Source organism: Notechis scutatus, chromosome 1, assembly GCF_049901735.1.
Source record: "Notechis scutatus isolate UNSWTSFEM ecotype Mainland chromosome 1, rNotScu1.2, whole genome shotgun sequence".
Lineage (NCBI taxonomy): Eukaryota > Metazoa > Chordata > Lepidosauria > Squamata > Elapidae > Notechis > Notechis scutatus.
The window spans coordinates 43,524,614-43,582,595 of NC_142009.1; the positions used below are offsets into that span (position 1 = coordinate 43,524,614).

At 38.8% G+C, this 57,982-nt stretch overlaps 1 protein-coding gene across 2 annotated transcripts; it reads left to right on the forward strand.

Annotated features, from left to right (window-relative positions):
• Positions 1–3,964: 3,964 nt before the first annotated feature.
• LOC113422690 (cullin-9-like) lies at positions 3,965–55,152 on the forward strand. 2 transcript variants are annotated; one of them, XM_026683814.2, is made up of 41 exons: positions 3,965–4,056; positions 7,373–7,972; positions 9,407–9,561; positions 15,514–16,047; positions 18,112–18,250; positions 19,300–19,490; positions 20,310–20,682; positions 20,860–21,052; positions 21,622–21,829; positions 24,071–24,264; positions 24,615–24,823; positions 25,301–25,538; positions 26,307–26,412; positions 27,199–27,426; positions 27,813–27,903; positions 27,998–28,169; positions 28,777–28,882; positions 32,029–32,124; positions 32,795–32,970; positions 33,621–33,754; positions 33,853–34,038; positions 34,669–34,784; positions 36,229–36,411; positions 36,549–36,706; positions 37,406–37,655; positions 37,806–37,977; positions 39,714–39,859; positions 41,094–41,202; positions 41,504–41,700; positions 41,787–42,046; positions 42,142–42,505; positions 42,820–42,960; positions 44,648–44,812; positions 44,900–45,063; positions 46,233–46,326; positions 46,662–46,736; positions 47,160–47,270; positions 50,156–50,273; positions 51,928–52,061; positions 52,233–52,324; positions 53,648–55,152. In XM_026683814.2, exons 2-41 carry the CDS (start codon positions 7,387–7,389, stop codon positions 53,853–53,855), a joined length of 7,572 nt encoding a protein of 2,523 aa, XP_026539599.2. In that variant the 5' UTR covers positions 3,965–4,056; positions 7,373–7,386; the 3' UTR covers positions 53,856–55,152. The 2 variants fall into 2 exon arrangements, with proteins under 2 accessions (XP_026539599.2, XP_087818713.1); XM_087962587.1 differs by having other exon boundaries at positions 3,979–4,035.
• Positions 55,153–57,982: the final 2,830 nt, after the last annotated feature.

Genomic DNA, 57,982 nt, shown 5'->3' on the forward strand with positions numbered 1-57,982 from the left:
CAAATCCCTCCAGGCTCAAGGTTGACTCAGCCTTCCATCCTTCCAAGGTGGGTAAAATGAGGACCCAGATTGTTGGGGACAACTTGCTGATTCTAAACTGCTTAGAGAGGACTACAAAGCACTATAAAGCAGTATATAAGTCTAAGTACTATTGCTATTCTACAATCTTGGGGTCAGCTGTTCAAGACAAATCAAGTCACAAAATTGATACCATAAGAATTCTGTGATTCAACAGAATTTTGAAAGGCTTATAGCATCTCTTCTGCCCCCTCTTAAAGCAAAAAAGAATCAAGGCAGCATTATTCCTGAGTTTATTTTGCACTGCCTCTTCCTTTCCAGATCTTTTGATAGTTTTGCATTTCCTCAAGTTTAGCTATGTGTTCTTCCACTCCCTGATTAGATTTATTCTCTTCTTCTGCACATAAAAATGACATAGCAAAGTTGCTATGGGAACCAACTATAGACTTGCTCCCCCACCTACTCCTGTTTGCTTGACAGCCTCCTCCCACTCTGCCTTATTCCAGGTCACTAAAGAAAACTTGCCACACAGATAGAGCTGGAAAATCTCTTTCCCCCCTCTCCTCCCCCCCCACCACGTCATTTATAGTAGTGGCAGATTACAGGGAAGGACTGAATGGAAAAAATTCAGAGGAAACCAATGTACAAGATATGGAGTGTGGACATCTGTTGTACTTTCCCATGACCTTTTAGATTCAGGGTAGTGAATAAGATATTCAAAACATCTGTAGAATACATTCTACTTCATATTCTTTTCTCCTGTTCATCAGGATGTGGGGAGAATAGAAAGGGACAGTTCTGTAATGCAAGGGGCATGGGGGCTCCTCGTGAGCAAGCAGTGCCTGATGGAAGAAGACCAGGCGAATCCACAGAAGCTGGCAATGACAAATTAAAGGCCACTAACTTAATTTACAGGTATCAAAAGAAGTCAAAAACTGGAGTCCAGCTTTTATAGATGGATGGGTTGAAAGTAAAAAATTAGTGGAAAGCCACACCAAATATCCCCTGCCCTGCAATTTTGATACACTTGCTTATATGTGTCTGTTGCCTACTTGTATGCAGATTTTGGCAAATATAACTGTTCCTGTAAGATAAGTGCCTCTCTCTTTGTATGAAGTCCAAGTTACAAAGAACAAAAGCTGGGGTCCCAAAAAACAAAATACAGGGGTAATAGCCAAAAGCTGCCTAAAAGGAGACATGCCTGTGGAGGAATGTACAGTTGTTACACCCAAATTCTGCAACAAGGAATAGTTAGCTCAATTGTTCTGGTAAGAGATACAGCATGTCAAATACTGTTCTATATTTGGTTCACCTGCTCCATTTGTCCAAGTGTTACTGGAAATGAAATACCAGTAGGATAAGATACAGTATATAGCAGCATTTAGAAAATCTGGTAAAAATTTCTCGCTGTCCTATATATGCCAAAGAGAAAGAAAAGCAGGTTTATCTTGTTCATTTTTACTGTCTCTTCCTTCCCCCTTTTAATCTAATTATTCTTGCATTCCTTCTTCAAGGTTATCTCGTTACTCCTTTACACTTGGGACTTCCTTGGTGAGTTCTCATCTACGTATTAATCAGAGCCACTCTGCCCAACTTTTACTAAAACAATTAAGATTGGCTAGAAACCATCACCTGCTATAACTATATCACTACTACCTAGTATATAAAACTATTTACAACTATATTACAAATGAGAAGTGTTAAACAAAATCACATTCCTCCCAAGTTCTTTTTTTGGGGGGGAGGGGACAGGGATTTATTTGCTAGAGAATTTGTGGATTTGTGAAAATTTCCAGGAATTCTTTTCTGATTGATTGATTTCCAGTAAATGCTATAGATTGGCCAAATGTAAAAGAGGATAAAAGTAAGAGTTTGCCATGTAAGCTGAATTTCTCATTCTACATAAGTAGTAAAAGTACAAGAAAATCTAACAATTATCTAAAAATGTACTGGTTTGGAATACTTTGAGGTTTTATATTATAAACTGCCTCTTTTTGGGCGGATGACAGATTTGGTCATTTGGTCATTTCTAGTGAAAGTAGACACAATTCAATCTGGCTGGTTATAGTTAGATTCTATTTACGGTAGGATATGTGAAATTTTGTTAATTTACATTCACATATCTCTAAGGCATGGTTTGGTTATCTGTGTATACTTGGATAAGCCACAATTAGATTCACATGTTTATTAATTGTAAGGGCTGGATTTATTGTTTAATTTTTAATTATGTGCTATCAAGATGGTATTAATTCTTTGCAACCATGCATGTATAACTTCTCCATGATCTGTTCCTAACTTGGTCCTTCAAGTGTTCCATTGATGCATCCATTATCACTGTAACTGAGGCCAACCACAATAGGTTACATTTGTCCGCTTCTTTTCTTTCCTTCCACTTTCTCACATTGTGGATTTTTCAAGGGACCATGTAATGTATCCAAAATATGGTAACTTGAACATGATTATTCATGCCTCAAGTGAGAACTCAAAATTGATTTGTTCTGTTATCCATTTGTTTCTTTTCTTGGCTTTCTATGTGTTTTCGAGAGTCTTCTCCAATACCAAAATTCAAGTGTCATTATTTCTCTCCTTCTTCTTCAAAGTCAAACTTTTGCTTCCATAGAGTGTCATAGTGGCCTATCCAAGTAAACACAGAAAACCTTTACCTGGACAAGTCTTGATTTGTGTAGCCCTTTCCAAGCTTTCATTGTTATTCCATCAGTCCTAGCCTGTGGTACATTTCTTGAAAATTGGTTCCTTTACTGTTGATAGAAAATCCTAAAAGGCAGAAGCTACCCACTGCTTCAGTGAAGCTTGGAGATCAGTTGGTGTACTTGCCATTGCTGTAGTTTACTAGGAAAGAATCCAATATTCAGTCTTTACTGTCTGAACCTGCATAAGGTGGACACATTTTTTAACACAGTGCTCCACAAAGATACTATCTCAAACAGCCACCCATTTAAATTTCTCTAGCCATTGGATATTAGTCACTAATTAATTATAATAGATGAAAAGAGATGATACTTAGGCATTCTTGACAACGGCATTTATTAATAATTACTTTGGAACTTAGTAATTACTTTTGATAACATCAGCAAATATTGCGGGACCAATTGGCAAAAGAAAGCTCAGGACTATATTGGTTGGAAACATGAGGAAGAGGCCTTCATCCTGCAGTGGATAGACAATGGCTAAAATGACAATGATGACTTTAGTACATCCAAGACTGTTGAAGCATAAAGCAAGGATTAAAGGATATAGAAAACTAGAGTGATTTTCATTTCCCTTATATCACTTATTTATAACCATTGCGGTTCTCCTGTTGAGCCCTGACAATGACATTGTGATTGTCAATCATGCATTATAGTGAGAGAAAGAGCACACTGCTACTGTACCACTTGTCTTTTATACTTTATACTTTCTTCGTAATTTAGGAAAGTGCTGCAAAATAAACATTCCCATCTGTCAGTTTATGCCTATAACTGGTTATTATATAATTCAAAGTTTCCATATTTTTTGACTTTATTAACTACAATGTAATGTTCCAATAGTTATTCTGTAGTTCAAAGTTTCCATATTTTTTTGACTTTATTAACTACAATGTAATGTTCCAAAAATGTCGCTACCGCGTTTACTTGTAATAATCGGCGTAAGTAATAAAACAGCTCCTGAAAACTGTCAACCACCATAGCCTTTTTCAGCGGGGACGGCCGCGCCCGGCAGCGCGCACGCTTCTTTTCAGCAACAGCAGCCCGGACAGAGCGAAGTACTGAGGAAGAACTGACTCATCAAGACCATTTCCTTCCACGTTCTACCCTCGCCCCCTCCTTCTAAACCGCTCCCAAAATGTCCCTCGCGTGGATCCGTAGAACGGCCGACGGAAGAGAGCCTACAAGAGTCGGATCCGTGCGTGCACGGGGGGTGGGGGTGGGGAGTGTTGCGCATGCGTTCTAATCACCCGGAACTCGCGAAGCGGCAGAAGTGGCCGGCAGAAGGAGCAGGCGGAGCTGGGAGAGGCGCGTTGCTGCCCTCGAGAGTCGGGTAAGGAATGGGGAGGGTGGGGGGCGTACCAGAGGCGGCTCGCTTTCTTTCCCGGCTTTCGTTCCTCCCCCGTTGCTTGTTTCTAAGATGGTCTCCGCTGGGCGACCTTCAGGGTTAGGCACGCAAAACGGCTCCTGGCTGTGTGCAGCCGAGGGTGGTAGTGGTTCCTTTCCTTTCTTCCGCTTTTCCCGCCCTTTTCCTCCTTCCCTCCCTTCCTCCTTCCTTCCTTTTCCCATTAAAGAAGGAGTGTGTGAAAACGGAAACTTAAAACATTGCTCGTTTTCCTCTTGATAACGGGCGCGGGCTGGGAGGTTTCTCTGAATACGGGAACAAAAAGGGAGCGTGATGAAAATTCCTACTGAAAACGAAAGAGCAAAAGTTTGTTTTTTTTAAATACAGGCGTACATTTTTTTTTTGCTTCGTTTGATGAGTCAGAATCTATTTCGTATATTACGTCCTCGCATTGCATCTACTACTGTGTAAAGACAGCGTATCAATGGCTGCGAGGTTTCCCCCTCCCCCGCCCCCATCCAGCTCCGTTTGCCAGATGAAAGGATGAATAGAGGCAGAAAGGTTTTCCATTCATGTTGGTATCAGACATTCACTGACTGGATGTGCAAAAATCCTTCTTGAACCCATGCTGCTAAGAGTAGAGGAGATGGGTTTATTTCCTATAGGTTCATGAGTTTGTAAATTATATTTCTTACATCATTTGCTGTACTATTCATATGAATCTTTGCTTTTCCTTAATTGGGTCTCTTTGGCAAACCAAATGTCTGTCTCTCTACTGGCTTTTGAAATTTGAGCTAGTTTAGATAAATGCAGTTTAAAATATGGAGTACCTAATCTATATATGTAAAAGCGAAATACCCCTCATCATCACAAAATCTCCAGAACAGTGAAGCCTACAAACTTGAAATTTGGCACCTCTTGCCTTCTAGGTGCTCACTAAGAGAGGATTTTTCGAAATTATTAACACGCTCTGATACTAAGAAGTTCTTCTCCCCCTCCCCACCTGAAAAGAAATCTCTTCCAAATGCAAAACAAGCAGAGGAGAGGAGTTTAAGTTTCAGTTTTAGTTTCACAGCAACAAGCAGCTTTAGTACAGAACGGTTGAGATAAGCCACACCCAGGCTCATTGCTGTCTTTCTTGCTCACACAGCAAATACTGTTTCAGTTTCCAAAGAGCTCTCAACTCACACACTGACAGGATGCTAGCCATATAAATACCGATGGATCCTGGTAGGCAGCGGCACAATTTTACCCCCTTATTTTCCTCCCCCAAAATTAAGCCCCATCACATAGTTTCGTAGCGAAGCACAGGTATAGAGCTAATCATAGATATCCCTGAGGAACTAATGAGATGCCAAAGCAGTTGAGTAGCCATCCAATGCATCATCCTTGTTTGTAATATATTTTTATGCTATAACCATCTCTGTACATTTTGTTTCTTAATTTTTGATACTATTTTATTCTTTATTAAATTTGTTGGCCATGATTCTCATGATATTCCAAATTCCTGATTCCATCTGATGTATGGGATTAAGTGACCCCTTTCTATTGAAGTTCAAAGTTCAAAGCACTCAGCTGAGGAAATAGAAGTACGGGATATGAATGTGCAGTGCAGAATTTGCTTCTCAGTCTTATGACTACATACCCACCAGCTGTCTCCAAGCTTTAAGGAGTACAGATTTGAGCCATATGTTCCATTGTTAGTGGAAGTCCTTATTTCTTCTTATATGTTAATCTATCCTCCATATTAAGTGCCACTTCATTAAGTTTAGTGTTGAATATTCCTCTCTGTCAGCTGGAACCATTCAACAAATAGTATAGTAGTGTACTTTTTCCCCTTCAGCCACCGTAATTGTGACACAATTTTGTCTATTAAACATAATCTACAATTTAGCTGTCAAAAGCAATGATTTTTAAATTGACCGAATCATCCTTTCCCCCCATCTTAAATAATGGCATTATCTATACCAGTGATCCCCAACCTTTTTGACGCCGCGGCCCGGTACCGGCATCAGCTGGGCGCCGCCATCTTTTTTTGATGAAAAAGTGCTTCCGGTGACCTCACCGGAAGCACGTTTTCATCAAAAAGATGGAAGCGCCAGCGCTCGATGAGCTTTCCGGGTAGAAATGGCTCACGAGCGCTGGCGCCGCCATCTTTTTGATGAAACGTGCTTCCGGTGAGCTTTCTACCGGAAAAGCTCACCGGAAGCACTTTTTCATTAAAAAAAAGATGGCGGCGCCCAGCAAGCCGCGGACCGGTAGGAGTTGTTCCGCGGACCGGTGGTTGGGGACCCCTGATCTATACAAAAAACAAACCAGACTCTGTTTTACAGAAGTGTCTCAGCAGCAATAGTCTCAAAATGTATCCTAGACTCCCAAACAATTACAAATTGCTCCATTACCCCCAGGATATAGCCAAATTATCTCTTTGGAGTAATTAGCCCAGTTTAAAAACCACTGCTTTAAAATCAAGCCAAAGTAAAATGAACAAAAAATAGTCAAAACATCATGAGAAACTCCAAACTATTCATTGTTCCTCCTGTAGGTCCAGACAGGGGTCTTTAAAGGTTTTTCTTTGTTCTTTTCTTAAATGTCAAATCACTGTTGCTAAATTCCATTTGCCTTAGTAGACTAGGTAGTAAAATTAGTAATCTGGGTGGGTCTGTGACTTCAATGGGGATAGCAGAAGTGAAGTAAAATAAAAAAGGTAGTGGGAAGATTTCAGGTTAAACAAACTGAATCATCAAAATTGGAAAAGCAAAAGTGCCCCTCTTAGACAACTTCCTCAGTGCCATTTTACTGGAGTTCTTAAGTATATTTTCAGCTTTTGAAGTTGCTGTGTATTTTCTAATCCAAAATTAATTAATTAAATGAAATTTAAATGAGCCAGAAAGAGGAAGAATCGGCTTCATACAATTGTGTACTTTCTTAGAAGAAAGTTAACAATGAGATTTTTCAGGGTAACAGTTGCTATTACTCTAATTATGCCAAATATTTCTTTAAAAAATAATGCAAAATGGTTTGTTACTCTAGAGTTCCAGGATAGAAATTAAAAGAACTTATTAGCTTGTTCAAAGCAAAATGTTTATATAAGAGAAAAAAATGAGAAATCTTATAGATAATGTCTTTTTAATCCGAAGGGATACATACCTCTGATGTGTTTTGCAGCAAAGTTACTTATGCATTTGAAATAAATGAATGCTTCTCCATATAATAAGTGAATGTTAATTATTTGAAAATTCCTTACTTGGTTTTCTTGGTATTTTTTAAGTTGCACTTTTAACTTCTTACACTTTTTTCATAGACATATTTTCCATCATGGTGGGTGAAAAGAGGAATGGAAATCTTGGGCCAAAACTACAAGCTTATGCTGAGGAGCTAATCCGCCAACGTCGTGGACAGGATGGACGTACTGAATATTTGATTCGCTGGAGCATCCTGAGTTTAGATGACAATGTAGAAAATACCACCACCCATGCTGCTTCAACTGAGAACAAAATGGATAACATTCTTATGTGGATGTCAGCAGAAGAAGTTTATGCTAATTGCCCTACACTATTGGGCAAGAGGAAGCCTGAGGGGCAGCGAGTAAAGGAGGAGAAATCACCTAGCACATTCCCATCTGATGTTACAGTAGATGAAGCTTCCTTGCATGAAATGAAGGCTGACGTCAGGAACCTGGTACAGCGTGCTAATCGACAGATGGCCAGGACAAGTGGTCCAGAGTCCTCCATCCTTAATACTGTCCATGTGCTCAGTGCTTATGCCAGCATTGGCTCATTGACAGGTGTCTTTAAGGAAACAGGTGCTTTAGACCTACTGATGAAGATGTTATGTCATGAGGAGAAGCAAATTCGTCGTAGTGCTGGCAAGATGCTGAGAGCTTTGGCTTCTCATGATGCAGGTGAGTTAGCCTAATGAGGTGTATGATCTTTCTTGCAGTAATTCAAACTGTTTTTGAGTCTTGTCATATTTGAGAGATGTATCAAGGTATATTATCCTGGAAAAAAAATCAAAACTTTTCCTACTTGGCATATCTTTCCACTCTGCTAATGAACAGGTTCAATAATTTTTATAACAACAAAGAAATGGTGCAGAACTCCAGTGAGTTCTTTGCTGCTATCTGCTCTGTAAGCATTTGTTTTTTAGTTTCAGTGTCTTCAAATCAGCCTCGATTCCTGGCAACTGCTCGGGCATGTCCCTACAATTTTCTTGGCAAGATTTCATAAGAGATTTCCCATTGCCTTCTTCCTAGGGCTGAGAGAGAGCGATTGGGCCAAGTCACCCAGCAAATCCATATGCTTACTCAAGATGTGAATAAAATTGTTGGAATTAATGGAAAAAGTTAATCACGAATAGGGCCTTTTGAATCCAGTGTCTATTCTGGGGCCGCTCCCAAATTGGCTCTTTACCCATTCAATTACAGTACATGTTTTTGAACAATAGATTATTTAGCAGTGATACAAAAATATTAGTTACAAATATAGTTTTTCATCTAAACTGCTGGAACTTGAAGGCAACAGTTTCTCATTGGTGGGGGAAAAAAATCCTTTCTCATTTTCGTGAATGGCTGTTTTTCACATGTGATCATGGCACCATTTCAACAGTCTTTATAAGTGAATAGGGCATTTTTGCAGCCCCATTCATACAGCCCCAAAAATGACTCATTTTTTTTAAAAAAATGAACAAATAAATGCGGCATAAACTTAGAATAATTGGCTGGCTGCTGAAATCAAAATTTAATTTTTTTTCCTACCTCAAGCACAAAGTCCACTCCACCTACAAATCTCAGCATATTGTGTCTTTTGGACATGCTATTTTAACTATGAAGAGGACATTGGAGCTATTAAGTTTCTCAGTTCATTTAACAAGTTAGTTTCCTCTTAGGGTATTAGCTATCTCTAATGTCATCTATGAGGAAATAACTGAGCTCTTGAAATTAAGAAAACAAATTTGTAAACATGAGACCAGTATATTTGAAATATTGAAACATTAGACTAGCATATTTGAAATGCTATTATGGTATTTTGGTATTAAAGTGGTATTATGACATGATTTTAAGAGGATTGATTGCAATGCCATTTGTCTTAGTCATCATTGCTAGATGATTATCTAAAATATTGTGAAAAATAGGATGTTTACCATAAATATTAGTCTTACCAATTTCATGTAAATTATATGATCTGTATTTATGACATACCTTCAGTTCTCTGCTATGTCAAATATTTTAATATACTGCATGTCTAGAGCTGAATAGATTTTCAGTATGCAAATAGGTAATCTTGGAGAAATAAAATTTAGTGAAGGATCACATTAAGCATGGCTATTTTGGTTTCAGGAAGTCGAGCCTATGTTCTTTTGTCCCTGAGCCAGCAAGATGGCATTGAACAGCACATGGATTTTGACAGTCGTTATACTCTGTTGGAGCTTTTTGCTGAGACTACATCCTCTGAAGAGCACTGTATGTCCTTTGAAGGGATTCATCTTCCTCAGGTACTAGCCTTTGGGTTGGCATTGATATGGGTATCAAGATTTCTTTTTAAAGAGGTGTTTGCAAAAGATAAGGCTATATATGAATGTCTCATGAAAGAAGGGTAGTCTAAAATCAGTTAGGGGAAATCACATTCATGAGATGATGACCAATTGTACCTATTCTTGTACCAGAAATCCTACTTGCTATCCCTCACGTTTTTCATTTGTCGACTGGATTACTGCAAATGTTTTACACAGGGCTGTTCTTGAAAAACATTCAGCGGCCTAGACAGTTTTGCGTGCATAGGGTTTGCCTAGGTTATATCATCATTTTAGATGCAGCACTGGCTCTCAGGATGCTTCTATGTGCAATTCAAGGTGATGATTGCCTTTAAAGTACATGCATTTGTGGGGCTGCCTTTCTCTGAGAGTCTCTGCCCACCTGACAGGTCTTTCTTGAACAGTGCTACCTTGTGGGACTAAGGAATTGCACCTGCCCTATGGAACAGGGCCTTAGCTGAAATGGCTTGAATTTTCTCTGGGTGCCAAACTGTATGGATGTGGTTGGTGTGGGTGATTTGTTATGTGGTGTCTTAATTATAGTATTTTGATTTTTAACTCAGATTTTTTATTTGATTGATTTATATAGGTTTATTATATTGATATAATTGACTGTTGGTAGTCATGCAGCATTCATGGGGTTGGCCATATAATCCCCTCTCCAAGTAAATATATAAATACACTGCTCAAAAAAATAAAGGGAACACTTAAACAACACAATGTAACTCCAAGTCAATCACACTTCTGTGAAATCAAACTGTCCACTTAGGTAGCAACACTGATTGACAATCAATTTCACATGCTGTTGTGCAAATGGAATAGACAACAGGTGGAAAGCATAGGCAGTTAGCAAGACATCCCCAATAAAGGAGTGGTTCTGCAGGTGGTGACCACAGACACTTCTCAGTTCCTATGCTTTCTGGCTGATGGTTTGGTCACTTTTGAATGCTGGCGGTGCTTTCACTCTAGTGGTAGCATGAGACGGAGTCTTCAACCCACACAAGTGGCTCAGGTAGTGCAGCTCATCCAGGATGGCACATCAGTGCGAGCTGTGGCAAGAAGGTTTGCTGTGTCTGTCAGCGTAGTTTCCAGAGCATGGAGGCGCTACCAGGAGACAGGCCAGTACATCAGGAGATGTGGAGGAGGCCGTAGGAGGGCAACAACCCAGTATCAGGACCGTTACCCCCGCCTTTGTGCAAGGAGGGACAGGAGGAACACTGCCAGAGCCCTGCAAAATGACCTCCAGCGGGCCACAAATGTGCATGTGGCTGCTCAAATGGTCAGAAACAGACTCCATGAGGGTGGTATGAGGGCCCGACATCCACAGGTGGGGGTTGTGCTTACAGCCCAACACCATGCAGGATGTTTGGCATTTGCCAGAGAACACCAAGATTGGCAAATTCACTGGCGCCCTGTGCTCTTCACAGATGAAAGCAGGTTCACACTGAGCACATGTGACAGACGTGACAGGGAATGGAGATGCCGTGGAGAATGTTCTGCTGCCTGCAACATCCTCCAGCATGACCAGTTTGGCAGTGGATCAGTAATGGTGTGGGGTGGCATTTCTTTAGGGTGCCGCACAGCCCTCCATGTGCTCGCCAGAGGTAGCCTGACTGCCATTAGGTACCAAGATGAGATCCTCAGACCCCTTGTGAGACCATATGCTGGTGCGGTTGGCCCTGGGTTCCTCCTAATGCAAGACAATGCTAGACCTCATGTGGCTGGAGTGTGTTAGCAGTTCCTGCAAGACTAAGGCATTGATGCTATGGACTGGCCCGCCTGTTCCCCAGACCTGAATCTAATTGAGCACATCTGGGACATATGTCTCACGCCATCCATCAACGCCACATTGCACCACAGACTGTCCAGGAGTTGGGGGATACTTTGGTCCAGGTGTGGGAGGAGATCCCTCAAGAGATCATCCGCCACCTCATCAGGAGCATGCCCAGGAGTTGTAGGGAGGTCATACAGGCACATGGAGGCCACACACACTACTGAGCCTCGTTTTGTTTTGTTTTTTTAATTTTTTTAAAAAAATTTATTCTAGAAAAAAACATTTATTTGACATACATTTAAAACAGACAAATATACACACACACACACACACACACACATACATGTACATATATATACATATATACATTTTACAGCATATATAGAGCAATGGTTAATTTTTTTTTAATCTTTATCATTGACATGATCTGCCTTGTTACAATAACTCCTTCGTTCTTTTAATGTTTTAATTTATATAGTTTATAATTAAATGCAGTCTTCTGTCATTTCCATAACTTATCCAAATATCAAATATTACCTTTTACTTAACCAATCATACCAAATGTTCCATATTTCATAATAGTCGCTATCTTGTTTATTTTTTAACAATTTGGCTAGGCTATCCATCTCAGTGCATTCATGTATTTTTTTAATTACCATATCCTCTGAAGGAATGAAAGACAGTTTCCAGTTTTGTGCATAGGTTATTCTGGCCGCAGTTATGATGTGCAAAATTAAATATTGATATTTTTTCTCCATGTTTAAATCTATCATACTTAACAGAAAGGTTTCGAGTTCAAGTTTTAAATTTTGTTTTGTTACATTTAAAATCCAATTTCTAATATTTCTCCAAAACTTCTGAGCACATGGGCAATATGTTCCTTGTGCATAGTTGGGTGGTAGGTTGGGGAACATCTTAGCCAGTCTCGCAGGAGGTAAGTGCCAGCGATGAACCATTTTATATAAGTTTTCTTTATATGAGACTGACATGGTTAATTTGTAATTTGTTTGCCAGATATGTTCCCACTTATCTAATTCAATACTATGACCCATGTTTTTAGCCCAAATTATCATAGATTCTGTGACTATTTCTTCTTTTAATTTGTAATCCAAAAGATATTTATATGTTTTACTGATTGTTTTCTTTTCCTCTCCTAGCCATATTTTATCTAATTCTTCTGGGATCATATTAAAGCCAATTGTTCTCTATCTTTTTTATAGTGGCTTTGTATTTGTGCAAAGAGCCACCATGCTATCTCCTTTCCTTGAATTTGTATTTGGTTCCTATTTTTAAGATCTCCAGTATCATATAGTAAATCTTTATACCTGACAATATTTTCATAATCCAATAGATTTGGATATGTGACTGATTCCAATGTAGATAGCCACAATGGAACCTTTGGGTAGTGGTTTTTTTTAATCTTTCCCCAGATATTGAACAACACATTTCTTACATGGTGCCTTTGGAAATATGAATGTTGTTTAGATTTTCCATCCCACATGAAGGTGTGCCAGCCAAGTTGGAGATCAAAACCTTCTAATACTAATAACCTTCTATTTTGTAATTTAACCCAATCCTTAAGCCAGTTTACTATAGCAGCATCATAATATAATTCAAAATCTGGAAGGCTAAATCCTCCTTTTTTCTTGGCATCCTGTAATAATTTATATTTCACTCTGGGTTTTTTCCTCTGCCATATAAATTTAGATATACATTTGTTTAATTCTACAAAAAAATTCTTTTCCAACTTGACTGGCACTGTCTGAAACAGGAACAACAGTTTTGGCAAAATATTCATTTTTTCTGTCGAAATACGTCCCAATAGCGATAACTGCAATTTGGCCCAATTATCTAAATCTTTAATTATTTGCGTTATTAACTTATCATAGTTATCTTTTTTAATTGACGAACATCTAGCAGTCAACCAGATCCCTAAGTATTTTACTTTATTTACCACCTGCATACCTAATTTATTTGCCAGTTTTTCCTTCTGCTCCTTTGTACAGTTTTTTGTTAACACTTTTGTTTTTTCTTTGTTAATTTTTAACCCTGCCACCTTTCCATATTCTTCTATTTCTCTTAGTAGTATAGAGCTCGTTTCTAAGGGTTCTTCTAATATAGATGCCATATCATCGGCGAATGCCTGGAGTTTATATTCTTCTTTTTTAATTTTTAGTCCTCTAATCTCTTGATTTTGCCTAATTTGTGCTAAGAGAGTCTCTTCTGCCAATATATATAGTAGAGGAGCTAGGGCGCAGCCGTGTCTTACTCCCTTATTTATTTTTATGGTGTCTGTATTTTCCCCATTTATTAATATTTTTGTGGTTTGCATGTTATAAATTGTCTTAATAAATCCTATAAAATTTTCACCAAATTTCATGCCTATCAGTTGTTTAATAAGGAAGTTCCAATTCAGGTTGTCAAAAGCCTTCTGGGCGTCTAAAAATATCAATGCCATTGTCTTGGTTGAGTGTACTTCATAATATTCTAATATATCCATAATGGTTCTTGTATTTGTTCTGATCAGTGTGGATAATTCTACTTAATACTCTCTTTAATCCTTCCGCCAATATTGTAGCCATTATTTTGTAATCTACATTTAAAGGTGATATTGGTCTATAGTTTTGAATTTTTTGTGGGTCTGATTGTTCTTTATAAATAAGGATAATATATGCTTCCAACCATGATTTAGGCATGTTAGCATTCTCCAGGGCTTCATTGTACAAGTCCACCAATATCTCCTCTGTTGTTTCTTGGAATTCCTTATAGAATTCCGAAGGAATTCCATCTGGGCCAGGGGTCTTATTTGCTTTTTGTGTTCCAATTGCCTTCCTAATTTCTTTTATAGATATTTTATTATTCAAATTTTGTTTCTCTTCATCAGTAATTTCGGGCAAGTTCTTTTCATTCAAATATTGATCAATAGATTCTTCTGGTATTTCTTCCTGTTTATACAATTTCATAAAAAACTCCTTAGCAATTTCTTTCTTTTCTTGGGTCTGCGTGCATAATTTCCCTTCCTGATCTTGGAGAGCTACGATCGTTCTCTTTTCTTGTTCTTTTTTAATTTTATGGGCCTCATTTTGATTTGTTTAAGGACATTACATCAAAGTTGGATCAGCCTGTAATGTTTTTTTCCATTAATTTTGAGTGTAAGTCCAAATCCAGACCTCCATGGGTTGCTAAATTTGATTTCCGTTGATAATTTTTGTGTGAGTTTGTTGTCAGCACATTCAACTATGTAATGAACAAAGTATTTAATAAGAATATTTCATTCATTCAGATCTAGGATGTCTTATTTTTGTGTTCCCTTTATTTTTTTGAGCAGTGTATATAAAAAATGCAATGGTCACTATTCACTTACTGGAAACTAATATGTGATATGTAATGAACCTGGGATTTTTGCTATCCAGATGTTTTATAGTACAGATAATTCTTGTTTATTAATGTAATTGGGACTGTAAACTCTGTTGCTAAGCAATGCAGTTGTAAAATGTAATATGTGACTGTACCAATTTATGGCAGCAGTTTCAGTAGTCCCAGTTGCTGTTAGGTGAATAACAGGCAGTTGCAACATACTACAGTCATGTAATCACCACTTGTGACCACCTGTTGGCTTCCTCATTGACTTCGCTTGTTGGAAGGTAGCAGTGAATGTTCTAAACGGTGATCACTTGACTGCGGGATGCTACAACGATGTAATTGTGAGCTGGTTGCCAAGTGCCTGGATTATAATCGCAGCTATGAGGACCCGTTGTAAGTTCTCCTCATTCAATACCTTTGTAGCTTTGAATGGTGGCTGAACAAATGGATGTTAAACAAGGACTGCCTGTATAATTTCACATGGAATTTGACAATTTGTCTAGGGTTGATGGAAATGATCCACAATATTTGGAGATAATTCCATTACTTAAGCCAGGGGTGTCAAACTCGAGGGCTGGAGGCATCACATGCTGGTCACGCCCACCCCTGGTTTAGCGAAGGGGGAAAAGTTGAGATATGTCACGTGACGACAGTGTGTCATTGTGAATTTAACACCCCTGACCTACGCCTTTCTTGGAATCCAACTGTATTGCTTACTGGGATAGAATTGTAGAACATTTTTTTTTAGTTATCATGATAAGCTGTATTTATTTCAGATTCCAGGGAAGCTGCTGTTTTCTCTAGTGAAACGTTACCTGTGTGTCACTTCCCTCATGGACAAGTTAAACAGTACCACAGAGCTGGGAGGGGATCATCAGGACTCTTCAGCACCCAGTTCAACCTTCGCGGAAAAAAGCCGGGTACAGCGAGAATTTGATTTCAGCATGGCCATGGCTAACCTGATTTCAGAGCTAGTCCGGGTCATGGGCTGGGATCGCAGCCAAGAAAGGGAACTTCTGTCTCTGACGAATGCCCAGCCTCGAATTATTCGATCCATCTTCCAGCCCAAGGGTTCCACTTGTACTGCTGTTCAGGTACCTTTAGTAACTTCCAACCCTTCACCAAGAAAAAAGGAAAACCTACCATTTATGACTCTGTCAGACTTTTCCAGTCGCAGCAGCTATGTTGAGTATGTGCAGGAGAATCTCAAGCCAGGAATGACTGTGCGGATGCTGGAAGAATACGAGGAGATTGATGCTGGGGATGAGGGTGAATTTCGTCAGAGCAATAGTGGAATGCCTCCTGTGCAGGTAGGTTGAGGGGTAGAGCTTTCTTTGAATTCCTCCAGTGTCTGGGTAGTTTGGTTTTGTAATACTGTTTGGTATAAAAGTTAAAAAAAAAACCACCCATTTTTATTATTAAAGGAGCAGCCAGCTGCAATTCAACCAATGCTTGTTGTTTATAAAGCCCTTCATGGCATACGGGCCAGGCTATTTGCAGCAGTACTTGTCTCTCATTGTCTCTTCCTGTCCAATAAGATTGAGAAGAGTAGGCATGATCAAATCCCATCTTTTAAAGCCATGTCATCTGATAGGACCTAGGAGATGCCTTCTCTGTTGCACTGCTTACCCTCTGGAATAGTATCTCCCTGGAGATTCAAGTTGCCCTGGCTCTGCTGCTTTTTTTTAAACAGGACTTGAAGACCTGGCTTTTTCCCCCCACAGGCTCTGGTTTAGGAATGTATCCCTAAGTGAAAACATGTTAAAGTTGCCTGAAACTTTGGTTATTGCTATTTGTTTTAATGTATTGGGTACAATTTTTAACCCATATGCTGCCATGAACTAGGTGACTTTTATTACATACATGAGATTGAGAAAGCTGAATCATCAAAAACTGTTCAATGAAGAAAAATGGATGGCATTAGCACTTAGGTTTATATACTACTCCATAGTGCTTTACAGCACTCTCTGTTTACAAATGTCAGCATATTGCTCCTAGCATTCTGGGCTCTCGTCGCCATCAGAAGGATGCAAGACTGAGTCAGTCTAAAGCCACTGAGGATCGAACTCCTGACTCTGGTAAAATGAGCCCGCAATACTGCATTCTAACTACTGCGCCACCATGGTGCTTTTGAAATGTACCAAAGAAAATTTTGTAATGCCTTAGACTGCAAGAAAAGTAAATCATTCAATATTAGATGAAGTAAAGTAAAAATGTTTATTAGAACTACTAATAATGAGGCTAGAGCTATAGATAATGAGGCAATTGGAAAAGAGGCTGATATCTGGAAGGGTAAGTATCACCACTGAGGTTACAAGAATTGAAAGAAGCAATTACTGACAAAAAGTCTTGACAAATAATATCCACTGGGATTATGATGATTTGGAAAGAATTAAACAGGAATACTGAATGGGTACTGAATGAATTGTACAGGAATGCATTTAAAATGAAACTGTATAATGGTGCATTGTGACATTTATGAGCTTAACATGAGCAATGCGTCTTCTCAAGAAAGATGAATATAATGTACTTTATTTAATGATGCTCTTATCCTTAAGAATGTGCTGCAGGAAGAAATGCTCCAGATTTTAGAAGTAGTAAAGAGAAACTGCTGGTCAGCCTATAATGCGGTGGGCAATTCATCTGATGAGTTGGTCAGAAGAGAGAGTGATTGCTAATTGTAGGATACCAATTTGATAGGGAGAAACTGATTTTATGCTTTCTTAGTGCTGTTCTAAAAAATACAATGCTGTTATGTGACTACTATCATATCGAGTTAACTCAATTGCTTGATTACTGCTAGGAGACCATATGCCCTTAATTAAAAAAAAACAAAAAACCAAAACCTCCAAAAACCTGTTGTGGTGGAAATAAGATAATGTGCTGCCTAATCTACCTTTCCTAAAATTGGTTCCCTTTAAATATTGCAGTACTGGTTTTTATTTATTTATCTGTATGTATTATGCCTTTATGATTTTTACAAATACTGTAACTCAAGGCAACAAACTTGTCCAACACTTCTTCCTCCTCCTCCTATCCCCCCACCCACAACAAAAACCCTATGAGGTGGTTTGGGCTGGGAGAGAGTGACTGATCCAAAGACACCCACCTGGCTTTCATGGGTAAGGCAGGACTAACTCACAGTCTCCTGCTTTCTAGCCTGATGCCTTAATCACCGGACCAAACTATATCATTTACTGATATTAAAAAGTGATTCAGTTTATTTTGATCACTAACATAAATGAAATTGTAAGTACTTCTGTCCCATACAAGCTGGGTAGTGTTTGTTTTTCTTTATTTCAGAGCTTCTATTTCATGGCATGGAGAATTTGAGGGAACAGGTGGCTTTAACTATGCAGTTCATTGTTTCACAGGTTTTGTGGCAGTCTACTGGCCAGACTTACTGGGTACACTGGCACATGATAGAAATTATTGGCTCTGGGGAGCAAAATGAAGAGGATGCAGCACAAGAAAAAGTATCTAGTTTAACAGAGAATCTGAAACTACCCACAGGTGAGATTAGAGGTGCTTACAAACTAAATTATGTGTAGTTTTAGTTTGAATTATTGCATGCTATGAATTCATTGTTGTTGCTTCTTTTTAACTAGTGAGATAATAAATGTTAGATGTGTTTACAGAGAGAAAAAAGTTTACTTGGCTAATGTTACACTTTAGGTCAGATTGTAGATTATTATTGGGATTAAAATCAAAGATGATACTTATTATTAGATAATCTTAGGTCTGCAGCCTTATCCATTGTCATCTGAAGAAATGAAATACGGTGAAATACTGAAAGTTGAATAGTAGCAGCTATTTTGTGCCTTACATTTTTCACTATATTATTTTCTCTGAGTTGTATTAGAGATGGATTTATTTATTTTTTGTTTTATTATTTATTCTATTATTTCATTTTTATCCCATCTTTATTTATCCCATCTTTATTCTTTTAACAAATAACACAAGGTGGTGAACATATTTATTATTTATTTTATGTCGCCCATTTCTCCTGTAAGGTGATCCAACCACAACTTCCTCCTACTTTCCTCACAATAGCAACCCTGTGATTGAGAGGGCTGAAAGAGAGTAACTGACCCAAAGTCACCAAGCTGGCTTGTGCATTTTTAGTTGAAAAATTCACATTCTTCTGCAACTGAATAATTGTTTGCTTACAGGAGTCTGTAGCCCTATGGTAAGATAGGCACTAAATAAATTTAACAAATATCAGGATTGAGCATATTTTTTCTGTAGAATTCTAGAGTGTCTACAAATGAGAAGTTCTTGAGGAAGAATCCTGCTAGCAAATTAGTTGGAAATCTTCATTCCTTCTTCCCTGATGCTCCCTCCAAATTTGCTCTGATGAGTTGGAAGACCATCTTGAATGATGGAAATTGCTGGTATTGGGGACTGGAAAGGAGAAGGGAGAGTAGTACATATAACCTCTCCTCTTTGCAGAGCTGGGAACTATTCCAAATGTTATCCTGTTTTCTCAAGCTATAGGCAAATGACAGTCAAGTCTTTGAGTTCAAAGTTTGTTTTTGCTTTCTCTCTCCCTCCCTCTGCAGCTACTCAGACCTTTTACTGTAAACCTCTTGGAGGACTTTACTGCCTGCCGTATTTAGTGGATCAGCTATATGAGAATTCTGGAATGTTGAACCGGGCTGAATGGTGGGAGCTACTTTTTTTCATTAAAAAGCTAGAACAACATGAACAACAGGAAATTGTTCAATTCATCCAAGGGAATCATGAAGAACAGGTAAACGGAACAAATTTAACTTGGGAGGAAGAGAACAGAAGATGAAACAAGCATCTGACTAGGAAAATCTGAGCCATGGTGGCGCGGTGGTTAGAATGCAGTACTGCACTGCAATCTAACTCACTGCTCACTCCAGGAGTTTGATTCTGAACGGCTCAAGGGTGACTCAGCCTTTCATCCTTTTGAAGTCAGTAAAAGAAGGACCCAGATTGTTGGGGGCAATATGCTGACTCTGTAAACCACTAAAAAAGGGCTGTAAAGCACTGTGAAGCGGTATATAAGTCTAGGTGCTATTGCTATCTCATTAAGAAAAATGCAATGGCACCTCCAACCATTCCTATTTCTTAGGAATTAAGAACTGTGAACTGATAAGCAGGAAGAGCAGCTCCTGTGTTCTTTTCCTAATGAAGACATAAACATTGCTTGTTCCCCATATCATTTAGAATTGTACTGCTGAAAGTTAGAATCAGACTGACCACATTCCCATGGTACAGTTTTGCAGACTAAGAATCAGTATGCACTATTTTACAAGGGGTTGGGCTTAAGTGTAAGAACGGTAATGTTTTTACCTTCTTATCACGACCATGTCCTGCCACTACCATTTTAATTAATGAATGTTAAAAACAGTCTGAAAAGAATTTTCCATATTCTTTCCAGTGATTCTTATACATTGGATTCCATGATTCTACATAGGGTCAAGAAGCTTAAATACCTCCAACTGCTCAAAATATGCTCTTTCCTTCCCTAGTATATATATATAACCCTAACCCTAGTATGTATATAGACTTCTGATTACTAAATTGTCTTTTGTATTTTAAGCTGTCTGAACTAGATGAAGAGGGCCTGATTCAGCTGTCAATATCAGTAGAATTGGCTCAGAAACTCCTGCCACTCTTGAGCAAATACTGTCAAGGCTGCACCCAAAATGACCTCCACAATTCCCACATCTATCTCAAATACACCCTCAGCAAGGGAAGTTCAGAACAAGGTTGTCAAAGTGGAGGCATGACCTCTGCAAAAGATAGTGGCTTTTCTGAAGCCATGGCTTCCCCAAAACCAAAGGAATCCCTTTCTGCTGAAATGTCTTCTCCAGTGCTGTCCACAACAGAGAAGACTGACACACAGTTGATTAATAAACTTCTTCACGTGGAAGGACTTTACTTTCCAGACATACCAGATGAAAAAGCTAAAGGTAAATGCCAAAAAGATCAGTTCATTTAAGTCAAATAATTGTAGGAAAGTAGGGGGGATGGAGTTGAAAAAATCAGAAACTGTTGTGGGAAATTAAGAATAAAAGTTTAACAAAAATTTTGGAGTTGGATAGTTACTAAGAGACTATTTTACTGATCTGTCCTTTAATATTGATCAGCTTTCTTCAGTGGAAAGGTGTCAGGAAAGAGGAACTCCTTGGAGAAGCTTGCAGATATTGTAGATACAATACAGAAATCTAGTTCTGAGGTTGCACTACAGGTGGCTGGACTCAGATTCATAATCAAGATCTTAGAAGATGAACCTGGTCAAGAAAGACAAATTATTAAAGTAGAAAGTGGACCCTCAATCAGGTCAGTTTTCTTCTTTCAATATGCAATAGTTAGAGTAGTCCTGTATTTCATTAATTAACATGGATTACCAGTTAATACCATGGAAGTACAGATAATTTAACTAAAGACATAGTGTCTTTAGTTAAATTATCTGTGCTTCCATGGTATTAACTTTGCTTTCTTTTAACACAGTCATTCTACTTTTCTTTGTGGTCTTTGTAGCTTGTGGTTTTCTCCAGTTCTTTTTCTTCTCTTCTGTTGTCTCCAGGTCCATCCACTTCCACTATCCATATCTTTTTGTCTTTCTTATCAATAGTTGTTAAGTCTGGAATCATTCCTTGATAGTTGTATATATAATTATATATTTCTGTCTCTTTCACAGAAATATACCTTTGTACATAGTTTTTGAGTTTGTAGTGGCCTTCTCTTCATGGAGCTCCACTCCAACTTTCCTGGTTTGATTTTTATCTGGTTTTAATGGCCTTTTTATTTTCCTTAGGAAAAACTAGAGGTAGCACCTGGGACTTTTATTTGCTCAGCCACTTATAAAGACACAACTATAGATTTTAAAAGCTTTTTGTGCTCCTCAGAGAAAAGATGGTGAAGATGCTGGTGGAGCTGCTGAGCAACCAGCTGAAGGAGAAATTGTTGATGGTGACAGCATTAAGACTGCTTTATGTGTTAATGGCAAAGTACGACTGGCGAATCCTTTTTGCCACAGAAGGCGGTGTGCGTGCTGTGCTGGGCTGCATGCAGGAATATTCCACTTCAGCATTGATGCTGCAGGCTGGCTTGGCGGTAAGTCGAATATATAAATGACAGAAATAGATGATCGAAATTTGATGTGTGTGTGTCTCTATTTGTTTTAGAAGAATTTTCCATTAACTCTTAATGGAAAAAAAAGGCATATATTAAACAATAGTTAATACATTAAAGTACCAGAGCAAATAAACATGCACAGAAATTAGAACTATGTAAGAATGTTTCTCAGAAAAATTCTTAACATTTATCATTTTTATATAACGTTCTGTAAATAATATGATAATATTTCTTAATCCCACATAAATGTAACTCAACATGAAATTCAATTGTTTGAATCAGCTTTCAGTCTTATGTATTAGTGATTACTGGGACACAAAAGTGTGTCAAATATCTTCTCCAGCATGAGGAGAAAATCCCTGGAAGCAACATAGGAGTAAATTAATTTCAGACCTTCCACGGGCCTAAAAATAACAAGCAAAACCAATAATTCACTATGAAAAGGAAGGCTATGGATAACCAGAAATGGACAGTGATATAAAAGAATAAGAAAATGAACCATACCCTTTCCAACATAGTGGAGAATTAAACCTTAAATATGAAATAAGAAAATGAAAGAAGTTAGTATGCTTGAATAATGAGAAGGTATTGTTTTATAAGGTTGAAAAATAATTCTTTTTTATAATTTTATTAAAAATTACATTGTGCAGATGAAATTAATGCAAAGTATATATATATATTTAAGAAGTATGAAGAAAAAAGAAAAGAGAAAGAAGTCAATTTCTTCATTGTCTCAGCAATGACTTTAGCAACTTGTTAAAATACAACAATCTCTTCCATCCCATACCTCGCCTCATTCTCTGAAACAAATCTTTAAGACCTCATTATCTATCTTAATCAGCAAAAGTCTGTCAAGGGTTACCAGAAATACCTGTCTGTCTATGCTTGATCTAATAAACCCACCTGAATTCCATCCTTGTGTGTCCATTGTTAACAAATATCTCTCCTTGATAAAAGATTTTGCTCCATTCGGCATTATCAGATTGATACCAATAAAGGAGAATATTTGTAGCTCAGGGTTGAAATGAGGGGTCCTTGGTGCTTTCTGACCTTGGTAGTTTTCTTGCAGCAGTGATGATGTTACCTAATTTGAGTAATGAAATGTCTACAAGAAAACTACCAAGCTCAGAGAATACTGAGGACCCCTCATTAGAATAGAGTAGAGTAGAGTAGAGTAGAGTTGAATTGACTTGAATTGAAATGAATTCTTTATTGGCCAAGTGTGATTGGACGCACAAAGAATTTGTCTTGGTGCAAATGCTCTCAATATACATAAAAGAAAAGATACATTCGTCAAGAGTCAAGAATAATAAGGTACAGCACTTAATAATAGTCATAGGGTACAATAAGCAATCAAATCATACTAGGAAACAGTCAACATATAAATCGTAAGGATACAAACAAAACAATTTACAGCCATACAGTCACAAGTAGGAGGGGATGGATAAGGAGTGATGAGAAAATTAATAGTAATAGTAATGCAGACTTTGTAAATAGTTTATTCTTTTCCTTTAATTATAATACTTAATTCTTTCTGGTGCTCTCTAGTCTCCAATTTTCAAAATCCCACTTTATCATGTTGTTTTTCTTCTGGATGTAAGAACATGGATCATTTTCCATGGGAAGGATTCTTATATATGATTTCAGAATATTATTAAATGCATCTGCTGCCCAAAGTAGCTTTTAATAAGATGGACAGATATATAAATTGAATGAATGAATGAATATGGATCTTTAATCAGTTTATAAAATCAATATTCTCTCTTTTAGTGTCAATTAAAAAAAAGTAAGTTGCTAAACTTGAAACTTCTTTTCTGAAAGATTGAAGAAAATTGTCTCAGTGATTAAGAAATGAGGATCAGCTGAACTATGTTTCCTTAAAGGCTACATTATTAGCTTTGATGGAATCCCTGATTTCTCACCATTCAACTCACAAGCACAACAATGTCAGGTCCTGCCACCTATGAGGAGCTACTGTCCAGTATATCTCTGGGTGATACTGTCCAGTATATCATGGGCCCAGATTCAGCATCTAGCCAGCAATTTCAGCTGTAATGTCCTTACTTTTTCAGAAATGTCTTCAGTTCACTATGTCCTCAAAAGTCCAAGTTGAACAAGATTTCAAACAGCTAAAATATAAAGTGGTGCTAATGAAATACTGGGATAAGGGGAATCAGTTACTTATTTCTGATCTTCATTTTCTGTTTTTGGTTTTTGTAGGCACTGAAAGTATTGGTGGGTGCTGGGAATTGCGAGCTGATCGGTACCAGTGGGAAATCATACCCTCTGAATCATTCAGATGCTCAAATGATGCGGGAAATTTTTGCCAGCATTGGTTCTGCTTCCAGCAAAGAATCTGATAATTTACTCTGTGTAATTTCTATTGCTATTGAGAAGATGTTGGCTACACCTGGGTAAGATGAAAATGAAATCCTGACCAAATAACTAAAGGAACATAACTATGTTCAAAGAATTAACACTAAACAAGGATAAGGAGGGAATGTTGAGAATTCTTTTTTTTTTTCTTTTGTAGAATTTGGTGGGTATCTTATTTTGATAAGTTTTCTGTCTTGTACTTTGAGATTGGAGGCAATCTGACAGACTTATTAATAGTATTACTGTTATTTCAAAACATGTAATAATTTCTTGGAACTGAATAGGATTATTAATTGCTTAGTGTTGGAATATTATGTATTCCAATAATTTTCCTTCCACATCCTCCAGCGTTGCCTCAGTTGCTTATGCCAATTCCTCTTTTCCTCAGAGCCTCATCAGCAGTGCAGAATGGGCTGTTGGTATTAAACATGCTGATCAACAATCACAAGGGCCTGGCAGAACAGTTGGGAAGCTGTGACCTCCGTTTGGTCTTGCAGAGTTGTTGCCAAACAGGCCAGAGCTCCAATGAGACGCTAGCTCGAATAGTGCTCAATCGTTTGGCTGAGCATAAATTGCCATTGAGCCAGGAGAATGCAGGTACAGATTGCTTTTAAGTTTCCAGTTGCTTTTCTTTATCCTGTTGGCATTTTTCTTTGCAAGGGTGTAATTGTTTGTTTTATTTCCACAGAGTGCCCTGTTTTGAAGATCTAATAAGGTCTTACCTCTCCGTTATGTTGGAAAGGGATTGCCCAAGCACGCAATAATTTTCTTACTCTTCAATATCACTATGCCTTTCTGGTTATCCATAGGCTTCCTTTTAATAGCAAATCACAGGAGATGGTTTTCACTTGCTGTATGTTGGATCTTGGAAGGGCAGAGGTTAACTATCCCCATGCTGCTTCCAGGGATCTTCTCCTGCTGGAGAAGGGGCCCTGCTGGAGAAGATGCCCCACCCTTGTGGCCATTTATTGGGACATGATTAGCATCTGTTTCTCCCCCCACTCCATAGCCTATTTCAGAAAATTTTGTTTTGACATAGAGTGATCTTCTCCTTCCCTCCCCTTTTCTATATAGAATCTGAAGCTTCCTTTGAGTTCAAAGATATGGATGTACCAACCCTGCTGAAAAATCTGCATGAAACCAGCTTTTCAAAAGATGTAGTGCTAGCATTGGAGCACTGCCTTTGTGATGAGGGTGTTTACCCTGAGAGAAATGGAACAAATGTTTTGCCAGATCATGAGCATTTCTTGCTGCTCTTGAAAACCCTGGAACAGTTGGGAGCTGAAAAGACTGTCCAGATGGCCATGCTGAGGTAGAATGAAGATGTATTTTACCATCATGGAATGTGGAAGATACTTTTGGAAGAGTATTTGGATTCAAAGAAAATGGGGTGGTTTGAGCGGTGGTTTCTTAAGGTGGGGCCGCTCACTCTTCTGGATAGGTTAGCACAGAAGCTCTGAAATAGGTAATTTATCTGTAAATAATGTAACTTTCTGACCTGCATCATCACAAGTCAGTCTGTACAAGAAAATGACTTGAGGCTTGTGTATACCATAAGCTTAGGAAACAGAACATTGCAGGAAATTGTTTGAAATGGGAATAATTTATTGTTATAAATTTTGGGATACTGCACTTTATAGAAAACTATCACTATCATAGAGGCTTAGAATTCTGGGAATTGCAATCCTAAAACAGCACTGAGATGGATGTGCCTGTAGTGTTTTGGACTCTATGTGAAAGAATGAACCACAGCACAGAAACAGCTTTGTGATCAAAATCATAAAAATGAATATTTGGCATCAGACAATACAGAAAATGCTTGTTGCTAGAGTTAGGCCTGTAGAGAATGCGATTCATCCCAAATGGTATTGGAGCATCTTAAATTGATGAGAAAGAGAATTGTATTTTTTTGCAAGAAAGTGTTAATGAAATATGTATGCAACAAAAACCTGAAATTTATTGTATATTTTACATACAGTTATTAAAATAGTCCAGGCAGTCATCTTAAGACACTAAACTCAAGACTGCTGTTGTTATTAAACTGAATTCTGCATTTATAAGAAGTATCTTCTCTTTGCAGGATTTTGAATAAGTTTTTGGATATTTCCCAAGAGGATGCATTGCCCTGGCATGAGTGCATTGAGCCTTTCCTTTCCTCAATGAGTACCCACAATAATGAACGGGAGGTAAGGGATTAATTGCAACATAAGTTGAAAAGGAGATTAATGAGAGGCATTTGAAGAAGGTATGAAAAACAGTGAGGATGTTGACCAAATTGCAGATTCTTAATTCAAGCCAGTCGTGGTTGGCAAAAATCATTTTTCATCCCTTCTGGCAAATAGATACGTATATAAATGAAATTTGGATTGAAAATTGGATAGAATTGGGTCAGGAAGTCAAAAGCATATGCAAGCAGTCCTTGACTTGCAACCACAATTGAGCCCATAATTTCTGTTGCTAAGTGAGACATTTGTTAAGTGAGTTTTACAGTACCCCATTTTTTACAACCTTTCTTGCCAGAGTTGTTAAGTGAATCACTGCAGTGGTTAAATGAGTAACATGGTTGTGAAGTGAGTCTGCCTTCCCCATTGACTTTGCTTGTCAAAAAGTGGCCAAAGGTGGTCCCATGACAACAGCAACCATCATAAATACAAGTCAGTTGCCAAGCACCTGAATTTTGATCAAATGATGTTGCAATGGTCGTAAGTCTGAAACGTCATAAATCACTTTTTCAGTGCCATTGTAACTTTGAACAGTCACTAACGGTTCTCCGAACTGCTTAGAATGTTAACAACCAGTTCTAGCGAATAGGTGCGAATTGGTAGAATCCCACTCCTGGTTGTAATCCTCTGGAAGATATGGCTAGTGATGAGGGACAAAAGGAAATACAGATTGAAAAGGGGAACTGGTTTGTCAAAAATTGTTTTTCTATACACTTCCTTGCTGAGATTTTATTACGTTTCTATCCACAGGTTGTGCAGGAGTTCATCCGTTTCCTGCATCGTTTAGCTACCACCAACAAAGATTGTGCGGTTGTGATGTGTCGTGTAGGTACAAAGGAAGCTCTGACCAAAGCTATGGACAAGCACAACTCCAACCTGTTATTGGTGACAGAGTTGCGGGACCTTGTGACCGACTGTGAGAAATATGCTAGCCTTTATAAGAAGATGACAACCAGTATCCTGGCTGGTTGCATTCAGGTAACTTTGACCTGTCCTGTGTGTGTAGTTAGGTAGTTGGCCTAGGAACAGATAGATAATGAGTATCAACAGACTGGTCAGATAATCTGTAATAAAAGCAGAGCAAACAGGCAAAAGCTAAATTTGGTCAAAAACATCATTTTTAAGATTATGAGATTCTGCTCTCTTTTTTTATATAGAAATAAACAACTTTCTGATCCTTGTGTGTGTGTGTATGAATATGATTCAGTGCTATGTACAGAGGGTGGTAGTTTAGAGAAGCTTAGTAAATTCTGTCCAGTTGAATAGCTTGCATTATAGAATCAATATATTTAAGAATAAAAAAATTTCTTTAAATCTTAAGCTTTATTAATGAATATATTCTGCTATCTACCTTGCTTATACAGATGGTTCTAGGACAGATAGAGGAACATAGACGAAGCCACCAGCCTATTAATATCCCCTTTTTTGATGTTTTTTTGCGCAACCTTTGCCAAGGTAAATGATTTGCGCCCTTTGCAACCTAAAAATTGAAAGATTCATGCACAGATCTGCTGTAAAGAGAGTAAGTAATTTCTCCCTCGCTCCCTAGGTTCTAATGTAGAGGTGAAGGAAGACAAATGTTGGGAGAGGATAGAAGTCTCTTCTAATCCACATAGAGCCAATAAACTGACTGACAAAAATCCAAAGACTTATTGGGAGTCTAATGGTAGCACAGGTTCCCATTACATCAATGTCTACATTCATCGTGGAGTGGTAGTCAGGTAAGTCCCAATGGAGGCAATTAGCTAATTGGCTTTGAGAGTTTCTAGGCTGCAGGATAAGAGTGAGCTTTATGATCAAATTAATTAAGCAGATAGTTGATCAAAGTCATAAAAGTATGCAAACTTTTCAGTTATTGGGAATTCTATACTAGGCCAAATGATAAAAGTAAAAGCAGGGAGGAGGGATAGATAAATTTGCATCTAATTTCATTATGGTGGATTGTGAGATTAGCAGATACCAGATGATGAAATAATTTCTCACAGTGACTTTTGAAATGAAAAAGCAAATTAAAAATCCCCCCCCCTTTTTTTGCAGATGGCTATGTTGGCAAAAATGCAATATCATACATTTAACTGTAAAATGGCCTAGAAAAAGTTGCCCTGATTGATTAGTTACATTTGGGGGTTGATTATGACTGCATATGTAAGTCTATATGTCAGTGTTTATGTCTATGTAGTAAGTTCTTCTTTGAGAAGAATATATTAGGGGGTATTTCATGAAATATTTTTAGTTACCCAGATAGACTTTTATCTCATGCTTTAGTGTGTATGCCAGGACATCTGACATAAATAGAAAGAAACAAAATTTTCTTTGTTTTTGATGCAGGCAGATGACTTTAATAGTAGCTAGTGAGGATTCCAGCTACATGCCAGCTCGGATTGTCGTGATGGGAGGAGAGAACACATCTAGTATCACTAGTGAGCTCAATACTGTGAGTGCTTCATTTTTTTCCTCTAAAGCAGGGATCCCCAACCTTTTTGACGCCGCGGCCCGGTACCGGCATCAGCTGGGCGCCACGGCCCGGTACCGGCATCAACTGGGTGCCGCCATCTTTTGACGAAAAAGTGCTTCCGGTGACCTCACCGGAAGCACTTTTTCATCAAAAAGATGGCGGCGTAGTACTCGGTGAGCTTTTTCGGTAGAAATGGCTTTCTACCCGAAAAGCTCACCGAAGCGCTTACGCCGCCATCTTTTGATGAAAGTGCTCCGGTGAGCTTTCACCCGGAAAAGCTCACCGGAAGCACTTTTTCATCAAAAAAAGATGGTGGCGCCCAGCAACCAGCGGCCCGGTAAGAGTTGTTCCGCGGACCCCTGCTCTAAAGCCAGTCTGCTTTTAGAAACATACTCAGGGTTCATAGACCTTCTACAAAGAATATGCAGTTGTTTTGAGCTGTCCATGCTTGATTTGATATCCTGTTGGAAACTTGCCATTTCTCAAATTATCTATGCTTCATTCTCTGATACAGTTTAATTAATTTATTCTGTTGAGGTGTCACACAATTCCAAATGTCACTAGTGTCCCTCACAATGTAATAAGACAGATGAAATCCTGTTTCAATTAAACATAAAACGTAATAAAGCATTAACTAAAAATCAGATGATTAAGATGGTGATTCTGACCAAGAACAAAACTAATGATGGACTTTAACCACCCTAGCCTAAAGTCTGGGAAAAATGACAGGCCTTCACGGCCCCCCAGAGTGCTTTCAGAGTAGGAGCCACTCAGGTGGCAAGAGAAATTGCATTTCAGAAGACAGGTGCCATGAGGTCAGGAAGGTGCATCTTGGGTCATGAAAGATGACACAATTTAATTGAAGTGTTGTTGGTTTGTATTAGACAGGTAGACATCATGATAGACAGAGGATCCTTCAATTAACCAGGCCCTATAATAAGTAGGACTTTATAGGTCTTAACCAGCTCCTTGAATTACACCTGGAAGTAGGCAAACAAGTACAACCAAGGCCTTCTCTGCATTAAATCCCAGGGTGAAACGTGACTGAAATGGGTCTAAATATCCAGGACTGATGAGGCCTCTTGAGAATGGGGTGGACCACCGCTTTCAACGGCGAAGGCACCACCCCTCAAAAAGGCAGACACCATAGCGTGGAACCTCCCTAGCCACTTTGACACCCTGCCAGGGATTTGTTTCTAGCAATTATTGAGTGAGCTTACAGTATAGAGATCCCTGACCCACCTTAGCTACTTTTATTATTGGGTGTTTGGTAATTGTAAGGTAGAGAAGCAGAGACAACACAGAACCCTAACCCTTTTTATCGTCTGCCAGTGGCTCTTAGTGCCTTTGAGTTATTGACTGCCACTTGGTTGGATCTGTCTCTTGTTCACCTATACTTGCTAACTTTCCTTTGGCTATCAAACGCAAGAAAAGTATCCCTAAAGTCACTTATTCCCACAATAGCAGAAGAAGCAGAAAGAAGCTGAATGCTGAATAAAGCAATTCAAGGTCCAGAGAAACTGCAGGTAGTCCTCGACTTACGACCATAACTGAGCCTAAAATTTATGTTGTTAAGCGAACAGTTAAGTGAATTTTGTCCCATATTATGACCTTTCTTGCCACACTTGATAAGTGAGTCATTGCAGTTGTTAGGTTAGTAACATGGTTGTTAAGTGAATCTGGCTTCCCCATTGACTTTGCTTGTCAGAAGATTGCCAAAGGTAATCTACATGGCCCCGGGACAAGCGTCAGAATGTTGATACATGACCACAGGGATATTGCAACAGTTATGAGTGAAAAATGTTTATAAGACATAAGCCACCATTTTCAATGCCATTGTAACTCCTAACAGTGACTAAACGAATGGTTGTAAGTCAAGGACTACCTGTTCGTAATTTTAAGGAGCACGGGAACCCATGTCTAATTAAGAACCTATTTGTGCATGTGTATAAGCAACTTTTACATGATTCATTCTAAGGACCCTCCAAACCACATTTCGTTTCCTCAAATTACACAATTGAAATTTTGCATAAAAATATGTTTGGGGCATAATTTGATATAGCTTTGTCCTCTGCCTTTGTCAGTTTATATCCTATCAAACAGACCAATATATTGAGTAAAAACATTTGTCTGGCTTCCTATTGCTATATTGACCAGCACTGGCACTCAACAATTCAGAGATAATTGTTTCTCTCTGAACTGCTACCTAATCAATGAACCAGAGCGGCAAATGATGGAACTTCAGAAGCAAATATTGTTACTTAACCACCAAGATGTACATGTGCATGGTTGAAGCTAAAGCTCATTAATGTGGAAGTACATCTGGATTTTGTACACATATATTTAATGCTCGCATTGGTTGATTCTCGAGGGATAAATGTGACAATGGAAGCATAATTTCTGAGACATCTAATCATATCTGTCAGCTTCTTTTTTACTGCTTCACTGCTGATATATATCCTTGTAATTTATAACTAGTTTTTCCAGGAACTTGACATCTGGTAAAAATTAGAATAACCAAGAGTTTCTGCAAGCAAGAGGGTCTCCCTCTCCATTATTCAATTAAATAAGGTTGAGCCTGCATTATTGCCATGTTTTAAATGTAGCTCAACATATATTCCCAAACTTTTTATGGTAGCTTTACTGAAAGTTTCTATGTGATTCTCAGCACTCAGTGCTAGGGCTCAGAAGATACAAATATAATTGAAGGGTTATTGGTGGTAGAGAAGATTTAAGTGGATGTGTTTTGTACACATCTGTTTTTGTTCTAAGCTACCTTCAGAAATAATTGAGAGAAATCTCCCAGTTCCTGATGAAAGGGATATTCTTCTGTTGATAATGGATGGCGTTCTTCCTGTCCCTAAAAACTTCAGTTGAATGGAGAAGGGTTCTTTGATTTTGTATTTACAAACTTTCTCACTTCAGACTTAAAGGAGTGCCCTGTTATCCTGCCCTGCTAGATGCATTTATGCTGTTCTTATAGGGTGAGCATTATAACCTGCCATACTTTTATCTATGTGGTGGAGAAAAGCTCATTACATGCTTGATTTGTGGTTGTCTTCAGCACAAAAGGGCAGGTTGCTGTCTCCATTTGCATTTCTTATCCTTTGCTCTTTTTCTAACAGGTGAATGTCCTGCCTACAGCTAACAGAGTAGTTCTTCTGGAGAATATGGGCCGCTTCTGGCCAATTATACAGATCAAAATTAAGCGCTGTCAACAGGTAAGTCTGAATGTTGTTTCTTGAAACAAAGCAAAGACTAAAGAGCTGTGCTTGATTATCCCAATAGTTTTTGACACATTGCTATAAATCCCTCATTAAAATGGGTCTTTCTTCAGATTAATGAGGCTTTTCATAAATGCTTCATTTTCCATACCGTAAACTGACATGTTATAGCTTATATTTGGAAATGCTATGTTACTTAAAGAAAATAGGTTCATTGGCTATGTGAATTATAATTGCATGAGTGCCTGAGAAGATATAAATTTTGCTATACAATATGATGGATGACAAATTATTTTCAACTTAATCATGATTTATGCTGCCTTTTTGTATGGAATTTTATTTTCTTTGGGATTTTTTTCTTTGAAAATATTCACCTTCTGGCATTCCTTTATTTCACAGTTCATACAGTTAAAAGTAGTTTTAAAACCCAAAAAACTGGTTTTAATAGCATAGTAGCCGTTCTCCTGCAAAAAAAAGTTATTACAATTTTCTAATTGATAGAATACTGTTTGTTTGTTTTTTGTTAGTGATATGAGAAGTATTGTTCAACTCTAAAAACTGAATGCTCTGCAAATTAAATACAAATATTTTTGAAAAGCACCTGCATATTAGACTGGGAGTTACTTGAAAAGTATTTCCCCATTGGAGAAAACTGTGTTATTTACAGGGTGGCATTGATACACGTGTGCGTGGCATTGAGGTGCTTGGTCCCAAACCCACCTTCTGGCCTATCTTCAAAGAGCAGCTGTGCCGCCGTACATATCTCTTCTATACCACCAAGGCACACACTTGGTGCCAGGAAATCTTAGAAGATCGGATGCAGCTGCTGCAACTTTTCAACAGGTCAGGACTCTTCTGAGAATAATTTTTTTGTCCTTTTCCTCAGGGCTCTCCTAGGGATCAGAGTCTGTCCCAGAGCTGGCTTTTGTAAATCAAAGAAATGAGCACTGGTACAGACCAATGTTCCTAAGATACCCGTGTTCCTTCTTGCTAATTTGTGTCACCACTTCAAGTTAGATCAAAATAGGACTGTGAGTTATGAATGCTACTGTTTTTAAAAGGTTATAGTAACAGAATCTTGTAAAATCTGAATGCTCTTCCTCCCTCCCTCCCTCCCTCCCTTTATGTTTATGACACTTCCTGAAGTTACATTTCTGCCCCAAACTTAATTTTTTTTTCTTTGACTTGCCTTGGTTGCAGCTCCATGCATTATTATGGTTCATCACACAGTCAGTTGTTTAGACTGAATTTGGCATTCTTGTTCATGTATTGAGTCCTTCCCAAGGATGTGGGATAGGCAGATGCTATTATTAATATTAATAATTTGATTTGATTTGTATGATCTCATCTCATATAAGTGGTTTTGGGTGACTCACAACAGATAACGAATATATCATGGTATCCAAGTTCCTATCTCCTCATTGTATCCCTTTTTTATATTATGGAATTTATTTGTTCCAATCCAAGTAAGTTGCATCTTTTTCCTACTGCAGATTGAACAGTGCCTTGCGCCATGAGCAAGTATTTGCCAATCGCTTCCTTCCTGATGACGAGGCTGCCCAGGCTCTAGGCAAGACCTGTTGGGAGGCCCTGATTACTCCCTTGGTGCAGAGTATCACCTCTCCAGGTACTGATTGTGTCCTTGCACAGGTCTTTTGATAACTAGGTCTTGCTTATGCCTTCTCATCCCAAGCAGATGTGTTAACTGTCTTTCTTTCTTTCCAGACTCTAGTGGCATAAGCCCCATGTCATGGTTACTAACTCAGTACTTGGAAAATCTGTATGCAGCCAGGAATTCCATGAGCCGAGCTTCCATCTTTAATTCCCGTGTTCGGCGCCTGAGCCACTTGCTAGTGCATGTGGATTCTGCTGGCCCTGAACTTGAAGAGCTGAAGCCTCCTGTTAAAACGAGTGAGTGTCCTCCTTTGGGGCAAATACGTGAAAAGGTGGCAAGTCTTTCTTCCAGTGTTGACAGAATGGTAACAAAAGGTTGTATCCTCTTGGATATATTATATGATCATACTGACAAGAACACGTCATCTGTAAGATTTTAGTGTAAAGATTGGTGGCATGGAATTATTGACTGGAGAAAAGTTCTAAAGGATTTGGGAAGTTGGAGACAGTTATTTGGGGACTCTAGTAGCTCTCTATCCCAGAAATCTTCCTTCCTACAGTCTGAGAGGAGAAATAATGTAAAATATCACCTCCTGTTTTATCTTCTTTCTATTTTTTATATAGTTGAATGCAAAGATCATGTGAAAAGCAGTATCTTTAGGGAGACTGTTGCTTTTCCCATATCAAATACCCTGGCTATAGCCAAAAATCTGAAATTATGTAGTGTCTAAAAACCCACTTTTCTAATGGGCCAAATTTCCATTTTTTGTACAATCGTATATGGAACAGACTTTTTGAGAAACAGTGGTAGAATTCCACCTGTTCAGGAGAGTCAATTTGTCAGGTGCTTTAAGTATTGTTGTTGGGTCATACTAAAAATTAGGGATTTGTAAGGCTCTCTAATATTGTGTAACATGCAATTTGCAGATGGGAAGAATGGTAAGAACAAGGAATCAAGCTCAGGAGTTATCAAGCCAGCAGTGAATAAACCCTGTGGGATGACAGGCATCACACAATGCTGGAAAGATGTAGTACAGCAGCAGGTAAAGATGGCTGAAAGATGATGTCCAGCAACAAGGGGGTGAATGCATGCATGAAGCAGGGAATTGTGATATCAATGCAGGCTTTGGGGTTTTTGTACTGACATCTTCTATCATAAGCTGTTAGCCAGTTCATCATTCATGCTTCTGTAGAATTCATGGTACAAGTTAAGAATCTTCAGAGAACTGCATCAGGAGTGCTGAGGCGTCAAAGAGAGGCTGATGTGAAATCAAGCTCTCAGGTGAAAAGAGTATGTCTATTCCAACTTTGTTATCTGCTAAGCTAGGTAGAGTTTATTGTTAAATTTCCAGCACATGGCTCCTGGCTGCTTTTAGACTAGGGGTGTCAAACTCAAGGCCCATGGTCTAGATTTGGCCTGCGTAGTGTTTAAATCTGGGCCATGGGGCCAGCCTGAAAATAGCAAAGGACTGGCCTGTGTGCACACCCCCACGCCTTGTTTCCGGCCTGGATGACCTCCTGCAGCACTGTGCCAGCCACTGTTGCTGGGTGGGTGTGACCATGGTGGGCATGGTCTACTGGAACTTCCTTTTTCCGGCTTCCGGTGGGCTCCAGAGCCCGGGAGGGCCATTTTTCGCCTTCTCAAGAGTCTGGAGGTCTCCCCTGGGTTCTGGAGGCCCTCTGGAACCTGAAACAGGCCTATTTCGCGACTTCCGGTTTTTCCGGGAAGGCTGTTTTTTGCCTTCCCAAGGGTCTGGAGGCCTCCCCCGGGCCTCCGGGAGGGCAAAACCAGCCTCCCTAGGCTCTGGAGGCCCCCCAGAAGCCATAAACAGGTCCATTTCGTGACTTCCAGTTTTTCCGGGAGGGGCGTTTTTTGCCTTTCCAACGGTCTGGAGGCCTCCCCTGGGCCTCTGGGAAGGCAAAAACGGCCTCCCCCAGGAAGCTGGAAACAGGCCTGTTTCTGGACTTCCGGAAGGTTCATTTTTTCCCCCTACCAGAGCCTCTGCACAGACCCTGCACTTACCTCCATTGAAAATGGGCCATGTGGAGACTCCTGGGAGGGGTGAGGTAGGATGGGCGGGGCCAGCCATTCAGTTGAAATACTGGTTCAGTGAACCAGATGTAACACTAACATCCGGTTCGCTCGAACCGGTCTGAACCAGTAGAATCCCACCCCTGTGGACAGCCTCTTGTAGCACTCTGCTGGCCACAATGTTTTGGCTGGCAGGGTGTTTCAGGAGGTGTCCGTCCTGTCTCCTCTCCCCCTCCACCCCAGCTGGCCCATGGAGCATAACTAATGCTGATCCAGCCCTTGATTATTTAAAATATTTAAATTGAACATCTTGAATAAATAACAATTGGTCCTGAAATTTGTTTGAATCCAATGGAGAATTGTTAAGCCTTCCTTAACAATACTTCCTCAGGTGAGATCCCATTGAGTTAGATAAAAAGGTTGAAATGTGCCTCTGCCTCTTCTCTGTTGTCCAGGTGAAATGTTTCTTGGAGTCCTCCTGGCAGGCCCCTGATTTTGTGGAACAATATTGCAGAACCTACCAGCGCCTCCGAACTGCCATGGAGGAGCTTTTTGGACAACAGATTTCCTTCATGCTGGCCTTATGCCATGGTTTCTCTGGAGCCTTATTGCAGCTTTCCTTCCTGACAGCAATGCATGTAAGTCAGAGGTCAGGTAGATATTTAGGTTACCCAAGATTTCCAAAAGTAGTTATTAAATTGTAGTTGTTAATATGACAGAAAGAAATATATGTTAAATAAATGCTTGGCAAGTAACATTTTAATCTGATTTCCAGGTGAGTGAGCAGTTTGCCCGTTACATTGACCGGTGGATTCAACAGAGTTGGGCAGATTCGGGTAACGTGGACACCTTTCAGTGCCTCCAGCAGAGCCTGGAACCCGTCCTCTTCCTAGCAGATCTGGAGCTGGCCAACACTTTTGAGCGATTCTACCGGTGAGGCTTTTGTGGAGAAGAAACAGGAAGGGAAAGATGAATATACTACTTTTACTAATAGAGTAGACAGGTCTCAGGTAGGAAGCTTTTTGGCAGTAATGATAAAGCATCTTGTTGGTCCTTCAATCCAGATGATGTCTTCAAGGACATAAATATGGCTCTGTTTTAATGAGTTCAGTAGTTCTCAACTTACAACCATTTGGTTAACTATTTGAAGTTACAATAGCACTGAAAAAGTGTCTTACAATCGTTTTTCACACTTAAAACTGTTGCAGCATTCCCATGGTCATGTAATCAAAATTTTTGACACTTGGCAACTGGTATGTATTTATGATAGTTGCAGTGTCCCAGGGCCATATGTGATCACTTTTTGTGACCTGACAAGCAAAGTCAATGGGGAAGCCAGATTCAATTAATAGTTAATAAAAGTTAACCACATAACAACTGGAGTGATTCACGTAATTGTGGCAAGAAAGGTCATGGGGGACAGAATTCACTTAACTGTCTTGCTTAGCAACAAAAATTTTGGGCTCAATTGTGGTTGTAAGCTGAGGACTATCTGTACTTTGAAAGGAACCTGGCTCCTTCTTATGAATCAAATAAGGTTATATCTCCAGACATACTGTAAAGATTGAGAATAAGGGTGGCTGATGGATGACCCTTGTTCTGAATTTGACCTTGAACACCTTGCCTCTCCAGGTACTATCTAGGAGATCGTCTTCTATCTCAAGGAAAGACGTGGCTGGAATCTGCTGTAGTGGAGCACATTGGGATCTGCTTCCCCAACCGTTTTCCTCAGCAGATGCTAAAGAACTTGAGTGATATGGAGGAGCACCAGCAACAGTTTCATCTTTTCCAGTTGCAGCAGTTGGACAAGCATCTGCTGGAACTAGATCAGCAAGGAAACCATGAGGAGGAGGAGGAGGAGGAGGAGGAGAAGGAAAATGAGGTGAATAGGTGAAAAGAACAAAGCTAAAGCAAAAGTAGTCCTCTGACCTAAACAATATTTTTGTCTTCTCAAGTTTCTTGTCTGGTTGATTGCTGACAAGAATGTCCTTTTGTTAGTCACAAAATTATTTTGGATCTGTTTTGATCCCAGATGATGGAAGGTGAACCATTTTCTCAGGAGAAAGAGGAAGAAGTGAAGGTATTGGCTTTGTCTCCACGTTGTTGGACCATCTCGCCCCTCTGCTACCTGGAAGACCCTGCCAAATTTTTCCCATCCTCCCTCAGTCAGCAGCTGAGAAAGTTTGCAGACTTCTATACCCAGAGTGAGTATGAAGCTATCCTGAGTCCAAATTGGGGTAGGAAGGAGTGTTCTTTATAGGTCCCACTGCATCCTGATGTAGTTGTTGGTAAGCAAACCAAAAATTTCACCCAGAGACTTTATAATCAGGGAGGGTTCACAAACCTGGTAACTACTAGTTTAGATTTCTGCTAAAGAAATTTCAGTAGATTTTTAGAGAGGGCATCATAAATATTTATTATCTTTGGAAGAATTGATCAATTATCCAGGTCATTGTTGTCCCGAAGGTGCTTTTTCAAGATGTGACTGGACTTTCTGGTTTTTCTTTGAAGACATTTAACTTCTCATCCAAGAAGCTTCTTCAGCTCTGTGTTAGTTGTGCCTTCTTCATAAATTCTGTGACCTGTTTTAATACTTCTGTTGGCAGAAATGATTTCAGTTCTTGGAGTTTGTGTTGCACTCTCTCTTTCAAAACCTCAGTTGTGAAATTAATCGGTTTTATTCTTTCATTGAGAAGTTGGAGCTGAAGAAGCTTCTTGGATGAGAAGCAAAATGTCTTCAAAGAAAAGCCAGAAAGTCCAGTTGCCTCTTGAAAAAGCACCTTTGGTTTTCTTGTAATAATGTTTGTAGTTCCAAAAAGATCCAAATGGTATTTTTAGAAAAAGAAATGATGGAGGGCTGCCACCAAGTTTCCCTTTCTTCTTGACATACTCTTTCTTTATATGTGTGTTTTGTTCTTCAATCCTCATTCTCTTTGTAACCAAACCACCTCACTGTACATTTTTCATAGTGGTCATTCAGTTTGTATTCAGTCAACATTCATTCAACACCCACTCATTATTAACACTATCCGTTCTTGTTTACCTCACAAACTCCTTAATTTAATCTATTCTCACTTCATTTCATTAAACTTTTTCCTTCAGACATATCAACATTTATATAACAAAGTAGGCAAAAATACCGTTTTCAAATCTGGCCTTTTTCATTTTTTTGATATTCATTTCTCAGAACGGATTACTGTCATTCTCCAAGTGTTTTGCATATCTTAAAATTTTGTTCTTATTTTTTTCATTTTTTAATATTTAGAAAACAGTCATTCTTTCAGCCTAACCTACTTCACAGAGTTGGTATTGGAGGGAAAACAGGAGTGAAACATTATGCAAAAAAATTCACCTTTACTTGTACAGAATAATGGCAGGATGTAAAACTTACCATCATTATCTACAACCTCTGTTGTACACCAGCATACTGTTGCCCATTCCCCTCCATTAGTAGGGATAAGGTACTCGGTGACCATGAGATGATTTAATTAACTAAATTTTATAGTAAGGCTCCCCAATTCAGAACAAGCTGCATATAATATTAGAAGCAGATAAAAATAATTATCAAAATATGAAGCAACACAAAAAGGTTGGCATTTATTCACGGTGGGAATACTCTTGAGGATCCCACCATCATGCTGTCTTGAGATCTGGGAGAGAAAAAAGGGTTTCAGGAATATTTAGAATAGGGTCAGAATGAGGGGGCATAGTGACTACTGCTCCAGAGGGCAGCACTACTGATGAGTGATAGTGAAAGTATGGTTTCTGCATCCCATTAGATGATGGGATTATCATTATTGGCTTATATGATTATTGTTGCCATCTTAAAAAGGAGAGTTCGCAGTGTCTAAATAATTGCCATGCCTGGGTCTGAGGGCTTATAGAAATGTTTTGGTGAGCTTTCAGTGTATTTTTCTCTGACTTTTTTCATCTCTTTTAGGCCGGAGCCATTTTGGGATGGAACATACAAAGCCACAGCGTTTACAGTGGACATGGCTGGGTCATGCTGAGCTAAAATACCAGGGCTACATCCTGCAGGTGTCCACCCTGCAAATGTACATTCTTCTGTGCTTCAATCATGCTGAGGTTCTGACTGCTTTGATTCTTACTTCATTGACATCCTAGGAAATTGCTTCATACCTATACTTACCCTGTTTCTCCAACAATATGGCCTCCCCCAATAGGAAGTCCCAGCATGTTTTATAGGCATGAAATGAAATTAAGCCCCCCCCCCAAAAATTAAGGCCTATATTAAAACATGCGAAATGGGGGGGAATGGTGGGGGGGGGGGGGCTTGCCGTTAGGAAGTACTTTTGTTGCACACCCGGATATGGTGCTGCCTGCGTTGACCCCAATAGGACGTGCCCCACCAACGCCGAGGTCAGCATCCAAGCCGTCGCTGCCCGCCCGCCCGAAGATGCAAGTGGGGGGGAATTAAGTCACCCCCGAAAAGACGGCCTAGCCATTTTTTCGGGGCTCAAAAAAAAAAAAAAGACCCGGCCTTATTATATGAGAAACACGGTAGTATTTATCCATCTGTTTTAGTTTTATTGACATTGATTGGGCTAGGAATAAAATAATTGTTATTTAGCCTCTCCAATCCTTTCCCCTGTTTTTGGCTTGTGGAAGGGAAAGCATGTTATTGAAAAATGGAAATGCATATCCTTGCATTTTCCAAGGATTTGTCTTGTACTGAGACATCAGTGATAGGGAATTCGGTGTGAACATGCTCTATTTAGATCTTTGTTTGATACAGATATATATAATTTGTCCGTTTCATAAGATAAGGATGTTTTCTCCCTGATTAGGGTGACTGTAGTGGCATAATGTTGGATCAATGAATTTTGTTTATCAGCTTGTGTTCAGCCAGCTAGTTTGCCTGATTTAGGCTGGAGGTGGCCTTTTATTTACTGGTATTGTTTATAAAGACAGAATAAAAATCTGATAATTAAAAATAAAATAAATAAATTTAAGCTGTATAGAATCCCTGACAGTTGTATAGAATCCCTTTCAATGAGACTACCTCTTCTGAAAAAAAATAGTATCCTGACATTTTCTGCAGTGTTATAATCTTAGTATGACCCAACGTTATTCTGAACGGGATGATTGTGCTGAACCGTTGGTGATTCTGGATTGATTCTTTCTGTTCTGTACTGGGAAATTATCAGGGTCTCTTCTACTTGTCAATAGCACATATCCCTGCAAATATATTGGGGTCTCAGAATGGAAGTGTTATTGCATTTGTAATATTATTTACAGTAGGAGCATTGTGTCCGTTTTTTATATGTTTAACTTTTTCTTTTTCTTTTATTGGTTATAGGAAGTTTCTGTGGAGACACTATTAGAAGTCACAGGTCTTTCCCCTGTCCTACTTAGTCATGCCCTGAAACCCCTGACAAAGGAGAATGGGATCCTCACCCAGGGACAGAGTAAGTAGAGAGGACATTCCTGTAAAAGGAGAGGGGATAATGAGAGTATGTTAGTTGGCCTGAAAGTAGGATGGGATTATGACTTTTATTTGTCTATATAATATATTTCATCTTAATCTCTTCACAACAGAATCATTAAATAAGCTTTTAGTTGATTTCATGACTCAATGATGAAGCTTCGTTTCAACTTTAGTGATGAATTTAAAAGAATTTTCCAAGCCACATGTCACAGAATACAGCTGAATTTAGAAAGACAAAAATATCTTAGCTCTGCTCAGTTCCTGTCTTCTCTGACTGCTAGGTCTTTTGAGGCTGAATGAGGGGACACGGTGCCAGGCTTCCGGTCAGCGCCTGTGGCTCTTGCCCAAACAGATGTATTTGAATGTGGAAGAAAATGAGGGCTGTGCACTAGAGAAGAAGAGGAATACCATTTGCTGTCTCCTTGTCCAGATCTTGAAGGCAGAGAAAGAGATGCATATTGACAACCTGGTATTTAAGGTATGGAACACAAAGACTTAAGCCCCTTGCTGAACTCAGTTGGCAGCCAAAAAGATGATTTTCTTCATTCTTTCTACCTTGTTTAGGTGATTGATGTCTGCCAGAAACGGGAGTCTGGTAGTACCCAGAAATTTTTGAACTTTTGCTGTTGTAGCACAGATGTCCTCTCTTGCATCCTGCATCTGCTGAGCCAAGGCTACATCCAGCGCCAGGAGGATAACCCACATATCCTGGAGTACATTTCGGCAGACCCCACCACACCTCACCGGGGTCAAGCCCAGCTAATTTTTCAAAACATTAATTGCCAAAAATCAAAGATCGCTTCTGGGACAGATGCAACCAAAAGGTAATGCTGTATGTTAATGTGCTGTGCATATACAGTAAAAACTGAAAGCAATCCTTTTTTGTTGTTGTTGTTCTTGATAAGGCTTTTCTTGTCAGATTGGATACCTTTGGCCTTGATACAGAACAGGTTCTGATGGAAACGGTCCTCTTGCCTATGGGACGTACAATGAATCAAGAAGAAGTTGAGCTGCTGATGACCCAAACAGTGGAGAAGGTGTCAGACACTCTGAGCGTGACTGCAGATATAGCTCAACATCTGCTGATACACTGTAAGTGGAATGTGGATGTTCTGATTCAGCGATACACAGAAGACCAAGAGTCGATGCTGTTTTTCTCAGGGCTGCAAGTGAGAAATCCTCAGCCACCCTCAAGTCCTGTCACCCACTGTCCTGTGTGTGTGAATCCTCTGAGTGAAACAGATGATCTGCCTCTTCTGTGTTGTACGCACTACTGCTGTAAGGTAAGAGCTTCCTTACTACTATGATAATAGGTATTTGGGAAGGGGAGCAATTGCTTTCATTCTGTCAAATTAGTAGCGTGTTAGTCAGCCGTCTTCCTCTGGAAGCCTGAAACATCTTGTGTTTCCTTCATCTTTGTTGTTTGGACTTTATTCATATCCGTGAAAGAACATTGCCGGTATTGAGAATTGGTTTCCATTCCTATTCTCAAATAATTTAATAGCATTTTCTTTCACAATCTATGGTAAACTGCAATTGAAATATTCCCTAATTCTATCTCTGCCTTCAATTTTATTTTTATTTTTTTCTTAACTAGTCCTGCTGGAATGAATACTTGACTACTCGAATTGAACAAAACCTGATTCTGAATTGCACTTGTCCCATTTCTGATTGTCCTGCACAACCCACTACTGCCTTTATCCGCTCTATCATTTCCTCCAAAGAAGTCATTGCCAAGGTAAGCAGGGTAATTGAAAAACTGACCAGTCCCTTCCAGAAAGGAAGCTTATTCTTATGAATTGGATGCTTGCTATATCTTAAAGCCTTAAAGTTGTCATAGAAGGTTAAGCTGTTAATCCGTTATGCTAGATATGCTAAACTTCACATTAGTAGAGACTCTCTTGCTGTATATGGCTCAGGTGGTTGTTGCTTAATGTCCACAGTTGGGCTCAGAATTTTGGACCTGACTTCATTTTATGACCATTTTTATGATAATTGTTAACCGAATCGCTATGGTCATTAGGCAAGCCATCTGGTCATTAAGAAATCCAACACACCCAACAGGAAAGTGGCAAAAAATATTGCAGGTTGCAGTCACGGCACCCTGGGATGCTGCAACTAGTTGTAAATGTAAGCCTGCTGCCAAGCTCCTGAAATATGGTCTCTTGATCATAACACAATGTTTTACAACAGCCAAAAGTTGTGCAGTGAATATTGGTGGAATCTAAAGAGTACTTGGTCAAAGTACTTGGTATATAACTATATAGAGAGCCATATATGAAACAAAGTAAAAGATAAAGAATATATTTTTATCCATATATACTGGTTTGCATACTGTTGTACTTTCTCTTGCATATTATGTTATAGTAAAAATAAAAATTTAAAAATATATCCAGATATAATCCCCTAAAATGTATTACTGGAGGGTGTGTGTATATTTTTCCAGCACCTCTTGCCTTCAGAAACATTCTGTGTGTTAGTTTTCCAGGCAGAAAACTAGTGAATGTGATGCTTCTGAATGCTAGAGGCCTCTTTTTAGCCTCCAGAACGATCTCAAGAAGAACACCATTTGTGTGAGCGGTGAGCGCGTGCACTCACCTCTCATGCAAAGGAAGCTTCATGTGCAAACGCCAGTTCCTGCCGCTTGCATGAGGCAAGTTTCATGTGTGAGTTTCAAGGGGAGCTTAAGTAGAGCTTTGTGCATGTTACGCCACTCACGCGGCTGGGTTCCAAACAGGCCACATAATGAGCCTGGTAGTGGGCCATAGCCCCGGGGTTAGGGGCCCCTGATTTAAGGCACTACATTAATTGTGCGTTTGCATCATTTCCACATTAATCTGTTCATATCTTTAAAATGGATTTAAAGGTAATCTGTTAATTCCATCTGAAGTTAGGATTTAAGAGCTTTTCCTAGTTAACCTAGTTACAGAATTCCACACAATGACACACAAACCCATTATCCCAGCTCAATAAAGACATTTAAATAATGATTTTCTGATAAATGGTTTGGGTAATGAAGGAAAAAGTTTGGGAAGCACTATTCTAGTTGGTTTTGCTGACTGTTTCATTTATAACATCATTTCATCCATCTGCATTCTTCAGAAAATTATGAAACAATATATTACTTAATATATTACAATTATGTAATTACTAAATATATGTCTTTATTGAGAAAAATGTTAGATTAGTTTGTGAAGGGATAAGTCTCATCTCAATAAATTCTTAGAGAATAAGGTAGTTTATTTTTGCACCCAACATTAATAATATTAGTAAGGATTAAGGTGCTATCTCTTTTATAAAAATAAGAAACCTGTTGAAAACCTGCTTCTTTTGTTAAGAGATTTATAATATGCATATAATACAAATGTTTCCTAGATATTTTTGATGAGAACTCCAAAGCTAACATTCATGCATTTTTAATATAGTATGAGAAAGCCCTTCTAAGAGGTTATGTTGAATGCTGTTCAAACCTAACTTGGTGCACCAACCCTCAAGGCTGTGATCAGATACTCTGCAAGGAAGGCCTTTGCTGTGGAGAAGCTTGTTCAAAGTGCTCTTGGATCTCCTGCTTCAGCTGCAATTTTCCTGAAGTAAGGTTAATATGAAACTTGGTGGTGGTGGAGAGCTCTCTTTTTAGGACCATTTACCACATAGTTTACTCTCTGGATTCTTCAAAGGCCCACTATCCTGCCAGCTGCAGTCACATGTCTCAGTGGATGGATGATGGTGGTTTCTATGAAGGAATGACTGTGGAAGCCCAGAGTAAGCATCTGGCCAAACTCATATCTAAAAGGTGTCCAAGCTGCCAAGCTCAAATAGAGAAAAATGAAGGCTGTCTACAGTGAGTATGTTTTTCGGTACACTTTTGTATAAAGAGGAAAAAATATATAGAAGGAAACTTCAGTAATTTATAGTTTGTTTGACAGATTGGATTATTGTGCCTTCTCTGTCAAAGGCACAATTGATTTGTGTCTTCCTTGTGTCTTAGAGGCAAGAGGCTGCAAGTAACACCCAATTTGATCACCTTTCTCCATCCTGATGCCCTTTAGATATGTGGGAACTACCATACCTGAACCATTCTGTTGTTTTTGGGCATTTTCCTTATGTAGTTTTTGTAATACCACTCCTATCTCCATTGTCAGTTAAGGAGCATTCTTCTCCCTTTTTAATTACATTGAAGTATGGGTGTTATTTGTCATTACTGCTAACATTCCTTTGAAAAGTTAGAATGGAAAACTTGATTTGTTGGACAGAAAGTAGTCTCTAGGTTTCCTCTGTACATATTGGTTTGTGGTGTCTGGGCACCTTGACTCAACATTTGCATCCTTAATTGCTGCTCATGTGTTCTAAAATCTCACAGAGCAAATAAATCCAAATAAAGCTTAAAGAATATCTGTTTATCACAGTGTTTTCACTGACCATGTTTGGATGTGATGCTACAGGCAGAGCATCATCTGAATCTTACTATTTATCATCTTTCAGTAGAGAAAATGTTCTCTAGTATTTGCTTTTATTTTTATCATTAAAGCAATGCTTTTTCCTTTTCTTTTTTAATACTGTGGTGCCATTCTGTATGGCTTTTCATGTTTTATTTATTTGGTCAATTTATGTGGCCCCCATCTCACAAATCATAGAAAACAATAAAAACATTACTCCACTCCCATAATTTGCTGGAGAGTACACTTAAGTTCCTACCAGTAGAGCCACTTTGCAAGCTCCATGTTACTAGATTCCCCAGGCCAGATGGAAAAGCCACGGCTTAAAAGACCAATAAGGTCGGGGCCAATCTGATCTCAAGGGGAATTAAGTTCCAAATGGTGGGTACTGTGGCAGAAAAAACTTTCCTATTGGATCCCATCAGATGACGTTTCTTTATGGAGGAACCTGGAGCTTACTCATTAGCGTGTACTTAGCTGAAACAGCCCTTGAGTTACTTTTCACATTGATGATCCAAAGAACGAAGTTGGTGGCCATATCTTACTAATGGCCCTCATCCCCCATTATATGCAGTATGACTTGTGCCAAATGTAACCATGGATTTTGTTGGCGTTGCCTGAAACCTTGGAAACCAACCCATAAGGATTACTACAACTGCTCTGCCATGGTGAGTATTTATGTAAAAGACAAGTAACTTTTCCAATAAAGGAATATTCTTTTCTAAGGAAATATGTAGTAATATGACCTTTTTTAGTGTAAAGCAAATCCAGGTATTTTTTTTATTTATCCTGGCATTTGGTAAAAAATATTACTTTTGTTTTTTATCATTGTACTGTATATCAGTTACCGACTTTTATGTTTTAGAAGTATAATTACATTTGTAATTTTGGAATTATTTTCCAATATATGTATAAAATCCACATTATATGTACAGTCTTAAGAAATTTTAAAAGAAATGTTTGGTGTTACTTTGAATAACTGCATTCAATTTTTCCCCTTCAGGTAAGCAAAGCAGCTCGACAGGAAAAGCGTTTCCAAGACTATAATGAAAGGTGCATTTTTCATCATAAAGCAAAGGTCAGGATTACTATTCTTTAGTTGAACCTGCATAATTAACCGTGTACTTTTATGCATTGGTCATCTTAGAATATTTAGCTATAGACCATTCTAGCCATTGAGAACAGTAATATGTCATCACTTCAATCACGTAAAAAGGCAGTTTAGGAAGATTGATTGTTTTGTTTCAAAACTAATAAATTAAATTAAGCCAGTTTACTAGAAGAGAAAATGTCTTTCCCTCTTACTTTCTGCCTTTTAGCAGGAAAGTAGAGCTCATGCCCTTTTTCATTTTGTTGTAAATACTCTGCAAGTAATCCTCCTCAATGTTGTTCTTTTGAATGTAACTCTAGAAGTTTTATATACATAAAGGGACATTTTTTTAGTAATGTAGTAAATAAGAGTAGACATCAGGAAAACTGATGCAGTTCTCATCCATTTCAGGAATTTGCTATGAACTTACGAAGTAGAGTTTCCACCGTCAGTGATATGCCACAGATTCGGACCTTGACTTTTGTTATTGATGCCTGCAAAGTGCTGGAACAGGCACGAAAAGTAAGTCCCACCTTTCAATGTATGCTCCGTTTTTCTGCATCATTGCTCCTTTCTTTTCAATTCTGCTTTATTTATTTTATACTTTTTATAGCCCCACAAAGGATGTAGAAAGTGTAACAGAGGAGGTCCACATCATGTGCGTAGAACTATACTGGATGGTCAGCATGTAAATGAAAGAGTGGAAATAAAAGTATTTGAAAAAAAATGGGATGGGAGAACTATGTAAAATTAAGAGGCTAAAATGTTATTGCAACATGATATTTTAATTCAGTAGAATGCAGAATTATAAGGTATTTGTGGACACTTTCATTCTGTTCAAAGTCTAAATAGTATTTGTCAAATATACATTCAAAGCGTAGTAATCATGAAAGTGTCCTGATTTATTCTGAAACAATTCAGCCATTACTTTAAATTTGTGATACAATTTTCTCCCTAATTTTTTCAAGATTATTTCTCCACAAACTTCTAAATCATTCCTTCCTTCCTTCCTTCCTTCCTTCCTTCCTTCCTTCCTTCCTTCCTTCCTTCCTTCCTTCCTTCCTTCCTTCCTTCCTACCTACCTACCTACCTACCTAGTTTAGTTTAGTTTAGTTTATTGTCATTGCACCTTGTACAACGAAATCAAACACCACCTTCAGTGCACATCATGACCATGAAAATAAACACAAACACACATCCTTCACACTCTACACATTGAACCGAAAACCCCCAACACCGCACCAACACTGCACTATACAGTAGAATTCAATAGAGTTACTGCCCTGGGATAGAAGCTGTTTTTCAGCCTATTTGTCCTTGTTTTTATTATCCTGTACCGTCTGCCAGATAGTAATAGTTCAAAAAAAGGGTGCCCAGGATGAGATGGATCTTTGAGAATGTTTTGAACTTTCTTAAGGCAGTGGGAGCTATAAAGCTCTTCCAGAGAGGGGAGAGGGCAACCAATGATCTTCTGGGCAATGACGTTAACCCTCTGGAGTGCTGTCCTATCTGCCACTGTGCAATTGGCAAACCACACACAGGTGCAGTAAGTTAGGATACTCTCTATGGTGCAGTGATAGAAGGTCACCAGCAGTTTTTCATTCAGTTGTTGTTTTCGGAGAAGCCTCAGGTAGTATAATCTCTGCTGGGCCCTTTTGACCAGTGCTGCAATGTGAGCGCCCCAGGTCAGGTCCTCTTTTATGATAACACCCAGAAACTTAAAACTGGCCACTTGCTTCACTCAGTCTCCATTGGTAAGCAAGGGCTGGATGTCTGATCTGTTCCTTCTATAGTCCACTATAAGCTCCTTGGTCTTACATTGGTGTTGAAGGACCAAGTTATTGTCACTACACCACGAAAGCAACCGGTCCACCTCATCTCGGTAGGCAGACTCATTTTGTTCATTTCAGTGAAATTAAAAAAAAAAAAGCTATGATACCACATCTTCTACACAAGACACAAGTGTTTTCTCTGTAGATTTACATAAGGGTTCTACTATTTTAGTTGCTGTGTTTTCAGTTCTCTGCCTAATAATTCCAACCTTGGGATTTGCCTGGGTTGAAATTTTCATTGAGCTGTCCACAAACATTCTATGGTCTGTTTTGGAATCAATCACTGCTTGCTTAGTTTCCATTAAAATATTAAAATGTAGTACTCCTAATCCTAGCCAGGGACCTCATTTTGAAGATCTTCCCTTGTGAAGATTTTCCATTTATTCCTACTCTATTTTCTATTCCGTTACCGTTACAACATCTGTCCTCTTAGGATGTAGATTTTAAGGTTGCTCAGGAACCTTTGGTAAGGGTCTGTATCAAAACTTGAAAAATCCATTGGGGACCCTCTTTCCAACGTGCTAATTGACATTCCAAAAGAAATTTTGGTATTTAGTGAGCAAATTTCTGCACTGGTGTTCAGTGTCATATTCAACATTGTTCTTATGTTACAGAAAATGCATTTCTTTGGAAGTTCCAAAGGTGTTTTTTCAAGAGGCAACTGGACTTCCTTGTTTTTGTTTGAAGACATTCCGCTTCTTATCCAAGAAGCTTCTTCACTCTAACTGGATGGTAGAGAATGGAAGGATCCAGTCAGAGTTGAAGAAGCTTCTTGGATGAGAAGCGAAACATCTTCAAAGAAAAACAAGAAAGTCCAATTGCTTCTTGAAAAAGTACCTTTGGGACAACCAAGACATGGATGACTGAAAATCTCCATAGACATTTCTTTGAAAGATACCTTAGAACAGTGGTCCCCAACCTTTTTTATGCCGCGGCCCGGTACCGGCATCAGCTGGGTGCCGCCATCTTGTTTTGATGAAAAAGTGCTTCCGGTGAGCTTTCTACCCGGAAAAGCTCACCGGAAGCACTTTTTCATCAAAACAAGATGGCGGCGCCCAGCAAACCAGCGGCCCGGTAGGATTTGTTCCACGGACCGGTGGTTGGGGACCCCTCCCTTAGAAGAATCTATAGTGGCTTTCAGAAAAGAAAGAAAAACCTCTCCAGAATGCTTTTTCATTCTTCGTTGTTGTTGTTTTTTTTGGGGGGGGGGGATTCTTGTTACAAAGCCTTTGTCATTCTATGGGTGATCCATAACTATGCTTATAAAAGAAATAATGCAAAAATATGGAAATTTACCCTAGCATTATTTTTCTCCAACTCCAAGCACCTATGCTTTAAATTTGAGCTATGAAATATTCTTTTTCTCTCCTGCTCTAAGTAGGAAGATGGTACTATGGTTCTTCCAATTACTTCATTCTAATCCTTTTCTAGGAGAACATCAGAGGAGAGGAGCAGAGTTGTGGGAATGAGGGGTCATTACCTTTTCTCTCTGCTTCTAGTGAAACTATTCCCCCACTGAAGAGGTCTAACTGGAATCTGTGATTTATATGCATTGTGATACATGATGTGTTTCAGGTCCTGGCGTATTCCTGCATCTACAGCTACTATAACCAGGACACAGAAAAAATGGATATCATGGAACAACAATCTGAGAATCTGGAGCTGCATACTAATGCTTTGCAGATCCTTTTGGGTGAGCCATTATTGCCATGCAAACAACTGTCATTTCTTTGAGACAAGTTCAAAGAATACTGGCAATTATTCGTAGCAATATTGGAGAGCATCAGTTGTCATAGTAGTATTTCCTTTTTGCTGCCTGTGCAGCTCACCCAAGTTCCTCAGTATGCTGAGACAGTAACTATAATTAATCATTTTGCATAGTTCTTTTAAACTGATTAAAAATTCATTTCAAGTAGAATGAAAACATTTTTCACCTTATAACAGTTTTGTTGATGCAACTATAAACTTTAGATTGTTAGTATTTAAGCTAGAGCTCTTCCTTTTTAAAAAAAATAATAAAATATTTTTAAAAGTATATCATCACTAACAAAAGGGATAGAGTTAATATAGTTAAGGAAAAATGATATGATTAATGAGCAAAATAAACTAAATTTGACAAAATAAAAGCTAATAGGAATAATAAGTAACTGAGTAAAAAAAAATTTCAGTCATTAAGCTTATTAACTCTGGACTACATAGCAACATATTCTATCTCTTTTTTAGAACACAGACTTTCAGAATTAGTTAAACTCACCCTGGATTCATTCCTTGAAATCAAAAATAAGTTTCTTTTCAGTTGCATAAAATTATCCTCTGCTGTATTTCTAGGCTTGGAGACTTAAAGGTCTTAGCTTTTTTACAAAAATGTATTGCTGTTTTCTAAAACACATAAATAGAAAAACAATATTGAAAAACAAGAAAGGGTAATATATAAAATTAATTATAAAATAATAATACCAAGACAAAAAGAAATATTCAAACAAAAAGAAGCAACAACCCGCCCCTCCTGGGGGGGCTGCCCCCCACTGGGCCGAGCGGCGGGCCCGCAAAATGGGGGACACGCCGCTGCTCCCCTTGGCCTCGGCATGAGGTCCGGGCACAGCCGCCTGTCGCCCCAGGACGGCCCTTCGCCGGCCTCCCCACCACGGCCCTCCGGGTGGGGAGCTTCTCGTGTGGTGGTTGAGACAGCGCTGGCGAAGGGTAGCTTGGCCTGGGCGCTTGGAATGCAGGAATGGGCTGCGCACCGGGACTTTTGCAAACTTGCAGAGCCCGAGGCTGGAGCCTTTGAGTTAAACCAAAACGCAGCGGGCGGCTCTCCCAGGTACCTCAAAATCTTTTTTTTTCCTGTTGTTACGGGGACAGGGGAAAAGCGGGAGCGACTCAGGAGCTGTTGTTGGAGACAGCGCTGGTGCACGGAGGGGGGAGAAATTAATTCACCCCGAAAAGACGTCCCAGCCGTTTTTTGGGCTCAAAAAAAATAAGGCCTGGCCTTATTTTGTGAGAAACACGGTAATAATAACAATATATAAAATTGTGCACAGGAATTTATCTTTTCTTGAAATATATGAAACTGTTAAATGGAAAATATACTCTTTTTAATTACTAGAAAAAAATAGCTATTTCAAAAAGGATTCCAAGGTTCCTAAAGTTTCTACATCCTCAACCCTGTTAGTAGTATAACCAGTTGTTTAGCTTCATTCTCTGTCTTTTGGAATTGTCTGCAAGATCATAAATCTGTTGGATCTCTTACTTATTGCAGAATATGATAACCAGTTCATATCAGAGTAGCTTAAATTTCTCACTCACAGTGTGCTACAGTTTGGAAATGGATCTGCCTTTTCTTTCAGAGGAAATGCTGTTACACTGCCAAGATCTTGCCTCTTCCATTCGGTTGCTCAAAGCGAAGCATTTTAATATCGGTTTAGAGTTGGTTCGAAGGATCCAAGAACGGCTCCTGTCAATTCTGCATCATGCTACTCAGGTAATACCTGCCTAGACAAGATATATATAGTAGCAGAGGTATTTTTGCCAATTCAGTATTACATCAAAAAGAAATGTGCTATTTAGATTCTTAATGGTTCCATTTTCTTTAAGAGAGCAATCTCTGTTGCCAGCATCTTGCTATATCCTTTCAATCTTTATTTTATTGCAGGATTTCAGAGTGGGATTCCAAACTCGACAAAGTTCCGAACAGGGAGGGATTAAATTATCCAATGTACTTAATGGCACTTCTACTTATAAACAGTAAGTTTTCTTATGGGGATATGTGAATAGTAAGCCAGGTTTCAGATTTCTAGTGAGAAGCAGTCTGGCTAAGAGGAGCCTAATTCAAGCATGCCAGCAACTATTTAGATAGAAGGTATTTCTCAGCGGTCCTCATAGAAATCTATTTATGACCATAGTGGAGTCTACCAATTACAGTCTTGTGATAGTCCTAAAGTGGGCCAGCTACATGACTGATCTGATTTTATGTCCTTTATTGTGATGATAAGCAAAATGCCGCAGTTGTAAAGCAAACCCATTGTTTGCTATAGGCTGACTTTACTGAAAACCTGAGGTAAATATCAGTTTTCAACAAAACTGTCTCAAAACATGTCCATGTGACCGTTGGATGCTGCAAATGGCTGCAAATGCGAGCCAGGTGCCGAGGGCCGATGTCCGATCACTTGACCAGAGAAATCACTTGACTGTCAGAAATGCAGAATTGGGTTGAAAGTACTTCGAGGGAGATCTGTTTAACTTCAAACGGTCACTATGCAACCAGTTAGAAGTTGAGGATTACCTATACCAAAGTACTTTCTGTCAACCAGGAGATGATTTCCTTCTTCTACATATAGAATAACTTTGTGTTTTCCATAACAAGTCAGGTAGATTTGAATGCCAGGTATTTAAATCAGTGATCTGATGTTTATAGATTTGGAACAAACAAGATGCTTTTGGAAGTGACAAAAGAAACCATATTTTTGCTGCTTCTTGAGTAATGTAAAGTATTTCTCCAGTTCTTGGTAGTGTCAATGTAACAGTAACCTCTTGCATCTCTTAAAATAACATTGTTAAAAACAAATGTGGAGTTGAATTCTGTTACAGTTTAGAAAATCTGGTATATTAATTGTGAATGTTAACATTTCAAGCAGAGGCAGGCAGTCTGTTTATATTTATGAATTATATGACTTTTGAGTAGCTGAAGGCAGTGTCATCAAGTCATGTAAATGGAAAGTCCATGTCTTGCTTTTTGTTTGCCCAATTTTAGGAAATCTTCAAAAATTGCTTTATATTCAGTAAGCCTACCCATTCTGTAGTTCACTAGTCCCTTGCTAAACATCAGTGGAAATTAACACTAGTGAATTTTAACAGCAAAATCCAGGGAGGTTCTGGGGGGGACCACAAAAATATGATTTAGGGACCACCAATAGCTAATCAAGAAATTTCTATTGAGGAAAGTCCTTATTAGCTCACGTCAAGCATGTTATGGTATAAGTCATGCTTCACTCATAAGTATCATTTACTGGAATGTAGAATACTACTGTAATCCAAAAGTGAAATGACACAAAATTTGTTTCTAAACAGGCTGATTTTTTGTGAAGGATCTGATTCACCTGATACAGATGATGGGGGCAAAGAGGAAGATGAGGAAGATGAGTATGTTCCAGAGTGGCAAGAAGAATATGATGATGAAGATCTTGATGATGATGATGATATTTCCTATGATGATGAATCAGAAAATCTAGAGAGAGATTGCTTTTTTTTTGATGATGAAGATGAACCATTTGATTAGGGTTCACCTTTGGACTTCCCAAATTCTGAAGAGGAAGCTTCAGGCGACCTTGTCCCTGCTAATTCTGCTACTATCATTGTCACAAATGGCAGGGAGAGGATTTCAGTTAATTGGGAGTCAATTATATGATCGTTTACAATTAGGGCACCTTTTCTTTGAGATAGATCTTTGTGGCTGTTGGAAAATTCACAGTGCCTGATTACATACAAAGTTCATTAGCCAAATAAACAAATGAAAAAGCTGGGGAGCAGTGAGGCTGCAGGACTGCAAACTTTCTTAGGGAATAAGACTAGGCTCCAGTCTAGAAAAAAGACAATTGCCTCAACTCCAATGCAGGCTTCAATTTTAAGAGAGTGCTGTATATCATCAATTTATGTGAAAGTTTGCACATCATCCCTTCCCATATTCCCTGTACCTTATTGCCCATTAGCTAATACTTAACGCAGAGGTTTTATTTGATAGATATATTTGACTTTATTATTTTGCCCAGCATTGAGTTAAAGTTCTAGGATCTAATAGCAATACAGCCTTATTTATGAGTCCCAGTTCAGTTTTGTTCTCCAATAGTGATTCATACAGTAAATACATGGAAGCATGAATGTGTGCGCGTGTATGTACACAAATGTACATAAATATGCAAAGTCTCTAATGGGCTTCTTTCTGTCTGAACAATTTTCATTTCTATTCTAACACAGCTCCAAAACAATGAACGGAGATTTTTATTTCATTTCAATATAAATTATTCTATAAGATTCAATGCCAGGGACAATGATATTCTCTAATTAGTGAAAAGGCAACTTAGGACATTGATTGTGCGTGAATCACTTGAATTGCATCTTGTTAGGGCAAAAATTGTGTGTGCATGCGTGCAGTTGCACGCTTGCATATAATGCTTGCTTATGAATGTTGATAAACTGGTGTTTTTTAAAAAATTAAAACAACTCCCAAATTCAGTTAAAATGCCCTACTATGGCCCTATTGGATAAATCTGTAGGTTGCTTATGTTCTGAACTGAAATGGTTTTGTATTTTGTATGGAACTCTTTCATGAAGAGATTTTTTTTCTTTAATGTTGTTTTTTGCCATTTTGGAATGCATTCTGCAGGTGGGAATTCCACAGGATATAGAAATTCGGGGGTTCATATATACAATATAAACATATGTATACATACATATATGTATGTGTATGCAGGAGCTAAAATTGTTCTGAGTATTATGCTTTCTGTTTTCTTGAAAATGAAAAAGAACCCGGAAATTATACAACTTATGTTTATGAAATAAACTGTTTTTCTTCTGTTGCTCTTTTTATATGCTTTTCTTTTATTCTGCTTTGCTATTCTTTCTTAGTTCAAAAAATGTTAAATGGGACTGGGAAGGCTGTTGTTGGGAGAAACCCCATAATCTTGAGAGTATCTAGTTAAAAGAAACATTTGCCATGATGCCATTTTATCAGTTTCTCCAGCTTAGCTTATAGATTTCTAATACATCATGGTTTACAGAGAACAGGATAATTTGTGTGTGCAATGTCACAATAACCATCTTTTATGCTCTAGACTAGAGCAGGTGGGGTGTAATGGGATGTAGGAATGACCTGTGAGATAGGAGGAAGAGCCACATATTACACAACCTTCATGCAAAAGTCCATTGAAGCAGAGGAAACAAGGGAGGTGTTTTAGAAGCGACTTTTCCTAACTTTCTGGAGAGTAAAAGAAAAGGAAGGGTGAAATACTTACCAAGTTGCAAGAATCTGTCAATGCAACCTTACAATAAAGATAGAGCTTTATTTATTATTTATTCATTATCATGCTTCTTGTCTGAACTATCTCTGATTGTACCCAAAAGCAGTTTTTAAGAAAAAAAACAGCTTAAGTTTCCAAAGTGGAAACAGTTTTGCACTAGTGGATGTCTATCAGTTATGAAAACTTATGAATACATATTTTAGTAGTGGATATTGAATTTTACGTTTCTTTTAATTTGAAATAGTTGTCATGCAAAATATTTGTTCTCTGTTTTTATATTTGCCATAGCTTAAATTCACTGTGCCAGCAAATGTACTTATTACTATTGTTTACTCTATGTATATCGCTTGTCAGCTCCTAAGGAGAGAAGGCATTAGTGAGAGGTAAAACATGGATTTGAAATATATATATATATGTGTGTGTGTGTGTGTGTGTGTATTCAGCTTTGTTCGGGTATTTTCCCATGGCATTATAGTTGTGCTTTTAAAGTTGTAACGTTTCAGCAGAATCTCATCTGCCATCATCAGGCTTCTGTATTGTGTTCGTTTGTCTGTAGTACCTCTTATGTAGGGCAGTATTTTTGTCTGTAGTACCTCTTATGTAGGTACTACAGACAAAATCAGAAAGATACTACACAGGCATCACATCAAGACTGCCTTCAAAACAGACAGAAAAATAGCAGCCATCCTAAGAAACCCCAAAGATAAAATTGACCTGGAAAACCAAGGCATATATGAAGTCCCCTGTGCATCATGCCCTGTCATATACATTGGACAGACCAATAGAAGAATAAGTACCCGCCTAGATGAACACAAAAATGCAGTAAAAAAGCTGGAACGCACTTCCTCACTAGTACAACACATGAAAGCCACAGGTCATAGCATCGACTTCAATGGCACCAAAACCCTAGTCACTATAGAACAGTGATCCCCAACCTTTTTGACGCCGCGGCCCGGTACCGGCATCAGCTGGGCGCGCCAGTGCCGGCATCAGCTGGGCCGCCATCTTTTTGATGAAAAAGTGCTTCCGGTGAGCTTTCTACCCGGAAAAGCTCACCGGAAGCACTTTTTCATGAAAAAAAGATGGCGGCGGCCAGCAAGCCGCGGCCCAGTAGGAGTTGTTCCGCGGCCCGGTACCGGTCCGTGGACCAGTGGTTGGGGACCCCTGCTATAGAAAACCCCAGCTACAGAATTATCAGAGAAGCCATAGAGATTGAAAAAAGACCTGAAAGCATGAATAGAAGAGATGACTCCACCAGACTGTCAATTATCTGGAAGCCTGCACTCTCAAACAAAAAAATCTCCACACCACAAGCCAGCCAAACACCTGGGCACAAACAGACTCCCCCTGATACCTCCAGCTCAAACACACCCCAACCAGGCACGCAGATGAAACCTAGCTTCCTAATAAATGATAGCCGTCCATTTACTCGGAGCCAAGCCGCACTAAAAGCCTCCAATACAGGAAACACAATGTTGCCAGCCAATCAAGACAAAAAAAGCTACAAAACAGACAGAAGATATTAGAAACACCAATCAAGCAGAATACAGCAAACTCCAAGACCAATAAACACAGACCAAGACTCCCAACCAATCAGGATGAAGAAAAAACCATTCTGGCACAGCGTAGGCTAGCACCAAATTTAAAACAGAAACGGCTGTGAAAGTCTGACTTGCAGATGAACACAATACAGAAAGAAGCCTGATGATGGCAGATGAGATTCTGCCGAAACGTAGCTACAACTTTAAAAGCACAACTATAATGACATGGGAAAATACCCGAACAAAGCTGAATACCATACATATAAATATATATATATATATATATGGCTTTGGGCTTTGTTCGGGTATTTTCCCATGTCATTGTAGTTGTTCTTTTAAAGTTAACAACAGCAGAATCTCATCTGCCATCATCAGGCTTCTATACAAAGCCTGATGATGGCAGATGAGATTCTGCTGAAACGTTGCTACAACTTTCCCTCTTTCAAAAATGGATATATAGGATATTTGGAACACAAACATTTGTTTTGAATTAACAGATCAGATAATACATTTCAAACAACCAACACAGAATCATTGGCTAGATTTACACATTCTGAGCTATTGTTAAATGATGGTTCACTAAGACACACTTAAGGTTTTACACACCTTACAAAAGCATAAACCGTATTTGCTCTAACCTAAATAAACTACATTAAGTTTGCTACAAGATATAAACTCAGCCCCTTAATTGCTTGGTTGAATACTATTGTTCTGATGAAACCAGAAATACAGCCTTTCCTAGAAAAATGTCCATAAAATATAATTAGTTAAAATGGTTTAAGAATGCTCTAATTTGACAGTTCATAAAGAAGGTAACCCATACCTGCTAAGAAAAGATCTTAAATACC

What these genes read in the sequence shown, in the direction of transcription:
- LOC113422690 (XM_026683814.2), top strand. Translation starts at nt 7,387, where the DNA reads ATGGTGGGTGAAAAGAGGAATGGAAATCTTGGGCCAAAACTACAAGCT. An exon ending in TGTGCTTCAATCATGCTGAG is followed by an intron (nt 39,860 to 41,093) that starts GTTCTGACTGCT and finishes TATTGGTTATAG; the next exon opens with GAAGTTTCTGTGGAGACACT. An exon ending in TTGACAACCTGGTATTTAAG is followed by an intron (nt 41,701 to 41,786) that starts GTATGGAACACA and finishes TACCTTGTTTAG; the next exon opens with GTGATTGATGTCTGCCAGAA.